Raw genomic sequence first — 72,089 nt, forward strand, 5'->3', positions numbered from 1 at the left:
TGTCACAACATTAAATGGCGAGCCAGCCAGGAGGAGTGAAAATCAAGATAACCTGACGCCTGATACCGGGAGGATCCCCTGTACCCTACAACCACTTGGGTGGCCACCAAATAAGGTAAGCGGAGCCTATTTATAAATTCTGCAGTAAATCTAAGTGTGTTTGGGGTGCAGGATTCCGCCCAGGTCTCAGGTATTTAATCTTTTTTCCTCACAAAGAACCTAGTTAAAGCTATAAACACAAAATTCATTAATAAGTACTGAAGCATAAATAATATCACTGGAATGGACAGAGTTCTGTCATAAGTCTGTCTTAAGTGTTTCTATGTTTTATGTGTTCTGTGTAACCTGAGTGTACCATGGTGCGGAAAGAATGGATGAATGCCTGTTGAATGTGGTGATAACTCTTTGGATAGTGACAGTCCACATAACTTTTGGAGCACTTATCTGGTGTTGGGTTGTATCACATCAGGCAGAACCAGAGGGAGTGTAAAACATCAAAGGACAGCGTTTGTGTTGGGTACTATGGTAGTGTTTGTGTGTTATATGTGTGTTAAAAAATAGAAATAGAGGTTTATAGAGATAAGAGTTAAAGTGCACAAAGGGTTGCAGGGAGAGGGACTCCCTTAAAATCTCCGTACCTTTAATGTTGAGGAAGTGTATTTAGAGGTTCCTACATTTTTCAGTGTTGAGGAAGTGAATCTGAAGAAACTTTGATCTGTTGACGTTTCCAGATTGAGGGTAGGAAGGAGTTAAAGAAATAAGAGATAAGCAACCCAGCTACAGTGGCTACCGCTTCTAGTTGCTGAAACATTTCAGCTGAGTGCTGGGGTGCCTCGGCGAATGGGAGGACTGAACGGGCTGTAAGCTAAGAAGCCTAAGAGAGGCAAAAGCGACAGTGGCTACCGCTTCTAGTTGCTGAAACATTTCAGCTGAGTGCTGGGGTGCCTCGGCGAATGGGAGGACTGAACGGGCTGTAAGCTAAGAAAGCGATAGCGGATACCGCCGACCGTCTCTGAACTATATCAGCTGAGTGCTGGCATATTTCGGCGAAGGGAGGGGCTGAACGGGCTATTGGCTAAAGCGCGCTGAAGTGATCACAGTGTAAATAGTGCTTGTTAATAACGCTCCAGTAGATAAGTTAAAAAAGGTGAATAGGAGACAATTGTATGAACAATTTGTAAAAGTAGTTAGGAGTGGCAATGCAATATGTGTAAATAAAATAAGAAATGTGAAAGAGCTCTGTATGTAATCTGTGGTGTTAACAAAGTGTAAAATAATCAATGAATAAAATAATAATAATAGCTCATTAACAGTTAAAAATTTGTGATAATAACAATTAATAAAATAATAATAAAAGATAATAGGGAGTAGAATAAAGAGAATGATAAAATAAATAAATGATATAATAACTTGTAAAACTTTATGGATTTAGGAGATATTAGTGATGATGAAATAATCACATCTGATCATTATATAAAAAGTGGAGATAAAGAAACTCAAGGGATAAGAACACATTTTTGGAAAGAAAGAACATATATTGATAAGAATGGAGTAGAAAGGTGGCAAGATGCACAGTTGATCAAGCTAAAATTGTGGCAAATTACTTCTTTTCATAATCTAGAACAAAAGAAGCAAGAATTTTCACACGTGCGTTGGGAAGCATTGTTACAGTTGTTGTGGGGTCCTGTATTGGCATACCAATTAGAACCTCTGTTAAAAAAATCCTGAATCTCAAGTAACCCTTCCGCTGCCTCGGGATTTAAGATTGAGGGGAAATAACGGGGAAGAATTATCACCAAGGTTGTGTTTCTCTGTCGTTCCCAGAAAAGTAAAGTGGGAAACAGGTAAATTTGGGTGTTTGACAAAAATTCCAGAAAGTGACGGATCTCACCATTTTGAATATAATCCTTATAGAGAAATAAAATACAAAGACGCTGTTACTACCGGTAAGATAATAGTGTTGATACGTACTGCGCCAGACAATAATCAACCTGAAATTCTCAGATCTCTAGCCAGTAGCGCCAGACAAGGATATATGGGGGCTCAACAGAGTAAAAACTACAATGCAAGGTCCTACACCTTCAGACGTAATTGCTAAAAGACACCCAGAATGCCGTAAAAGAATCCAACATTGTATGAATAAGTGGCACAAGAAGACCGCGGGTAAATATCGCTGGCCCGAGGAGGGTACTTTTGATATAGCATGTTGCGAAGAGGTAGAAACAAGATTAAGAGATGTTGAAACAAAAGATGCCATGACCACGCTGAAAAAGAAAACTAAAAGAAATAAAGAAAGAGAAGTCTTAGGTTGGTCCAAGAAAGAAGGATTTCACAAACAAATGCTCATGAAACAGGAGCAGGAAAGGAGAAGAGGAGACACAGATTCCAGCACCGTCAGTGCCCATTCCCCCTCCCCCTTATGAGCATACACACACAGCCAGTGCAGGTCTGTACCCTGTGAGAGAACTGAGAGAAATAGAGGGCCAGATGAAAGGCTCCTTCACTCTAACCCTTGCTCAAACACATGCAGAGGAAAACAGTGACTCTGAGGAAGGAGAGACAGAAGAAGAGGAGTTGAGCGAAGAAAAAGGAGGGGCACAGGAGCATATGGAGACACTGACAGACACCTCATCCACTCTAAGCCAAAGAGAAGCTTGATTGCGTATAAAAGCAGCACGCTTAAATGAGTGTAAATCCACAGCAGAAAAAGAAACAGAGAGACAGAGAGCTCTTAAAGAAATAATAAAAAAGCAGGAACAAGAACTTAGACTTTTTAGAGAATCACAACAGAAACTACAAGAAGCTAAAGCTAATACAGCAACACATAGAGATACAACTGACTCACAAAGTGTACGGCCTAAAACAGTCAATCGTAACTTGTGGAGAGATAATGAAGCTGACAAAATGTCCTCTAAAACTATGATAGAGGAGGAAGAATATTCTGACATAGAGCCTTATGAGGAAGATAGACAGCAACCATACCTAGAGCTATGCCACGTAAGGTAGCTGCTTATACTAGAAATACTAATCTGCCCTTTGACACCCCACCTCCTAGATATTATTCACCCAATCCTAGGGTAATGAGATCACAGTCCTGGGAACGAGGCCCAACATTATTAGAGTCAGAAATTGATTTAGAAGCCTCTGAGACATGTTGTAAGACAACCAATGGACCTGTGTACAGATACATTAGTGGCAGAGTGTGTATAGAGGATAAAGCAGATGCCTGAACCAGACAAGAGGAAGCGCAACACAGGCAGGATGAGGAGATGCGAAAACTTGTGGATGAGCAAAAAAGAATTGAAGAATCCCTAAATGAGGCTATTTCTAAATGTGGATTTATTAAGCAGTCTCTTACAGAGCCTCAAACACTGGCAGAACCAGTGCAAAGCCAAGAACAAAGGAGTACAACTCGAAGTGGAGCATATTACCAGCCATTAACTACTTCTACACCTAATGTACAGCCTGACACCCAAGAAAAACTGAATGGGTTAATGTGTCCACTGATAAGCAAAGGTGATCAGACACATTATGTGCCATGGTCCTTCGTGGACATGGTGGGATTGGCTGGCAGACTGCCAGAACTCACTGGTGGAGCAAATAAATGGATTACGGCACTGGAGGAAAGCACAGCAGGTGTGAGACTGGCCATAAGAGACATAAAGGCCCTGCTTATGCACATAGCAGGTAAACACACCACTGTGGAACTCTTTGAGAATGCTGGCATAGGAGTGGCAACAGGAGGAAATGCAGTGGATGATGTGGCATTTGGTCCTTATCGTGGGGATGTGTGGCAACAACTGAGAAAACATTATCCAGAGAAAATGGATCCCTCCAAGCTAGAAGGAGAGGTGTTGGGAGAAGGAGAATGCCCAACTAAGTTTCTCCACACTTTCCAAAAGAAATGGAAAGATGAAACAGGCAGCGCTTGGAATGCTAATGATACCACACAAAGCCTGTTTAAACTGATGGCGAAAAAGGCCATGCCTAAAGAAGTGCAGATACGCCTAGACAATGTTGTGGGGCTAATGAAAATGGATTGGCCTTTGTTTTCTGAGCATATTGTGCATCATGTAGAGAACTACAGGAAAGAGAGGAGCAAAGAGGAAGAAGTCAACCGACACTTGGCCAATAAGTTAACTCAGCTCCAACTAAATGAGCTAAGCAAAGGAAAGAAAGAAAAGGCCAAAGCTCAAGCTCCTGTAATAACTGTGGCACCTGTGCACACAGCCCCTTTAACCCCTTCACCTCAGACCCCTACTCAACCGCCACCACCTCCAAGTCCAGCCAGTTCCAATGCTAATTGCCGGAAAGACTGTACTAGCTCCATTACTTTATTCAGCTAACACCCATGTTAACTTATTAGGAAGAGATATATTATGCCCACTAAAAGCTAAAATAATGTGCACTCAAGATGGACTTTATCTTGATTTCCCTGAGGATTTTACTGGAACAATGATGACAGCCATGACACAACAGACTGATGAGCATCTCACACAACCTATTGTCTTTTGGCTGAGACTGACACCTGAGGAGTCTCACTTGAAACAGACATGGAGAACATGGCTACCATGGATAAAGACTAAAATGGGACCAACAGCTGAGCCAACTCTACCTTTACATTGCACATTAATGTTTGATGCTGATCAAAGTCACATGGACTATGTACAATGTTGGGATGACATGATCAGTAAAAGACCATTTTTACTTGAGAGTGAAGATATTTATTTAGGTCCCCAAGGTGTTGCAGCAGCAGTTAACTTACCTAAAGAAATGCAAGAATGGTTTCAAGTAACAAATTCTGTACCCCATGTAACCTTATTAATAGCAGAAGGTCATGAATCTCATGAACTAGGGCCAATGATTAAAAATGCCGTAAAGGTGTCAAACTGGTCTCCCACAGACAATAAATATATTCACATTTCAGCTGACAAACAGTTTATCAGAATATCAATGAAAATAGGAGATGAGACAATAGCAGAAAAAGTTGTGCTAGAAGAAAGGTCATGTACACAAATGACCGTAACAATAAACCAAGAACAATTATTAAAACAAGTTCCAGACCAATTATGGTCCAAACACAAAACAGATGTAGGACTGGTAAAATCTGCTCAGCCTGTTCATGTAAAAGTAAAACCAGGGGCCAGGTTGCCCTATCAAAGACAATATCCTCTGCAACAACATGCTATAGCGGGAATTAAACCCACAATTGAGGGGTTATTAAAAGCTGGAGTACTAACAAAGACCAGAAGCCCCTGTAATACACCTATTTTTCCTATAAGAAAACCACATTCTAAGGATTACCGTTTAGTGCATGATTTAAGAGCTGTTAATGCTGTTGTGGATGGTGAGACACCAATTGTTCCAGATCCACATACTTTGTTATCAAATATTCCTCCAGATGCTTGTTGGTACACAGTCATTGATCTATGTTCTGCTTTTTTCAGTGTACCTTTGCATCCAGATTCTCAGCATCTGTTTGCATTTACCTATCAAGGTGAGCAATACACATACACCCGTTTACCACAAGGCTTTTCTGAAAGCCCGTCAGTCTTTAACAAAGTACTGACTCAAGATCTGCAGGGCCTTGATGTCCCAAGTACTGTATTACAGTATGCCGATGATTTATTGATTTGTAGTCCTTCAAAATTACAGTGTGAAAAAGACTCCATTACTGTTTTAACTGCATTAGCCAATGGAGGTCACAAAGTAAGCAAAGATAAACTTCAATTTTGTCAACAACAGGTTGAATATTTGGGTAGACAACTTTGTGGGGGAAAGAGGCTCATAGCCCCCTCACAACTTGAAGCAGTATCAAAAGCTCCACAACCTGAAACAGTGGGACAAATGTTATCCTTTTTGGGAATGACTGGGTTCAGTAGACCTTGGATTTGTGATTACGCGATCAAAACTGCTCCATTGAGAGCTTTAATAAAAGCTGCAGGACAAACAAACAATAAAGCTCAATTGTCCTGGACTGAGGCTGCAGAAGGTGCATTTTTAGCTCTCAAAAGTGACATGCAATCAGCACCAGCTCTGGGAAACCCAGACTATACTAAACCTTTCCATCTTTATGTTGCAGAGAAAGCTGGATATGCCTGCGCTGTGTTAATGCAAGATACACCTACAGGTAAACAACCTCTGGCTTATTATAGCACAAAACTGGACAATATTGAAGCAGGACTGCCACCCTGTTACCAGGGATTGGCAGCTGCAGTTTTTGCATTTCAGAAAGCATCATCTTTGACTATGGGACATGCAGTAATTTTGTATACATCCCATCAGTTACATGCACTGCTTACAAGTCCACGTTTTGTTCTAACACAAGCCAGACGCACAGGTTATGAAGTAATTTTGGCTGCCCCTGAATTAACTATTCAGCGGTGTAATGTAATAAATCCAGCTACAAAAATGTTGTTGCCAATTGATGGAACACCTCATGATTGTGTCCAAAACACAGATAAGTTCATGCGCGCACGAGAAGACCTGTTTAATGAACCAATTTCAGCTGACTTGACTTTGTTTGTTGATGGATCTTGCTTCCGTGATGAAACAGGTATGCATGCCGGTTATAGCATTGTTGAACTAAATGCTAAAGATAACACCTTTACTACAATACAGTCACAAAAGGTTGATCAACCGTGCTCTGCCCAATTAGCTGAAATAAAAGCTCTTACTGCTGCGTGTAAACTTGCTGCAGGAAAAAGAGTTAATATATATACAGATTCTGCATATGCCTATGGTGTATGCCATGTACATGCTAACATCTGGAAACAAAGAGGTTTCCTTAGAGCTGATGGAACACCTGTAACACATGGGGACGCAGTGTTACAACTAATTCAAGCGTTGTGTCTTCCCACAGCTGTAGCAATCATTAAATGTCCAGCTCATCAAAAAACAGATAATATGATCGCTAAAGGAAATAATCTTGCAGATGAAGCTGCAAAACAAGCAGCCATAGGGGATGTAATGGCTCCAATTTTAGTTGAAAAAGACATGGCTCCTATCACTACTTTAGAATCATTAGTAATAGCTCAAAATAGAGTATCAGAGCAAGAAAAACGTTTATGGGTAAAAAGGGGGGCAATCAGAACAACAGACCAAGGACCAGCAAATGGGTTATGGAGAAGTTTTCATGGTCATTTTGTATTACCAATTTCTCTGTTGCGCCATGCAATCATGTCCACACATGGTATTGATCATTGTTCAAGAGGTGAAATCTTAAGAAAACTGCAACAAGTATGGTGGTCACCTTACATGGCAGCAACAGTAGACAGAGTTCTAAGTGAATGTGAAATATGTGCACAGTACAATGTTAGGAAAGTTTTTACTGCTCCAATAGCTCATATTCCAGTTCCTGATGGTCCATTTAGACATCTTATTATGGATTTTGCTGATATGGGAGTTGAACAACGTGTTGGTAGGTACAGATATCTTCTTGTTGTTGTTTGCAGGTTCAGTAGGTGGGTTGAAGCTGCTCCTACAGCAAAACAGGATCATAAGACAGTTGTCAAATTTCTGTGCAGGGAAGTTTTCCCCAGATTTGGTCTACCAGATACTCTCTCTTCTGACAATGGTCCAAGTTTCGTATCTAAGGTAGTACAGGAAACTATTAAACAACTAGGTATTAAACAGAAGTTTGGTAGTGTTTATCATCCACAATCCCAAGGATCTGTTGAAAGAGCGAATGGTGTTGTGAAAGCAAAAGTAATTAAGATTGTGCGTGACAGTGGTGGCAGACTAACATGGGTTGATGCTTTGCCTTTGGCTTTAATGGCTTTGCGCTCACAAGCTAACAGAACCACGCATCTAACACCACATGAAATGCTGACAGGTAGGCCTATGCCACTGCCTTATTTGAGGGGTCCTACAGAAGGACCCCCACTTGCACAACTTGAAAATGAATTGTCTGATTACCTGAGACATTTAACCCATATCCATAAAATCATATTTCAACAGGTGAAAGGTGCCACTGAGAATCGCACCAGTGACGTTTCTGACGAGGGTCTAAGAGTGCGTCCAGGTGATCTGGTGTATGTTAAAGTGTTCAAGCGAAGGTGGGATCAACCTCGCAGAGAGGGACCATTCAGAGTTACTCTTGCAACCCCTACCGCTGTTAAAGTAGACGGTAAGGACGTTTGGTTCCATCTTAACCACTGCTGTAGGGCGTACGACCCAGCGGGACCAGCACCTCCACATAAGACGCGGAGAAGCGTGGTTCCCCCTGGGCCGACCGGGGATGGCAGGGCCACCCCACCCCTATCACCATCACAACAATCACCATCACAACAAGAACCACAAGGAACAAGACACTCAGCACGTTTAGCTGCTAGACGACGCACTGCACAAGATTCCACACCAGAGACTGAACCAGAGACTGAACCAGAGGCAGACATTGAGAGTAGTGGATCATTAGGGGAGAGAATTGAAGAATTTAGCACCCCTAGTTCACTTAGTTCACCACACAGTAATCTTGAGGGAGCCCAAGAAGAACAAGAACTAGAGTCAGTATCGGAAGGAGAACTACCTCTAAGTGGGTTAGAATCAACACTGAGTGCAGGAGAAGGGCCATCACAAGGTTTGCAGGAAAGGGTAGAAACTCAAAGCCAATATGAAACAGAAGAAGGGTTCCCAGAATCTTCAGAAGATTAATACAATGAACCCCATAGCTCCGATAACCTTTACCATTTTTGCCTTTATACTATTAGGAGTTATAATCCTCATTTTAAATAACCCTGAAAAACCAGAAGATGTAAATGTAACACCGGGGAATCAAAACGGCCAACTGATTGATTGTGCGTTAGCCATGGGAGCTGTAGCCACTAAACAAGGGAAGCTGCCAATAAGAGAAACCCTAAACGTAACATATGCCCAAACCACAGCTAAAAAATTGCATGCTCACGTTGGAATCAAATGGGACCAAATTGGTGGGAATCAGTGCAGGCGTGCGTTGCAAGGGAAAGGGAATGGTGACAATCAGGATGCAGTGTACCTATAGGGAATGCAAAGATGAAGACTCTCAAAGAGTTCTAACAGCTAAAGTAGCGGCCATGTGGCTGAGGTTGGCTCATTGTAAGACTAAAAGGGATGTACAGACTCTTACTAGGTATAAGACTGAAACCATTCGGACTAGCTATCTAAAAAACAACATGTTTTACCAATGGATGGAATACTCAGCTAGACAAGTTAGCAATAACTCATGTATAGCCTGCTATAGAAGGAAAGGAATGCCCAGTGTTAGACCTCTCCCTGGAATAGATAAATGCACCCACATAAAAACATGCTTCATTGAATGTGTTATGAGGATGATGATAGGTCAAAAAAGCCACAGTAATAGTACCGAAATCTGTCCTGTTAAATTACCAGCAAACTTCACGGACATGGAAAAATATCAAATACCACCAGCAGTCCAAGTCATAGAGGGAACTGTGTTTCCATTTTGTTTTGCAAAAAAGGGATTTATAGGAGATGTACTGTTAAATGATACACAACTTAATGACACGTTGGAGGCTGAATACTCTATCCAATGCAAGTACAAATCTTACCGATACATCTGGTCTGCCAACGGCTTCAACTTTAATATGACAATACCAACTAAAGTGTGCAGCACGAGACCAGAAGCAAAACTACAATGTGCACAAGTGATTGATGCCTCAGGAGGATATATTCTAGGAGACGGTCAAACACCCATTAAGTGGGGAACTTTTTTCAACCTTGAATTCGGCACCCAACCCTTAGCTGATATTTTTTGGCTGTGTGACTCAGACACCCAATTAAAACTTACATTATCTTACGGGTGGACAGGGATATGTACACCAGTAATGCTGACAGGACCAGTGTATCAGAATGAAAACCCTTCCCTCAACAGCAGCTCAGGGTAGCCCATGCCTTGAGTGCGGATTGGGCCCCTTCCACTGGCGTTGATCCAAGTGCGCAACCTAGTGCGTACCAACCCTCAACCTACGGTCAGACAGGCGGTGGCACCCCCATCTGATGGTTCCACCTCCGCCACTTCAACAGATGACAACAGTGGCTCAACCCTCCATGGCACCACCTCTACCCCTGCAACGGATGGCTTCACTGGCTCCACCTGCACCTCCACAGATGACTTCTACTGCTCCAGGGACGACTGCATCACGGTTCCATTCTTCGGCCCCGAGACGCCATTCGGGACTCCCATATGGGACAGGGTTCGAACCACAACCATCCACCTCTGGCATATGGTCACCACGTTGCTCTCCCATTCTTTTGCATCTGCTTCAGGGTGGTTCCCAATGACCACCTAAACCAGCACAAACCCCTTGCACTGATGACAGTGATTCAGACGCAGACACCTCCCCTTCCTCACACCCTTCTGAGTGCCTTCCTGAGGGCACTGTGGACAAGGCAGAGAGTTCTCACCAACCTGTCCCCACGAACGGTGACCCTGACCTGTTGGCCTATGCCACAGCACAGAAACTTTTGCTGGAGCTTCTCCCAGCTGACCTTAAGAAAGATCTCATTGATAGTTCTCTGGTTACTTTGATAATTACTGTATTTGTTTAATTACTGTGAGTTGCTTGCTTGCCATACATATAATATGTAGTCATAGGGGTAACTGGTTTATCCACAAAACAACAGCATATTCTGCACTATGGTACGGCCTTAAGCCTATTATGTATTAAGGAACTAGTACAAGCACATTACTTATATTATTTTGAAATGTCACACTACTGATTGCTGATATGCACTTATATTCTACATATTCATATTATTGTGTGCCTTACTACTGCCACCTTTTGACATTCTGGTCTGGTAGTTGTCTGTGTGTTGAACACTTTATGTGTGGGACTTCACAGTCCCAAAGGGGGGACTGTAGTGGTATATTTTGTGCACCAGATATCCCATCCAGGGCAACATTTATCCTTTAGGCACGAGACTCATTCCATCAACTGTAGTTCATGCCTCAGACTTGTTCTATCCAGGGTAACAGCTATCCTTTAGGCACGAGACTCATTCCATCAAGGGGGACACATATCCTTTGCGCACGAGACTTATTCTATCAGCCGTAGTTCATGTCTCAGGCTTGTTCCATCCAGGACAACATTCCCTTTTATGGAAGATCATGATGCCATCCGGCAATGTTAGTGAGGCTGGGGATCTTGGAGATGTGCCTGGTGCTGACCACGCAGATAAGATATCAGACCAGCTGCTATGATGTCATTTAAACAGTTCAGTGTTCTTTTCATGTAATGCATTGTGAGCCAAAATGTTCAAAGTGGGAGGAGGCGCCTAGAGCCTCCTAAACAGTATATAACAAGGTGTTTTGCACCTCTTTCTTCAGTCTAAACCTGGGTTTGACTCAAGCTTGTTGATTTTTCCATCTAGAGAGATCAATAAACTTTGTGTGGCTGAACTTTGTTGCTTCACCAGTGATTTTTCCGGACTTTGCCTGATTCTTATTTTTGATGGATTAAACTTTGGGAATATACAAGTGATAACAGTGAATTTTTATCAAGGTTTTTAGGGTGTTGTGGCTTTAAGCCCAGACCTTACTGGCCTATTTTTCTGAGTTTTTTGTCACAACAGACGTGCTTCTGCTTTTACATCAATCCCAGTTGAGAGCGGGTACTGTAATTGGTTTCCTTCTGTAAGGATCACAGCATGTGGCCAGTCGCATTTTAGAAAAGAAGAAACAGCAACAGCTGACTTCAAAGCTATGCTTAGACTAAAAGTAACGGAAATGTAGTGGTGTCAAGACTACAATATTTGTCTTTGAAATGTAAATGGAGTGTAAGTCGTATTTGCAGTGTGCAGGATTTATGTAGGCTCTGCTAGTGTCTCTAAAGACTGGAACAGTTTGTAGACTGCTCAGCAGTGCAGTCAAGAGTACAATTCATCGGTAGGTGTGTTCTGAACATGTCATCTGCCTCCTTGAACCTGCTGTAAGTGCCAGTGGGTAATGGGTACTTGCTTCTGATAGCAGTGATGATCCAGCTTGACAGCACTCTTCTGTTACCACAAACAAGACATTCTCCTCTGACAGCCCACTCCAGCAGCACATGATAGGCCGCAAGTCTGTGCTGGCTGGACGAGAGGAAAGGGTCAAGATGATTTTGAAATGTCTGAGGGCAAACTAATATATGCAACAGTAAATGCGCATCTGTCAGGCAATTCTAGGCACAGATATTACATGCATGAAGACATTTATACTTACTCAATGGATAGTTGACCATTTGGTCCCTGTGGTTTTGGTTGTCTCCTCCAATTTATTTTGGGGACATGAAAGAAGGTATCCAGCACTGTCCTGCTGATCAGAGGGTGGGAATACTGTAAGATGGTGTGGTGTAAAATCTGAAAATTAAGACAAACCCCATGACCAAGATTGTCTTTGTGGTGTTTTAATCGAGCTTTGCAAAGGATCAGTACACAGTCACACACAAAGTGTAAAAGGAACTGGTAATGAGTCAAGAATGTAAATCTGTCTTACAGGGTTAGGAGATGAAGGAGGTTGGGTCAGGATGGACTTAAACTGCTTATCGGGAGAGTCGGGATGTGATCGTGTTATCAGAAGCTCTTCTTCCAAAGAGAGAACAACTGTGTGTTGGACGAGTAACCAGTTAGTGCCTGACAGAACATGAGAAACAACTATGAGGAACAACAGTGACCAGTTCAGCGTATTATTTTCCCACTACAATCCCCCCTTTTGATCATATGTGATCACATGTAAAAGAAAATTATAAAAGACTATAAAAGATCACACCTTCACTGCAAATAACAATCCTTACATATGGTAACATAATAGGAAAGTATAAGAGAGTGAAGAAACATCTGCAATGTTATGTCAATTATAATTTTAAAACATTACTCCATAAAATACTACCCCTAGAAAAAGCAAGATGCTGTTGTTGCAGATGGGAGAATTCAATATAACAAATGCAAGCAACTTAGTTACATATATATTAACTAGGAGTGCAATGGATCGCAGTTGACCCGTGTCCCGTATGGATCACCCTCTACAGTTCGGCATGCATGTGATCCGCGGACTACATGTGAGCATCATAGTTTTACTGTCACTGTTACTTTTGTATAAGTTATAATAACTGAAATCTCAATGCAGAGTTGCAGTGAAAAGACGGGACAGATGCTGCTGTGTGCAGCGCATCTCTGCCAAGAGTGACTGATTTAAATGCCGTCACATCGCCTTGAGTGAAATCCAGACCGTAACTTTTTTTCACTGAAGTAACTATGCTATCACCAAAGAAACGGATCATAAAACTGTGATGTTCATTGAAACTGGTGATATCAGCTGTCTTCTAACTTCTACACAGCTCCTCTCTACTCACTGGTGATGATTGATTGATCATGACTTCTAACCAATCAGATGTGCTGTGCTGTAGGTGGGACATTGAGCCAGACTACAGAGCGTAGTTGTGTATTATACTGTACAGTATATAATGATCTAATATATGTATAGTATATAAATAGTACAGCACTGTATAAGTTTGAAGTTTTTAATATTATTATCATTATCATTACTATTATCATTATTATTACATTGGATAACTATGGTGATAATTACAGACAGACAAAGATCAAAGACAAGTGCATTTTTAAAATAATTTAACCCTAATCCCACCACTTTTTTCTTTTTTGCTGATCCGAAAAATGATCCGATCCGTGACTAAAAAGTCAAAAGAGTTTTTTGATGCGTTGCACCCCTAATATGAACACATAAATGTCAAAATCCAGATTGTCAACAGGATCAGGAATGCTTTCAGCATTGCATGGTGGAAGCCAATCAGGAGTTCTTAACTGTGTCATCTGATGGAAAACAGTTTTTTTTTTTCAACTGTAGGGAATGAACTCACAAAAAGAAAGCACACACTGAACCTCGCAGGCCACACCATCCAGCATGTCTGAATGCATGCCATGGCTGTTGTTGGAGTTCCATCTCTGATCCCATTATGGTGACATTGAGGTTCACTCAGCACGCCACTTAGTTGGAGCTGTAGAAGTTCTCGTTGGACAGTATGCCAATACTGTTACCTCCTCGCGATGTGATGACCTGTTCTGTCATAGTGGGACCCTTTTGCAGTGGCTGGCATGGATTCAGGTGACTCTTTCGGCAAACTTTACTGCCGTCTGTGTGGTAAGCAGCACCTGGAATGGATCCGTCCACCACTTAGAGCATCAAATCTTCCTCCTCCGGTCTCTCACCACTACCCAGTCACCAGGCAGCAGGTCATGAAGAAGTCCTGTGGCTGGAGCTGGTAGCGCTTCCTTCACCTGGTGGTGAATGTTAGATAAAACAGCTGTAGGAGTGGAGGGTGTTTGAGGGTCATCATATGGAAAGAATTCAGACATAGTTAATTCTGGGCTTGTTGCGGCCTTGGCTGCTGTTGGTGTTCTCCTGTGAAACTTGGTCATTGTTAGTGTGAGCATGACATTTACACACAGCAACCTGTTTTGGGAGCAGAACAGCATCCAGCAGTTGTAAAACAAGAGTGTGATGTGCTATAGGTTTGCCAGATGATGTGAAGCAGGAAGTGATTTGGCATTGACTGTATCATGTGGAAAGGGTACTAGAAATCTGTATTCAAGTAGAAGTACTGTTACATTGCTAAAACATTACTCAATTACAAGTAAAAGTACGGGCGTTAGAAAAATACTTCAGTAAAAGTACAAAGTATTTGTCTGACTTTCAACCGTTGATGTCACTGTCACCTCTCCAAACTAGGGTTGCAAATTTTGTGTATTTTCTGGAACCAATCGTTGAAAATGTTAACAACTGATTAATCATTAATAATATAAGATTATTAGTAAAGATACATAACACAATTGATTTCCTATTTTTTTTCTTATTTTCCTTTTTTTCTCTTTTTAAGTCAAAGTTTAAGTTTCCTGATTCAACAAATGGCTCTGCAGACAAAACAATATAAAATGAGGTTCAGTTACTCCCAAAACTATTGATTAAACATCAATGAATACATTTCTAATTGTGTAAATTCTAAATGGCAATTAATTGACTAATGATTAATCATTAACACCCTTATCAGTTGCTGCCACACCATTTTGTTTTGTTTTTCAGTTCTATGTCTTTTCACTGGCTCGTCCGTAATCAGATCACCTGATTGGCCTCAAAAATGCAGATGAAAGCTTTGGATATTAATTCAAATTGTACTCAGTACTCAACTGTGATTTTGAAAGTAACTAAGTAGATTACATGGTGAAATCAATACTTAAGTACATGTAAAATTACAGACTTGAAAATTTACTCATAAAATTACAATTACCCCCCAAAAAACTATTTAATTGCAGTAATTTCAGTATTTGTAATTCGTTACTTCCACCCCTTGTTACCACAGCAAAACCAACTTGATTTATTTTTTCCTGTGTCAGGGTTGCGTGATGCTGAGCCATCAACAAACAGTTCAAAATCTGGATTTTGCAATGCTGTTTCTTGCAAATCTGGTCTTGGGGAACAATCTTCAGTTATTGTAACAACATAGTTGTGTTCTCCTCCATCACCTTCTGTGGGGAGAAGAGTTGCAGGGTTAAGGACATTGTATCTATTCACAGTGATATCAGGGATTTCAAATAGAACAGTGTTATAAAGGAGCAATCTTGCTGCTGAAAGATAAGATGTTTTCTGCTAAAGCAAAATCAATGAAACAACATGTGGAACGAGCAGAGTTAGTTTACAGTCACCTTAAAAAGTAGCAAATCCTGTAGCTAAAGCGTCAAGTTTAGCTGAAATGTAGGCTACAGGTCTCTGTCTGTCTCTGTGGTCCTGGAGTAACACTCAACACTCTTTGTCTACAGTCTGAGCGAAAGGTCGGTTTGGATCTGGTAACCCAAGAGTTGGAGTCATCAGAGTTTTAAGTCAACAAATGTTTACCCTGCATCAGCAGTCCATGTCACTTTACTATGTGCTTCTAGGCCTCACCCAGGTGCGATTGCACTCAGGGGGGCCTCGAGGACACCAGTGAAAACACCAGTGGGAATGAAGGGCCTGCAACAGGAACACAAAAGGCATAACTTGTTTCTTTATGATTGGGTTTGAAAATGTTTTAAAATGCTTTTACTCTTTTTTGGGAGAGGGATTTGCCCTCACATGTCATCACATGACCCAAAAATGTCACTTGTTGTTGGACAAACTGCAGTTTTGACGAGCTAGATTTGTGACCTTCTTCAATGTTTCAAATGTGTCTTTTTCACACTGAGCTTGAGTTGGAACACAAATCATTTGATCATCAACATTGTAATCATGCACTTCCTTGTGACAGATTTAATGAGCTCAAACTGTGTTTTGAATTTCATACCTGATTTTTTGTTTTGTTTTGTGGGAATGATTACACCTGCCGTTAACCAAGTGATAAAGACTGGTGTAATACCGTCAGAGTGGATATTATGGTTGACAGGGCCTTTAATTAGATTTTGGTGTGATCACAATTGGTTGCATGCCTCTGATTAGACCAATATCATGTTTGCCTTGGGCCCACAGAGTTTTAGGGATCTTCTGAAAGGCTGGGGTGTTTGTGACGTCACATGTTTTACGCAAATAGGCAAATGTGTGTTGTGTGTCTGGTATCGGTTGAACAGATCTGAATGTGTGGACAACACAGGTGAATTTTTGTCGATAAACCTTCAAAACAGGATTATATTGAACATTAGGGTCAGATGTTGATTTCCATGATTCTGCACTGACACATTTTCTTACCCACAGATCCAAATCTTGCCATCTTTCTTTTCTGTATTTGGCAAGCGACACGTGCGGATATGAACCAAGACCATCAAACAGAAAGTTGGAATCTGAATCACTGAAGGAGAAATATGGTGACAATTCATCACTCGGCTTTGGTTTTGTCAATTTTGGTAGTTCCTGAGACAGCGCATCTGTGTTTGTTCCAAAACATTCAACTTAACGTTAGCTTTTCTCTCAGGCGACCTTCTCTGAACCATCATTTTTCAAACTCTGCATCTTTCCCTTTGTGTGTGCAGTGCATGTGATTTCATGTAATCTGTCTCTGTGTTGTGTGTGAGTGTGTGTGCGTTGTCAGCGATAGCAGTAGTTACAGGAGTCACAGCTGATGTGCAGAGCTTCCATTCATACACATAAGGCAGTGTGTCAGGGCTATATGTCACAAATATGTAATTGTCAGAGAGACCCAGTTTACTTGTTTGAGTAACAATAATCCCCTCTGGTGTGAAAATAAAACAAATACCCAAAATACACAGTATATCAACAACAACAACAATTCAACCGCAAAAACAAATGTTTAAATTCGCCTGTGACATTATCAGTACATGATAATAGAGTTGTGTATTTCTCCAGATGTGTGTCACCTGATGCCCTTATAAATTTCCTGTATCTTCTGCTGACCTTTGGAGATGTTGGAAAAGTGTCGGATTAAATAACAGTGTGTTGAGTGTGTTGTATCAGAATCAACAAGGAACGTTACATCTTTGCCATGTACAAGGGATGTGTGTGAGTTGGCATGTTTGCATCAGCTAAATATTTAGTGCACGTCTATTGTTTGTGTATTTGCTGTTTCCTCCTTCTCTTCTAATTGAGTTATCACATCATTTATCTGTGTGTGTGTGTGTGTGTGTGTGTGTGTGTGTGTGTGTGTGTGATCACCAGTCTGATGTGTAGGTTGTCTCTCATCGTGCGTCAGTGAGGTCAAAGTTAAAGATGCTGATTCCTCCCCTCCTGAGCTGCCGCCCCAAGTCATGCATCTTTTGAGTTGGATCAGTCCTTGGGTAGTTTTTAGCTCAATGTCCTCTTTTGCCAATGGAAACAAACATCTGGATCAGCTGTACGCAGAGCTCCACAGAACGTCCTTGGAACATAGTCAATGCTGCCATGTTTAGATCTTTCTCTCTTTTTCTCTCTCTCTCTTTGAGAAGTCTTCAGCATGCACAGCGTGTCCTTTTATCAGGCTTAATTTGCCTGAGTCCCATGTTACACATGTCTGTTTCACCATTTGTGAAATGTCAAAACAGTCAGTTCAGTGACAACCTTTGCATCTCAATCTGATAGTGATGGGAGGCGGTTTAATGTCTGTTTAATGTCCTCCATAGTCCATGGTCTGCGGATCAAGATGAGATGTCCACCAGCCTCTGCTTTCTCCATCACAGGGAGATTCAGGGCTTTGTGTACATTCCCCCGTGTCGTATCTCACTGGTGATAGGGAGATGAATGATTTGAAGATTTTCTGAACTTCAGACCAGACTTGGTGTGAGAAGGAGAGGCAGGGTTGCCCTGTAGACACTTTGTTGTTGTATGTTTGTTGATTGTGTTATCAGAAGTTGTTCTTCCAAAGGGAAAACAGCTGTGTGTTCAAGGACCAGTAACCAGTTAGTGCCTGACAGAACATGAGAAATAACTAAGAGGAACAACAGTGACCAGTTTGGTGAATAATTTTCCCACCACAGTGGTTACACAGCGTTGGGTAATTTCTCTATCATCCCTGGACACATCAAGACCATAAATACTGGGCAACAGGTCCCACTCGTTACAACACACACATTCTTCCTCTGTGGGCATAGAGTCACAGCATTCACAGGAGCACAACCAGTCTTCACAGATTCACAGACAAGCAGCAGCTGCTTCACCCTTGTCTGCCCGTTGCCCCTCTCTCTCTATCCTCATCCGCCCTTTGTTTGTAGGAACTCAAACTCCTCATCCGTATACTCGGGCTCAAACAAATACTGGCAGCCACTGAAATCAAAGGTCTCATCTACATTCTCCAAATCAGGTAAATATTTAGCCATGACACTTCAATTGGCCTAGTAAACTCTCACCTGTACTATGGGACAACCAACTGACTTTTACAAGTCATGGCTCCTCTGTTTTCTTCCAGTAACAAGCAAAGATCCCGTGAGATTTCGTCACACACAGCCCGGAGCAAGTGAAGAGTAAGAGAGCCGCTTCGCATGCTGTTGACAGAGATAAAACTGCCGATCTGAGCGGGTCTGTGGTGAAAAAAAAAAAACACTTTCAATGTAAGAACTTGTACGGGACACATTTGTCCGATGTATACTGTTGTACTTATTTCACAGCTGCATCTGCCTTCCTCAATACTGGACCAATTTCAAAACGAGCTGTCTCAATCAAGGCCAAGGTTGAAAATTTCCAAAGTTGTCCTTTAATACTCACTCATAATTACACCATGTCTTGATGGAGACTACATTCTATGAAATTTTCTGACCATTCTATGGCCATTATCACTAAAGGCTAAAACGGGCCACGCTGCATCACTCTCGTCCAAGACAGTGTGCTTGGAATATATCTCGACCTCAGCATCTCTGACCCTCCATCTTTGCCCTCAAGCTAGCGTGTGTTGTCAGACTGAGCTCCTGTCTGTGCAGGAGAGCAGAGGCAGTGGTCTGAAGAAGTGTCTGTGTGTTAAAGTGATAGTTCACCCAAAAATGAAATTTCACTCATGCCATTTACACCATGTTTTTAGCCTAAATGTCATCTGTAGCCTTTCAGGTCCAAATGCTCTGTAATCATGGTAATGGGGTCCTTTGATGAGAGGGTCCTGCAAGGACAGATGGACCACGCTCATTCCAGCCCAGGTGCCCCACTCCCAAAGCAAAAAAGCTACGAAGATCTAGAGAGGGACAGCAGAGAGGAGGGAGGGAGGGGGATTGTGTGTGAAGTGCCGACTGATAGAAAACTTTTTTGATGATAAATCCTGATGGTACTGAACAGTTATCTGATTAAAATATCTGTCTGAAACAGACAGATGCTCGGCTACACTATGAAATGTTTGTCACTTCACTGCATTATTCTGAAGCCTGCAGTGTGTTTTGGCCTTTGGGAAAAAAGTGTATAGTTTTTTTTAAGGCTGCCTCAAGGGTTAAAGGGATATTTTTCAAGTGTTTAAAGTGTAATTCAAATGTAACTTTATTAAATCAAATACATTAACCTAAATGACAAATATGCCCAGAAACCCTCAGAGGCACTGCATTTGGCATAAAAATACATGCTCAAATAATTACATGACAAACCCAAGTCCATCAGGCACAGATGAGCATACTGACCTGCTCAATTTAACATTAAGGCCAAAATGCACTAAAAACTTCAATAGTTAAATCAATTGAAGCTTCTATGGCGCACTGCACTGTAGCGATACTAATTTCAAACAAGGTAAACTTCCAGCTCTCCTCACAGATCAACGATAAAGAAAGGCACTACTTAATGGTCAAAGGTTTAATTGACCACAAAGAAGTTACATTATTGAATGTTTATAGACCACCAGGAAATAATAAACAGCTGATCAAAAAAGTTTTTAATCTTACATCTGGTGTGTGATATAGTGTCAGGTGTGTTGGTATGTGGGGGAGACTGGAATATCCAACTTTATCCCTCCATGGACAGGGACAAACAAAACAAAACAAAAAAATAATAAGACCTGAAGCAGTATACATCAAAAAATTGCTTAAATAATATGCTATGCTAGATGTGTGGAGGGAGCTACACCCACTTGATAGATGCTTTACTTTTTTTTCTCATGCTCATTCTGTATATTCAAGATTTGATTATTTTTTGTTTAATTCAGATCACCACAGGATTACCAAATGTAACATTGGGGTAAGGGATATCTCTGATCATGCAGGGGTATATTTAACACTGCATTTTGACAGCAAGCCCAAAGACACATTGTGGAGATTTAACACTAATTTTTTGAATGATCCTCAATGTCAGAAATACATAAAGGGAGAATTTCAAGAATACACTACACATAATGATAATGGCACAGTGTCTCCCAGTGCACTGTGGGATGCTGCAAAATCTGTTATTAGAGGTAAACTTATCATGTGGTCAGCTCAGAAGAAGAAGGAAAAAGAGAAAAAAGGATTTGACTGAAAACTTGAAGTCTTTGGAGAATAAACATATGGAATAAAATGACATTGATGTTCTAAACCAGATTCAGGATATGAAACAGACTTTAAACAAAGTATATGAAAATCAAATAGAGAAGAGAGCTAAATTAATAAAAGAAAATTTTTATGAGAATGGTTCTAAATCAAAAAAACTACTTGCTTGGACAATACGCAAACAGCAGGCCGAGAGATTTATACATAAAGTGAGACCTGCAAACCAATAAGATGTATCATACACTGGATGACATACAAATTTCCTTTGAAAAATACTACACAAAATTATATTATTTTGCTCAGCCTCAGGCAGCTGAGTCAACGGCCATATCAAATTTTCTAATGTCTTTAGACTCACCATCTGTAGGAAGAGAGCAGAATAAAATAATAACTCAGGAGATAACAGAAGAAGAAATAAACAAGGCTATATCAAGATTAAAAAAGAATAAAATGCCAGGTGCAGATGGCTACCCATCGGAATGGTATAAAACCTTTAAGAGATTATAATACCAGTTCTTAAGGAATGTTTTAATTATGTTCTTCGAGGGGGGGAGACTGTAATTTTAGTGATTCCTAACACGGGTAAAGATAGGACAGAGTCTAGTTCTTACAGACCCATATCTGTTTTAAATATGGACTACAGATTATTTGCATTAATACTCACAAAACGAATGGAAAATATAATCCTGGATTTGATAGATACAGACCAAACTGGTTTTGTAAAAAACAGGCAGACCCAGGACAATGTGAGGTGGGCTTCCACCTCATTGAGTATATGAGAAACAGTGGATAGAGAATCTATTGCCGAGAAAGCTTTTGATTCTGTTCGATGGGAATATTTATACTTGGTTCTAAGACGATTTGGTTTTAACAGCCAGGTAGTTGGATGCCTGAAATCTTTACCTTCATTGCTCTCCCACAGCCAGAATTAAAATAAACGGGAATTTATCTAAAACAGTGTCTCTTGAGAGGGGATGGCGTCAGGGATGCCCCCTCAGCCCTACACTTTTCGCCCTCTTTATTGAGCCACTAGCACAGGCAATCAGAGAAGATAATGACATAACAGGCATATTGATTGGAGATACACAACACAAGACCTGTATGTACGCAGATGACATTCTTGTGACGCTTACCAACCCTAATGAAAGCTTGCCTAAATTACTGTCTCTTCTTAAAGTATTTGGTTCATACTCCGGGTACAAATTGAACTTACAGAAAACCCAAACTCTTACTTTTAACTATGAACCACAAGAAAAAGTTTACAGATTATGTCATTTTAAATGGAAGGGTGACATAATTAAATACCTGGGAGTACAAATACCTAGAGATCTAACTGCCATCTATGAACAGAACTATACTCATATAACAGCGGATATTAAGGCCGATTTAAATCGCTGGTCATTATTACCAATGAACATGTATAATCGAATAGACGTTATAAAGATGAATATATTACCCAGGCTGCTCTACCTTTTTCAGTCATTGCCTGTTGATGTCCCTCCCAAGCAATTCAGTGAGTGGAGCTGAATGATTTCATCCTTCATTTGGGGAAAGCAAAGACCCAGGATTCGATTTCAGACATTACAATTGCCCAAGGACAGAAGAGGAAGGGCTTCACCCTGCTTAGAAGATTATTACAAAGCAGCACAGTTACGTTTTCTGGTTTGCTGGTGTGATCCTACATATGATGTGAAATGGAAAGACATAGAACAAAGTCAAACAAACATACCTCTTCAATCTGTACTTGAGGAAAAATCCCTTCAGAAGAAATATTTAGACAAATTATCTAAATGGACTGCAGTCCCCTTAAACATTTGGCATAAAGAATTTAAAGACCTGAACTTCGAGAGAAATGCACGAATATTACACTGGGTGGCGTATGACACAGAATTCACACCGGCTAAATTTGAAAACAGATTTAAACTCTGGACAAATACAGGCATGACCTCATACTGTATGATATCCTCCAATAGAGGCTTAGATACCTTTCAACAACTTTCAAAAACATATAACATAGGAAAAAAAAAAAAGCAATAACCAGAAAATGGTTGAGCATAGAACCTCCTACAACCCTTGAGTGGATAGAAATAGTTAATGACATTTATACTATGGAACGATTGACCTTTTCCCTGAGACATGCTACCAAGAAATGTGAAAAATACTGGAAAAAATGGAAGTCCTATTTGAAACTGTAGTGATTTCTATATACATGTTTGGTTGGAGAAACAATGTAATGTATTTTTCCTATGCACAAACAGAGCAGACTTTTAAGTTAAGAAAGAATGGGAGACATCTCACTTTGAAGGAAACACTGAGGACTAGCATTAAATGGAGCCAAGGATCATAAAACTTTTTGGACCTCAAATAACACTCATGGACATAAAGGACTTTTTCAACAATGAATGTCACGCAGGTTCTTTGAATCCTCATTCTGTATGTTTAGCATTTCTCTACACCTGTGATGACCTTGTCTGTTTTAAGTTCTGTTTTTGTTTAAAAGAAAATAATAAAAATAAAGTTAAAAAAAAATTGTGTTGTTAAAAAGGAATTTACATTTAAACATTAATGCGTTAACTTTGACGGCCCTATTAAATATACATTCATTGCATAGTTTGTGTTTTGCAGCTACACCCTACCTCAGAAATGTTGTGTTTTTTATCTGACAAATAATTACAGGAATATTTTTTAGTCATAATTTGTCTGCAATCTCATTATGTGAAAAAAAAAAATAGTATCATTAAGCCAGTATCAGAAATTGTATCGAATCGTGAGTTGAATGTATTTTTACATCCCTAGTCACCATTAGGGATGTTCCTGGTCACTAATTTCCCTGTCGATTAAGGCAAAATTGAATTTAGACTAATCGACTGGTCTAAAACTAAGAAAGCACTCAGAAAGCTGCTAAAATGTAGTAGAATTTATTGATTTATAATGTTAAAAACTGTCCGAAAAAAATACTGTGTTTATTAAGAGCCATTTGAAGATGTTAATCACAGTCTACAATCGCCAAATCGTACTTTAAATGCTGCTGAAATGCACCTTATTTTGCGCTGTGCAATACAAGCCTCACACATTGCTGTACAAAACATGACAACAACTGACTAAACGCTTCACCTCTTCAGACCAGAGGGTCACAGTGTCTGCGGGTAAAGGACCCAGAGCTAATGTTAGCTGCCAGCCTGACACACAATGTGGCTAATGTTAGTAATGCTAGCAGCAGCAGTTTGGCTTGCAGATTTATGTCTGTGTATGTGCTTAATGTGGGCACATTTCTCCAGTTGAGTGAATACATATCAGCTTATTTTGTCACAGTTTTACATTCATCTGTCCGACTTTGCAACTCTGGATGTTTATATCAGCCAATATCCCCAAACATCATCCAGACCTCTTCAGGTTTCTTCTTTTGTTTTGTTTTTTCTCACTGCTAAGCATTACTACAGCAAACTGTTGCATGAAGTCAGCCTCTGTTTTGTTTACATCTGCCTACCATCACAAGAGATTGTGCTTCCTCTGGTATATAAACTTGATAAGACTGGGGCTAAGAGTGACCCGGAGCACTTTTGAAGAAAATGTAAAAGATTTCATTGCCAGTGATTTATTATGAATGTACAATTAAATTTTCCAAAAATGTTTTTGTATACTGCCGATTACAGGTCTTACAAAGAAAGAAAATTTGAATTAGCAAAGGTCAGACTTTAAATAGAATGGAATTGGCCATGGACACTGCAATCTATACAATTCTAATCATACAGTTGGTCTAATAATGTTGGTTGGTTAATGGTTTAATAATTTGTGTATCAATTACTTTGTGGCTGATCAGGTTAATTATCAGCTAATTATTGTCAGTTTCTAACTGCAGTATGCAATAAATGGTTGCCCTTTGTGTGTGTTTACCTGTCACTCACTACTGAAAGTACACAACACAATAAAAACTAAACAAAAAAAATAAATATAAAATGAGCTTTTACGTTGTCTGATTGACTGCATTTATTTAGTGGTTTGATTAATGGTTTACAGTCTAATGATGTGTGTTTGTATTGATTACTTACAGTAGCTCATCTGGCTAATTATCAGCTAAAACTGTTTCTGTTTCCTTTCTTCATACAGTGTAATAATCACCTATTGTTTGTGCACTTTTGTGCCCTACAGTTTGTCCAGAAAGCCAAAATAAATGTGAATTCATCATAGGCCAAAGTGATTTCTCCTAAAAATGACATCATTCCAGGCCTGAGCATACGTTGCCAATAGCCAGGTCTGACAAAGAAAGAACCAATACTTTTATAGTCATACTCCTATTACGCTATACCACATGGAAGCAGCTTACCTTAATAGTGATAACGCACTTGCCACTCTGTATCCAGCAGCAAAGTCCTGTAACACAAGTATACACACTGAGGGCCCTATCTTACGCTGATCAAAAGCGCAAGTGGAAAGCGCAAGGCGCAAGGGATTTAATTCATTTATTCAAGGCGTGTCCAAATCCACCTTTGCCAGGGGCGGGAGTGATATTTCACCCTGCCCCGCCCTTTGTGCCACCAGCGCAAAGCGGAATACACCTATCAGTGTGCCCAAGTGCCCTCATTAATTCACAGGCGAGTTTAGGCCGAACATGTAATAAACCAATCAGAAAGTCAGCTCTCATCACCTTTGAGAGAGAGGTGCGCCAGCAGCGCAAGCGGAGGCAGCATGACGGCGGATTTACCAGGAAGAAACAAAGAGAAAAGATTTTCAAAGCCAGGAGACAGATTTCCTGGTTCGAGGAGTGAAAACGCGATATATGGAGACAGCAGGACGTCTCCAAAACAGCTTCACGTGTAAATAATTTATTTTATATTAACACCTGCAAAAAACAATACAATAAATGAACCGCAAATGTCATGCAGATATGTAACTGCTTATATTTTAACCTTGAAGCACGTTGAAAGTATGTTGTATTTTATAATTAATTATTTTCATCATGATCATCATTAACTCTGCTGGCTGAGGAGCGGGGAGAGAGATGGTGCAGTAGAGAGGTGAGGCAAACAGATCCAGTCCAGCCGCGAAGCTTCCCGGTTTTCGCTGGCCCTCCTGAGCCAGGTGGAGGAGCAGATACGTGGCTGTCCGTGCTCCTCCTTCTTCTCCTCTTCCACCTAATCCTCATCTCCTCCTCCCATCCTCGCTCCTCTGACCCTCTGCGAAATAATCAGAGAGAGTTTCTTAAGTTTGAAGTGCGCAAAATTACGCACAGATATATTCAACCAGCTCTGATAGAAGCACACATAACTTTTTCTCTGAGGTTGGGCCGGACTTGTGCGGTCAAATATAGTGTCTGTATATTTTATATGTTATAGATCATAATTGTTTAAACATTGTTTTTCTGGATCATAACAAACAGGCAGACATAAACACTACAGCTGCTCCACCTGTCATGCTGACTCATCTGATAAAGACAATCAGCTGTGATCCCGTTTGCAGGTCTGCTGAGATTTATTGTGCTTTATAATTATAATAATAGTACTGTTGTACTTATTAGTGAGATTAACTTCAAAGACACGCGCGTGCACGACTTTTAAACATAAATGAAAGGTGTTTGGTGATTGTAGAGATGAGTGTTCACACCTCAGCCAAGGGCAAGACACACACATACCTGCACTATTAACTTCAATATTCACACTTTATTGCTGGTGGATATGTTCAAAGGACACTTCACTAATCGACACTCCTGTGTAGAATAAAGACTCATGTAAATTAAGGTGTTTGGTGATTGTGGAGCCATTGCGCCGCCAGTGCAAGTGATTTTGCTATCTTACGCCAGCGCAAGTACCATTTTTGCCATGTGGGTAAGATAGCAAACGCGTTTGCGCTGGGTCTGTGCCGCTGTGGGCGGGAGGTCTAAGCATGAAGGCAAAACGAAGGCGTGGCCGGGCGCGTTTGCTATCTTGTGCTCAGCGCATTGGAGTAAAACGCGCTTGCGCTTTAGACCAGCCAAAACCTGGTCGAAGCGCAAAGTCTGTGGTCTTTCAGCACAAGATAGCACCCGGCAGGCTTGGCCGAAACACACACACGTCTTTACAATCACAAAACACAGTCATTTATGGTCATTCTCTTAAGTGTTATTCGAACATATTTTTTTTATCAGCAATAAAATGAAAATATTGAAATTAAAAGCGTTCGCGTGTCTCGCGCTTGGCTGAGGCGCACACACATCTCCACAATCACAGAACACTTTTCATCAATGTTAAACAGCCGTGTGCGCATGTGTCTTTAAAGATAAACTCACTAAAGAGGAAAATAATTATAATTTTAAAGCCTAATAAATCTAAATAGACCTGCGAAGGGAGCACGGCCGTGATCACACCTGTCTGATCGTCTTTATTGCTGTAGTGTTTGTGTCTGCCTGTTTGTTATGATCCAGAAAAACAATGATTGAACAATTATGATCTATAATATACAAAATATACAAGACACTATATTTGACCACAGGACTCCAGCCCAACAGAGAAAAAAGTTATGTGTGCTTCTATCAGAGCTGGTTGGATATATCTGTGTGTAATTTTGCGCACTCCAAACTTCAGAACAGAACAACTTGTTTCGCAGCGGGACAGAGGAGGGAGGATGAGAGGAGAAGAAGGAGGACCACAGACCTCCGCTTAACTGCTCCTTCACCTGGCTCAGGTGGACTCCCCACTCCTCAGCCAGCAGAGTTAATAATGATGATGATGCTAATAATTAATTATAAAATACAACACAATTTCAAGGTGCTTAAGTGTAAAACATAACCAGTTACATATCTGCATGACATTTGCAGTTCATATTTATTGTATTAGTTTTTGCAGGCGTTACTGTAAAGTAAACTATTTCGGCGTGAAGCTGTTTTGGAGACGTCCTGCTGTCTCCATACATTGCGTGCTCTTGCACATTCTCTTCTCGAACCAGGAGATCTGTCTCCTTGCTTTGAAAATCTTTTCTCTTTGTTTCCTCCTGGTAAATCCGCCGTCATGCTGACACCGCTTGTGCTGCTGGCGCACCTGCCTCTTAAAAGGTGATGGGAGCTGACTTTCTGATTGGTTTATTGCATTTTCGGCCTAAACTGGCCTGTAAATTAATGAAGGCACTTGGGCACATCTGATAGGTGAATCCCGCTTAGCGCTGGTGGCGCAAAGGGCGGGGCAGGGTGAAATATCACTCCCGCCCCTGGCACAAGACGGCAAAGGTGGATTTGGACACGCCTTGAATAAATTAAATCCATTGCGCCTCCCGCTTGCTTTCGATCAACACAGGACAGGACCCTAAGGCACACGCACGTTTTACCCCAATGCGCTGAGCACAAGATAGCAAACGCGCCCGGCCACACCTTCGTTTTGCCTTCATGCTTAGACCTCCCGCCCACAGCGGCACAGACCCAGCGCAAGTGCGTTTGCTATCTTACCCACATGGCAAAAATGGCACCTGGGCTGGCACAAGATAGCAAAATCACTTGCGCTGGCGGCGCAATGGCTTTGCGCCGGGCGTAAGATAGGGCCCTGAGTGTTAAAGTGAAAAACATGGTGATACAAAACACTGCATGCCAAAAACATAATATAGGACAAGCAACTGTATAATTCCTCTGGAATAATAAAAAAAAAACATTCAAAAAACACAGAGAAATAACCACTGGCAAAGGACAAACCCATCGTTACTTTGTGATCATCTCATGAAATCTTTGAATTGATACAACAAAGTACGTAGTAATTTCTGTGGTACTGGATCTTTTGTTTGTTCCGTTTTGTTATATGATTTTGTCTTTTATGTGATGCAGAACAGGAATTAGCTGTAAACCAGTTTTAAGTGAGTCAGAGCTGTTTAATTCTAACTGATTTTATTACATTATTTTTAATCTTTTCCTGCAAATAATAAATGAAAAATGTTGTGTGTTATTGTAAGTTTTAATGCTTTCACAAAGTACTCTGTACTGAAACAGAGTTTATTCCAGATAGATTTTCCTTTTCTAACCACCCAGCGTTCATTGAATATAATTTACTCTACTAAGTTGCCTTACTTGGCAGTTATCTCCCTGGATGCCCAACAGGCATTTGATCAAATTGAATGGAAGTACATGTTTGCTACTATTCTTGCCCCAAATCCTCCATTTTGACTAATCATGACAGGTCTCCCCCTTTCTCACTGCACCATGAAACCAGGCAGGGTTGCTGCCTCTCCCCAATGCTCTTTGCGCTGACTCTCGAGCCTCTGGCCATTTCTATTACAGCCAGTCCCCAAATCACTGGTATAAGTTGCGGCACATCTCATTGTACCATTGGTCTGTACGCAGATGATATAATCTTGTCTCTAAACCCAGAAAGCTGCCAAAAGCTGTTTATTATATCAAAAAGGGGAAACAGGGATGTTTTTAGATCTTTTAGTGTTAACTGGGGAAAAAGTTTGTTCATGCCCTTCTCTCATGGTCTCGACGCTGGCTTTCTCGGCAATCTACCCTTCAGACTTTCCACTGAACACCTTGTGTATCTCGGGATTAATATCACTAGAAACCCTAAATTTCTTTTTAAACTTAATTTTTTGGATTTGGGGACTAAAACTATGATAGATAAATGGAAATTTCTCGTTCTTTCTTTAATCGAATGCGTTAATATTATTAGGATGCTAGTACTCCCCAAATTTATTTCTCTCTTTCAACATGTCCCGATTTTTCTTACATCTTCGTTCTTTAAAATATGCCCTTCATTTGGGCTAACGAAGGTGGCCAGGGCTTTCTTGTCTTCCAACATTATTACTGGGCCTGCAATGCCAGTTCATGGGTTTTCTCATCATTCTGCTGCTAGACAGGAGAGCAGTACCTGTCTCAGATGGCCTGAGATTGAGTCTTGTAATGCAGTCTTACTCACTGGAGCCTCTTTAATGGCCTTTTTATTTTCAAAGCCAAATCCACCTATCAAATGTCTAAAGGATAACTTTATTTTTTTTATATTATTCAGTTTAAAGTCATTCATTCTGTCTCTTCTACTTGTGATAAGTGTAAGACAGGTGATGGTGAGGAAGTGTTGAGTATAGAGAAAAAGATTTTTTTATTAATCTAATATTACTACTGTGTAAATTCCATATTCATGAATGTAAACTTACAAACCTGTCTTGTTTTTATTTCTGCCAGCAAAAAATAAAAACTGCTCTCTTTACCCATTTTTCTTTTTCGGTTTAAACAACAAAAAAAAAAAAAAAAAAAAAAAAAAAAAAAAGCACTCACTTAAAGGCATACTCCCTCTTGTGGCATGGATTGGCAACAACTCAGGGTTTCATGTGTGCAATGTCTGAGTACACCTATGAATTACTGGTAGAAAATTAATTATTGATTTTTCAGGGAGTAAAGCAATACGTTTTTGAGTTAACAGGATATTACAATCTTAAAATATTCATTCTGTATCTGCTTTTGACTAAAATCCAATGAATACTATGTCCTACTGGCTTTATTTTTTAATATACGGTTACTTTCACATTTGGCATAAATGATTTGCAGCAGCATTTCTCATCTTTCTTATAAAACCCAAACTTATTCTACACTTGAGTCTTATGAAAGTTTGGTGATGCGATGCGGTACAATGTCAATTCTGTCACTGTTTTCAGCACCGTCTGTTATGAGCAAATGAAGAGGAGACACAGGAGAGGGAGGAGGGAGCGCTTGTTTTTGTGAGTGAAAAAGCACAGAGCCACGAGTCTGACCCACAGAGACGTCATGTCACTGTGAGAACAGGTAACACAGAGCATCACTGTTCCTCCACACTAATCAAAACCACACCACTCTTCAAATTAAACAGAGCAGCAGATCATCTTACTGCAAAAATACTGATATTTTAAACAGTTCTAAAGTTTCTCATTTATCTCATTTACACATGAGACTCATAATAAGATATAAACATCACTGTAAAGTCTCCCTCTCTGTCTCTACTGTTACTATATTTAGTAAAACTATCAGGATTTTTTGGCAACTAACAGCACTTTACAAACATAGCATTAATTGAATCAAAATGTAAAGACTGACAAATTGCATTGTCTTGTATTGCGTCGTATCGTATTGTATCGTATCGTATCAGAATTGAATCGAACCGAATCATTGGCCGCTTAAAGATTTATAAAATATATCGTATTGTTGAACATGTATCGAGATACGTATCGAATCGTCTCAGTCAGTGAGATTCACACCCCTAGGCCTGATGCTGTCAGCTAGTGTTTGTGAATTGTACTCCTTACAGCAGTGGTTCCCAGGCTTCTTTGGCTCGTGATCAAATATAGGCAATATCTGGTTAAAACATATATTATAATGCTCTCTCTTAACCCACCATATTTAATTGAGCGGCTGAGGTTGTGTTTTTAACATTATAAAGATGAATTTAATTTTAATTTAGCAATTATTTATTTAAGTATCTGTCAAACCCATTTTGAGGTCCTGACCCAAGGTTGGGAACCACTGCTGTAAGGAGTACATACCAAATTCTGAAACTGAAAAGAAAAGATCTGAAACTGAAACAGAAAGATCCGAAAGTGAAAAAAGATACTATATAAGAGAGAGACTATAAAAAAAAGATTCGAATCTGAAAAGATAAAATTTGTAACTGAAAAAAATAGGATCTCAAATATCTAAATATATGAAAGTGAAAAATGAAAATAATTTATTCAAAATAATTACCAGAGTGAATCATAATTATATTTAACCTGAAAACACTTTTTGAACACTTATTTTTATTTTGAATACACTGATGTATTTTTCAAAATTCAAGATCAAAACAGTTTCAAATTTTATTTTTCAAGTTCAAAACATTTGGCCCCAATATAGCTCCATAGGTTTAAAGCTAAAACCCAAAAAGGGCACACTTTGAAGCATATATTCCCTCCTGTAGTATTGAGGGGCAACACTCTTCTCTTCATAAGCTCGATTCTCCTGGCTCTTATTTTGATAGAACTAATTTAACTTCCAGGTCAGATGTCTGCCTTTCAACGGTTTTCAAGTCAACAAGTAAGAAGATAACACCACACCAGTATAATTTACAATAATTATTTGGATTTCTCTCTTGTTTTTATTTCTGCCAGTAAAAATAGAAAATTAGCTCCCTTTACCAATTTTTCTTTGTTGGCTTAAAAGCACTAACTTGAGTGTCCAATGACTGTTCAGTTATCTCTCTGCAAGCAGCTACAGTCTGAGAGGCTACAGTTAGTAAACTGTAAATGGCATCTTTTTGGGTCAAATTTTAATGTCGCAACTTACGGACACTTGGATTACACCACATGAGCAGTATGAGACATTTTGTGGGGGGTTTTGTGTGTATTCTTTTAACATTTTAAAATTGGTCACTGTTCACTTCAGTACTGGATTTGGCTGCAACACTGTTTTCCACAGAAACCCCGGGAGTGTTTTGTGAACTGGAGATCTTCACTCAGTGAATTTTCATTTTGGGGGGAACTACTGCTTTAGGACATTACAACCTTCAAATATTAATTTTGTATTTGCCTTTAAACAATATCCAATGAATATTTATTATATTGATATATATTTTTTTATTTTCATAAAGTTACTTTAACTTCTGTGTCAAGTCTTCCTGTCAGTCATATCACAATGTAAAACAATACATGTATGTTTTAGCAAACAGGACATTACAACCTTCAAACATTAATTCTGTGTTTGCCTTCAACTACAATGAAATTACATTAAATAAACAATATATCAATATATATAATATATATGGCTTGTGTCAGTTAGGCAATGAGGGAAAGCATCACTAAAGGCACAAATATTATAAGTTAAAGGCAAGATATTAGTTAAAAGCAAATACAGAAATAGTATTTGAAGGTTGTGTTGTCCCATTTACTCAGGGACTTATTCTTTTATGTTCAGATGTAACGGAGATAGCTAAACAGTCACTGGGCACTTGTTTCCTCTCTGAAAAATAAATGTGTAATTTTTAGCCAGCAATTCATAGGTATACTCACACATTGTACAGATGAAACCCTGAGTTATTGCCTGTTTTTGCCACAAGAGGGAGTATATCCTCAAGTTAGTGCTTTGAACCAGAAAACAAAAATCGGTAAAGAGAGCTAATTTTCTTTTTTTTTGCCAGCAGACATAAAAACAAGAGTAAAAATCTAAATAATGATACTAAAAAAAGGGATCAGTTTTGGTGTAATTTTATTTCTTACTTGTTGACTTGAAAACAGCAGAAAGGCAGACAGTTGACCCGGAAGTTAAATAAGCTCTATCAAAATAAGAGCCAGGAGAATCGAACTCAGGCATAGCATATATGAAGACATGAGTGTTGCCCCTTGATACCATAGTAGGGAATATATCCTATAAATAATAAACTAAAATGTGAAATTGCTCATCTTTAAATCCAAAATAATTTTATAGATTACATCCTAACCAACCATCCTAAGCAATCTATTAACTTTGATAAATATAAAGGCAAAGGGCTGAGTTTCTTCAGTTTTCAGGACACATTATAAGAGACAAAATATTATCTTTTGAACTGTGAAGGTAAACACAGAGTTAATGTTTGGAGATTACAAACACATGTATTAAAGATATTTACATCATATTGAAACAAAATACTCGCTTATGCTGGTTTATACTGGTTTATGCGTGGTGGACTAGTAGTAAGAATTTTCATGTAAATTATTTCAGATTCATCGATTCTTTAATTAGAATGTAATCTTTCAAGTATTTTAGATGTAAAAATGACCTCTTTTCAATTTTGGTTTAAAATACAGAAAGGGCACACTTAAGGGTATATTTCATAAACGTGTCATAAACGGAAAACAACTCTTTGTCTTCATATGTGGTTAATTTATGTGCTATGAGTTATATTTTCCTGGCTCAGACAAATAGACAGTATATAGAATGTTGCATATATATAAGTTCTTGCTGCTCACACAAATTAAACAGGATTTTGAGCGGTGCTCCCTACTAAATCTTTCTGTAGGCAAGGCAAGGCAAGGCAATTTTATTTATATAGCACCATTCATACACAAGGCAATTCAAGGTGCTTTACAGAACTTGAAAATGCATTAAATTAGAAACAATAAAAGAGCATTAAAATTGCATTTGAGATAATTAAAAACAAAAGCTAAAAGCAGGACAATAAATAGTTTAAAACATTACAGAAATGCATATAAAGAAAGAAGCAAACATAAAACAAAAGCGACAGCAGACAAATATAAAAACAATAGCTACAGATTATCCTAAAAATATGTAATGTATCCACTTCACTGGTAGGCTGCAGTAAACAGTAATGTTTTAAGACCTGATTTAAATAAACTGACAGTTTCAGCTGACCTCAGGTGTTCTGGAAGTTTGTTCCACAGGTGGGGAGCATAGAAACTAAAGGCTGCTTCACCTTGTTTGGTTCTGATCCTGGGAACACTGAGTAAACCTGTTCCAGATGATCTGAGGGGTCTTGGTGCTTCATAACGTATAAGCAAATCAGAGATATATTTAGGCCCGAGACCATTTAGTGCTTTGTAAACTAGTAACAAGATTTTAAAGTCTATCCTTTGACACACGGGAAGCCAGTGCAGTGATTTAAGCACTGGTGTAATGTGCTCCACTCTCTTGGTGTTGGTGAGGATTTCTGGCTTGATTTTTAGGTTTTAGTGTCATGGATTCAAGGTGAGCACTCACTTTTGATCTTTGTTCTTTAGGGCCAAAAACAACTATCTCAGTTTTGTCTGTGTTTAGTTGTAGGAAATTCTGGCACATCCATGTATTGATTTCATCAATGCACTTATTTAACAGATGTAGGGGACTGTAGTCATCTGGTGACACTGTAATGTAGAGTTGTGTGTCATCTGCATAAGTATGGTAGGAGATGTTGTGATATTCCATAATCTGAGCAAGAGGGAGCATATAAATGTTGAACAGAAGAGGCCCAAGGATGGACCCTTGAGGAACTCCACATGTCATTTTTATTTAGCACAGTACCAGAAAGTCCCACCCACTTTTCAAGTCTGTCGAGCAGAGTCTTATGGTCGACTGTGTCGAATGCAGCACTGAGATCCAGTAATACCAGAACTGAAATCTTTGATGCATCACTGCTCAGATGAATGTCATTCAGAACTTTTACAAGTGCAGTCTCAGTGCTGTGATGTGCTCGAAATCCAGACTGATAGACATTAAAGAAATTGTTTTGCACCAAGAAGGCATTAAGTTGCTGAAAAACAACCTTTTCAATGATCTTTCCTAAAAAAGGTAGGTTTGATATGGGCCTGTAATTGTTTATTACTGAGGCATCCAGGTTAGGCTTTTTTAAAAGAGGTTTAATGACTGCGGTCTTCAGGGCCATTGGAAAAAGGCCTGCCTGAAGAGAACTGTTTACTATCTGAAGTATATCTGATGCTATGCAGTTAAAAACATCCTTAAAAAAGCTTGTAGGCAGAGTGTCGATGCAGCAGGTAGTGGACCTAAGATTTCTGACTATGTCCGTCAAAGTTGCATAATCTAAGGGGTGAAAAAGTGCTAAATTAACTGGAGCAGTGTTATGAGGCACAGGTGAAATAGGTGAAATAGCCACTGTGTTGACTGTCTGTCTTATCTTTAAAATCTTGTCTGTAAGAAAAGAGGCAAAGTCGTTGCATCCCTTGGTGGACAGCAGTTCAGGAGGGACTGATGCTGAGGGGTTTGTCAGCCTGTCAACAACAGTGAATAAGGTCCGTGCATTGTTGTTATTTTTGTTGATAATCTCAGAGAAAAAGGACTGCCTTGCCCTTTTTAGCTCCAAGTTATAGATGCGCAGACTTTCCTTATAGATGTCATAATGAACCTGGAGTTTGTTTTTTCGCCACCTGCGTTCTGCTTTTCTACATTCTCTTTTTTGAGTTTTTATCAGTGTGGCATTCCTCCATGGTGCTTTTTTCTTACCAGAGACAACTTTGACCTTCATAGGAGCAACAGTGTCCATAATATTCATAGCTTTAGAGCTGAAACTATGAACCAGATCATCGACAGAGACTGAGGGCAGAGCTGGTGTGGGTGTAAAATCCTGGGTGAATAGTGTACAGGTGTTTTCGTTGATATAGCGTTTTCTGATCACCTCTGTTGTAATTTTACTGGTGTTAGCGGAGATGGCCATTTTAAAGAAAACACAGTAATGATCAGAAAGGGCAACATCACTCACCACAACCTCAGAAATGTTTAGCCCTTTGGAAATAATTAGATCTAAAATATGTCCCTTATTGTGTGTTGGATCTGTTACATGCTGGGAAAGTCCAAAGTTGTCCAGGATGTAGAAAAGTTCTTTTGCACTGCCATCTTTGGGATTATCAATATGAATATTAAAATCACCCACTATAACAACACAGTTGAAATCAATACACACAACAGACAATAGTCTAGAAAAGTCATCAACAAAGTGTGCATTATATTTTGGTGGCCTGTAAATGGTTACTAATACTGCTCGACAGGAGGATCTCAACTGCAGTGCTACATATTCAAAAGACTCAAACTTCCCATATGATAACTGTTTGCACTGGTAAACATCCTTGAATAAAGTGGCTACTCCACCTCCTTTCCTAAGTTGTCTAACTGAGCTGATAAAATGGAAGTTTGGGGGGACTGATTCAATAAGAACTGCTGCGCTATTGTTTTCATTTAACCAAGTTTCAGTTAAAAACATAAAATCAAGGTTTTTGTTGATAATAAAATCATTAATTAATAGTGACTTGCCAACCAGAGACCTGATATTTAATAAAGCAAAGTTTATTGTACTAATGCTGTTATCTGACCAGGGGTCGCGTTAACCGAATATTTTCCGTCATTGACCGGTTTTTTAAAACGGTGACGGAAAAATCTGAAGGTCATCTGTCATTTTGACAGGTTGCAATTCACAGCCCTGACCACTAAGTGGCGAGTGAGCATATTAATTAGCTATTAGGTTCGTTCGAGATGAACTGCGCCTCGCCTGGAGAGACGAGATCAGGCGGCCGCAGCAGGAGGTGGAGACAAAAAGCTGCAGTCAAGTCGGACAGTTTTCAACAGACTTAACGAGAGAGTAGAGGAAGAGACGCGAACATCCTGTTAGATCACCTGTAGGTCACCTGTAGTCTGCAGGTCATGATCATAGCTGAAGAAATAAAGTGTGTTCTTGATCGCTGATTGAAGTAAAAATAGAAGAGATCCTCCTTTTGACGCTTGTAACATCTGTTCTTTTATCTGCCTTGTAAAGCACTAAACTGTTCTTTTGATAAATCATATATATAACCTTTATTATTATCAGACACCTAATATCTGCTTGCTGACAGATTAAAACTTCATTGCACAACAGAAGATTGATATGTCCAGCATTAAATATTACAATTACACAGAAAATTTGTATTTTATACAACACGTGGTGTTTGTTGTCAAAATTAAGAGCCAATCAGAGCCCGTCAGCTTGTCAATCAGGTGACAGCCAGGCGTTTGCAGTCGGTGGAGAGCAGCTGCGGCATCTGGCTCTACAAACTGCGGCCGCCTCGATCTCGTGAGGTTATCGTTGCCCACATGTGCATGACGTCAGTGCAAGTCGGGATCAAGTCGGACACAAATCTAACCGGCATGCACTATGCGGCGATCACCGCTGATCAATTCTGCGCAGACCTGGATCATCTCGAACGCACCTAGTGTCACAGCAGCTGAGTGTCAGCAGCTGAAGTTTCTTCAAAAAGCCCAGTAGTGGTGTTGATATAAGAGGTACGGTGTGGATTCTCTATTCAGCTTGTTCGGACTGAATATTAATTAAAAATGACTGAAAAGTAAATGCTATTGAATATGTAATTATGATCATTTTAAAACTTAAAGTGACGGGTAAAAACAGATAATGACGGGATTTTTATGAGCCTGTCAGTCAAAATGACAGACAATGAAAAAGTCTAGCGCAACCTCTGTATCTGACACAGTCTGTGGCTGACGCATAACTGGAGTCAGATTAGGTAACGTAGCTGTGCGTTTTGAATACACATTGTTTTTCCTGATGCTAGTCAAAACAGAAATGACAGACCTTGGAGACGCCTCTGGCTGATACTTTCCAATCTCAAGATGTGTTTGACCATGCCACCGGCTATTTAAGATTGCCGGTATGTTTAAGGAAGCGGCATGGGGTCTGTCTCATCTCTGACAAGCAGCTGGGTGATTGGGTCTGGGGCTGCTATTTAAGAGTTTGTCAGTTTGACTAAGCTTCAGCGTGAGCTTGATTGGTGAGCGTGGTGGAGGAGGGGAAGGTTGATGCTGGTTCCATGGTGGTTGCGGTGGTGGTGGGGAGGATTGACGCTGGCTCTGTGGTGGTTGTGGTGGAGGGCAGGAGGGGGGTTGTTGGATCCTTGACTGGGACAGGGACATCCTCTGAATGCCTTGGGTGATGTGGAGCAGAGGGTCAGGTGAAGGGGGAGAGATGCAGGTTGTCTGTCTCTGTGCCCCGTGTTTGTCCTTGGCTCTTATCTGTCCATTCTTGTTTTGGTTTGGCTTTCCAAGAGCATGACGTAGGTTGGCCCCGAGTAGTCTGGATCCAGTGATGTTTGGATGAATCCCATCTCGCTGAAAGCGGTCCTTAAAGTTCCAAAAGATGCTAAAATTGTCAATAAACTTTATCCCATGAGTGAAGCATGCCGATGTCAACCATGTATTCAGGGCAAGGAGTCTGGTGAAAGACTCAATTCCTTTCCCCAGAGTTGGAATGGGGCCAGATATGAACACATTTTGTGACTGACAATCGGTCAGTTTCTCCAGGAGCAGGGAAAAGTCCTTTTTTAGGGTCTCAGAGCCAGTTTTCCTTCGAAGAATATCAAAAGACCCAGCGTGGATAATGATCCTCATGTTACTTGGGTGTGTAGAGAGGATCACTGGCAACAGCTCTGTTAGCTCCCTGACAGATGTGCCAGACACTGTTAGATTTTCAGTCTTTGCCATTCTTACATGCTTAGTTATTGAGTCCCCGATCAGGATGGTGTCTGGCTGATCAGATGTGGGGTTGAGGATATTTCTCTTTGCCCTTGGCTTCTCAGGTGTGGAGTTAGCAAGGTTTTTTTCTGGCCCTTCATCTAGCATTGTTTTTTGGGCTATTGTTTGGATTTTGGATAGCCTTAATACCACGAGTGTGATTGGCTTCCCTGGGATTCGTGTAGTTAGTATTATCACACATTTCATTTGGAGCCAGTGCATCATACCTGTTTTGTAGAGACAGTTCGAGTGGAGGGGTGAGCATTGGGGCTCTCTGGACTGATTGCCTACTGGATTTGCCTGTGGGTCTAACAACATCAGCCCAAGATCTAGCCGGAGTTGATGCTTTTGGTCGAGCACCAGTCCTGTGCCAGTAGGAAGAGTCATTAGGAAAGGCCAGTTTGGGAGCCTCTGCAGCTGATCCAGTGGTGTTAGGACATATCCATGGGATTGTGTCAGCCAGGTCAGCAGTGGTATGCTCCACATTTGATGTATTTCCGTATATAGAAGTCTGTCCATCAGCACCTTGTATAGTAGCTGCCACAGAGTCAATGAACTGCTCACTCTCACGAATTTGTTGTAGTGTATCATTCTTCTTTTGAAGCTGCCTTATCGTCTCGGTTAGTCGCTCACACTCTGTGCAGCTCACAGATTTTGCCATGTTGTCCTTGTCTTAATCGCAGGCTCCAGTCACAGACACAGCAAAAGGCTTGCACTGTGCCTCAGCCCTGTTCGTACACTTGAAAAAAGTGGCGAAAAATATGGTAGTAGTCCTCTGTATCTATCACAAATTAAAATCCCAGTGATTTATAAGTATCCAGGATCTACTTTCTGTAGCTTTTAGCAGGAAAAAACAAGTATATCCGCAAAAGAATGTAAGCAAAGCGGAGCGCAAGCAGCAGAGCATCTACACACTAAGAAAGCCGGAAGCTGCCAGAATCAATGCAATTAAAATGATGTTTTCCTGCACTTTTTATAGTTATTCCAATGTATTCCGATATTTCTTCCTCTTTCATTTTTCCATAAAGTGGACAGTCTTATTCTCGGTTTTGTTTGGAATAAGAAGTCTCCAAGGTTACGTCGACAAGTTTTACAGAGGCCCAAAGCTCAGGGCGGAATGGTGTTACCAAACTTCCTGTACTATTATTTAGCAACAAACATATGAAATTTGAACTATTGGGTCAAATATGGGGATATTGAGGGCCCTCCGTCATGGTTGATTTTGGAGTCAAATTCTGTTCACCTGGTATCACTAAAAGCCTTCCTGTACTCACCCTTGTATTCTTCTATTTCTTGTTATACTGACTGTTATACTATGATAGTGTCCTCCAGTATTAAAATATGGATTCAATTTAGACATCATCTTGGCCTGCAAACACTTTTATACTGGGGCTCCACTAGAAATATATGTATATATATATATATATATATATATATATGTATATATATATATATATATATATATATATATATTATGGCATGCCGTTCAGGAAATTATTATATATATAATATGAAGTTTGAATATATGGAATGAACCTTGAATATATGGAATGAACCTTGAATATATGGAATGAAACTCTGAATATATGGAATGAACCGTAAATATATGGAATGAACCTTGAATATATGGAATGAAACTCTGAATATATGGAATGAACCTTGAATATATGGAATGAAACTCTGAATATATGGAATGAAACTTGACGTCATCAAGGCACTAGCGCCATCTTGTGTTTTATCTGTATGGCTTGGATGCTGTAGCACGAGCACAGTCAAAATGAGTGAGTCGGCCAGAGATATAGTTGCAGCAATTTTGAGTAACGAAGACATAATTAACACCTTGGCTAATGCACATAGTCATGGTAACCGTACTAATTACCGCAGTACAGACGAAGAACTTACTGCAATTTTTCATCGAGGGAGACCGAGGGCAGGCTCAGGTCAGGCCGCGCCTGCATTTCAGGCCGTGCCTGCATTTCAGGCCATGGCCTCGATAAATACAGAGTCAAACTCTACTTTGACCTCACAGGAGTCCCTGACAGCAGTTCCTAAATACAACCTTCGCCCTCTCACACGAAAGGGACCAAGATACAGGAGGTAAGAAAAAGCGCATTTGGCTGAAGCACACACGTCTCCACAATCACAAAAACCTTCATTTATGTTCACTTTTGTCACCACAGAGGAGTGTGGGTTCGTAAAGTGTCCTTTGAACATATATTACATGTATACATATTCTTTATCCGCAAATAAGTGTATTAAAAGTGTGCGTCTGTGTGTCGGGCATGACGGAAGTGTGCGCACACGTCTCCACGATCAAAAAACACTTTTCATTAATGGTAAACAGCGTGCGCGCGTTTGTGTAAAATTATTCTCACTAATAAGGAATGAGGACGTATAATTGTAGTTATAAAGTCTATTAAATATCAACAGACCTGCAGAGTGCACACAGGATGTGATCACAGCTGTCAGATCGTTTTTGACAGATCAGTCACATGACAACTGGAGCAGCTGTAGTGATTTTATTGAGATCCAGAAAAACAAGGATTGAACAGTTACGATCTTATATCTGACCACGAGACCAGGCCGACCCGAGGAGAAAACGGTATGTTTACTTCTGTCAGAGTCTAATGCTGGGTGGATAATCTGTGCGTAATTTTACGCACTGGTTGAAGCTGCACTTCAATCTGGCTCTGGTGAGTTCTTTCGGATTGAGGTTTCGCGGCCAGTTTCTGCTCTACCCCGCTCCTCACTCATCTCCCCCGCTTCTGTTCACTGCGTCCTTCTTCAGGAGCTTCAGCCAGCGGAGCTGCATAATAATGATGATGATAATCAGTTATAAAATATAACTTCAAGGTGCTTCACTGTAAAACATAACCAATTACATATCTGCATGACTTTTAGGGTTCATGTATTGTATTGCTTTTTGCAGGCGTTCATGTAAAATGAAGTTACACATGAAGCTGCTTTGGAAACGTTCTGTCGTCTCCATATATTGTGCGCGCTCACACCTTCACTTCTCCAGCGAGGAGATCTGTCTCCCGGCTCTAAAAATCTCTCTCTCTCTCTCTCTCTCTCTCTCTCACTCTCTCACTCTCTCTCTCCTTCTTCTTTTTTTCTCCTGGTTTTCACCTGGCGCACTTGATTCTTCAAGGTGATGAGCGTTGACTTTCTGATTGGCTTATTACGTGTTCGGCCTAAACTCATCCATTAATGAGGGCACTTGGGTACCGCTGATAGGTGTGTCCCTCCGTGCGTTGTTGGCACAAGGCAGGATACCCCTGCTCCCCTGACGCATGACGGCAAGGGTAGATTTGGACACATCTTGATTGCGCCACTTGCGCTTGAGATCAGAGTAAGATAGGGCCCAAGCCCTGTGAAAATGATGTGAACAACAAAAAATATGCAACAATATACATAAAAGTGGTACACATAATGTACAGCAACAATAATGCTGAAGATTAGGTGTGTAAGTGTGATCAATATTGACAATCAGCCACTATAATAAATAATTAATTGCAGTTAAAAAATAAATTTACTGTCAAAATAATTACCTATTTGTAAAGAGAAAAAATGTGAATATACAGTACATGCTTGAATGTTTAATGTAATTATTATTATTTTTTTTAATTTCTTTAATGTTTCTCAGGTTTCAAGCTCAGTTAAGCTGTCCTCATCCTGCTCAGTCCTTCACTAAAGAGGTGATTCTGCTGCCAGATCACAGAGTTACCCATGTACCAAGGCGAGCAAAAAAAGCTTGGCTTTTTGAAAATGGCCATGTAAGGTCAGCTGTAGAATTTGGCTGTGACTGGAACGCCAGCAGGGTAATAGAGGAAATAACAGCGGCCTTCCAGCCAGTTGTGGAGGGATGCAGGTAAGCTTTGAGTCTGTTTTGTCAGAATTGTCACCTGTTTTATATTATTTACATGTATGTGCAATAATAATATGAAACACTATGAAAGGTTAATTTTGAGTGTGTGTTTATTTGTGTGTTGTAAATTTGAATAGTTTTTATGTTCCATTTTGCTGCTGATCTATACTGATGAGCTGGGATATGTAACAAAATGCAAACAATTCAGCCTTTTTTCCAGTACATTATGGTTGTATATATTTTGTGACAAGTCCTTCAAACTTATATTCAACTAACTTAAATTAGTTTAAGTAGCTGAAAAAACTGACTTAATGTCATTTCTGTTTGCACACAAATGATTTGAAGCTAAAAACCTTTCCATGTTTTGTAGTGTAGTCTTTTACATTTAACATAAGTTTCATTGTGTGCTTTTCATTCCCTCAGGTTACAAATTTTGTTGCCATGCCACAACAAATTAGTAGAGCCATCCCTGACCTCGAAACAGACCTTGAGTGGAGAGCTTTTGAAAAAGCTATTCCATCAAAAGTCCATTTATGTCAGGCCTGACAGGGTCATTTTAAGTGAGGATAAAGAATCTGTAAGTAGTGATAAAGAATTTTAAAAATGTATATGACAGTAACAGTGGTGATATTGAATCTTACACTGGATGTCTTTAGGGACAGTTCACTCCAAAATCAAAAATACATGTTTGTCCTCTAGCCTGTAGTGCTATATTATCCATCTAGATTTTTTGGTGCGAGTTGCAGAGTTTTGCAGATATTGGCTGTAGAGATGTCTGCCTTCCCTCCAGTATAATTGGACTAAATGGCACTTGTCTTGTGGTGCTGAAAGCGCTAACAATACATTTGAAAAAATCAACAGCAATTCCAAAAATCATGACCCGGTTCCTCCAAATAATCCACATAACTTGTTGTTAGAAGTTGCCAGCACTACAGGCCCGGGGAAAATATGTATTTTGATTTTGGGATGAACTGTTCGTTCATGCACTGTTACTTGTAGTATGCTTTGACCTAAAACAAAAATTGTTACATTGTTTTATTGCCAGTATAGTGTACTGGATCAATGAAGTATGTTGTATTTATCTGCTTGAATCAACAGTCATATTCTGATGGAGACAGTAGCCATACAACCACCTGTGAAATACAGGACAACTATGGTAAATATTTTTATCTATATGCATCTACTATATAAAGAAAATTAAAATGGTGTTGGTTCTGCATTTGTTTTGTCTACACAACTTATTTTTTAACATATTTAAATTTATTTTAAGTAATACTTTGTGTGGAATAGAATACATAATCTAACTCATAATATGTGCATTGCGCAAGTCTAAAATGTGTTCTGATGCTCAATTACATAAAATTTAAATGTTACCGAGAAGTTAAATGTTGAGGCGCAGTCCCTCTCCAGTACACCTCCTTCAACCTCCACTGCTGATGATGTTATCTGGTGTGTTGCCAGCCAAAATATTTGCACAGATGCACCTTCCATCTCAGTTGACACCCTCACCGTGCCCACCAGTGCTGCTGTCATCACAACTGATGATATTCCCAGCTTGTCCAGTAGACCCTCTTCCATCTCCAGTACCAACACCCATGGCTTGCTGATTGGTCCCAGTGTCAGTCCTGGTGGTGACACGCATGGTTTCTCTGCCAGTTACACCTCTGCAGTGTCACATGGTCCCACCCAACCCAGTGCATCTGGCAGTAGTCCATCCAGCACATCCTACAGGTTCATCTTTTGCATTTTCTTTGTCTCTTTTCACACAGTATTTCCATGGTCCAAGCTTTATAACAGCAGGCCTTATTTACAGTACAATTTTGTGTAAGAATTGATTGACTTAATTTACTAAATGATTATGTCCCTGTTTTTTACACACTTACTAATAGACCGGTTTCAGTGCAACGTCATCACAGAGTTGTGTGCACAATTAAGGGACAGAAAGCTGACATGTCCACATAACGCAACCAGTGTTGTTAACAGATTTAGCAACTGTTCAGACACTTTTAGTGACTTAACTTCTAAAAAGCAATTAGCAACAAGTTTAGCGACTTATTCTGCAAACAACCTAAGGGTCTATCTCTTTCTCTCATTCCCCTGGGCTGCTGTCAGGCAGGAGGACAGTCGTGTCTACAAGGGAACCCCAGAACCGTGAAAAAATCTAAACCATGAGAGTTTTGCAATTCAAAACTGGCAGGCCATGATGTAAAGTTTTTTTTCCTTTGAATTAATTATCTTATTGACACAAATGTTACGACCTGCTCATGATAAACCAGCTCAATAACCAATAAAAACCACATAAATTGAGCAAGATTAACAGGACTTGTCAGCAACCTATTAGGTTTCTGTGACTCAGCTCCCTTTAGCTAAACATTTATTTGAATAGCAAACTTAGTGGAGCGATTTCATATAGATACCTGATGACGACGCTAAGAGGCAACTGTTGTTAGCCAACATTGTATATAATATATTAATATGACATGAAAAATAAAAAAACAGATGCAACCCTACATGGTATTTCATGATTGAATCAAAAAGACTGTTGACTGCACTCTTTTGACCAGCTACTAAAGCTGTTTAGTAAACACACCCTGTAATGTTTGTAAACAAAAACTCATCTATGCACTGTTTATTTGACAACATCCCAGTTATTAAACCATTAAAGGAAGTTCTTTGTCCTGTGGTGATGCAACTGTCTGTGTTAACTTAATATATTTGTATCTTAATAATACCCACTATAAACTATATTATTTTATTTTGTAGTACATACCTTGACCTGTTTGAGGAAGAATACCTCTCTGATGACCCTGATCTTCAGGAAGCCATTTCAAGGTCTTTAGAGTCCAGCACAAGTGACAGGTCAGTGGGAGATATATAAAATCTCATTCTTTAATGTAACTAATAACTTATATTGTATAAAATAGCAGCAAAAGCAAGCTGCAGCCCAAATAGGTCATTCATATCAAAATGTATGCACAATACTGTTTTTTTTCCCCCTTATCTGATATTGTTGCATATTATGCCTTTAAAAGTCAATTCACTGACTAATTACCAGACAGCAGAGCCAAAGTTCTGTGTTATATTTTATTATTTTCTACATTTTCTATTTTCTATGTGTTAATATACATTGATCTTCTATACCACATATTCTATTCAATAATAATTTTTTGTTTATACCTCATTCTGTTCTGTACAGATAGGCTGACAGAGGGAGGGAGCTGGTTTAAGGAGGGGGGACTGTAGTTGGATCACTGGGGTTTCAGGTGTGATTGTGTGGTAATTGTAAATGGTTTACGTGGCTCATGGGTCAGTTAGGAGGGCCCCTTCGCAGAATTTTGCCTTGGGCCCCAGGGAGGTCAGGACCAGCTCTACTGTGGGTAATACACTTACTATCGATGAGTACCTTGTACAGGTCCACTTCAAATAATCTGACCTATCCCTTAAAAGGTTATTATGGAACTTTTGCCCAGTGACTCCCACAATACAGTGCCAAGCCCCAGCCTGAAAAAGTAAAGAAAAAGTAAAACTGCTCCTTTCCATTGTTATTATTGAGTCTGACACCATTATTGTTGAAAGGTTTTATGAAAAGGATTTTGAGTAAATATTACTTACAATCTTGTGAATATTACATTGTAGTTCAGTGGGTAAAATTATTACCAATGATACTAACTAAAGCCCTGTGATGAACTGGGAACTTGCCAATGTCAGCTGGGATAGGCTCCACCCCCCCGCGACCCATCAAGGATAAGCGGTTACAAACAATGAATGAATGAATGACACTAACTAAGCTGTATTTGTTTTGTTTACCATTGTTTCAGTGACTTAAAGATGACGTTGGAGAAAATAATGGAGCAGATCACTTCCAGAATAAATGATGACAGCACTGTATGCTTCAATATCATAAGAAGAAATGTGTGGGATGGAGCATCCAGAGCCATGGGCAGATCGAACTTTTCACCCGAGAAGAAGGTAGATGTTAAATTCACCGATGACTATGGATTGTCTGAGGGTGCTGTGGACAATGGAGGACCTTCCCGGGAATTTTTCCGGCTCTGTCTACATGAAATCAAAGACAGAATTGGCATCTTTGAGGGCCCACCTAATGCTAAAGTCCTCACATGCAACTCCAAAGGTACTTATGATTAAATGTATTCATATTGTTCAAAGAGGCCACCACTGTATTTATTTTGGACCAATACTTTGTATCTGAAATTATTTGTGAGGAAATATGAGATTTTTTTTTTCTTTTTCTTTTTATAAAAAAAATTGATAAAAGAAAATTAGCAATTAATACTATGGTTAAAATGAACATGAGTTCTCTAATCTCACAGATAGGTGGCAATGTGATGAACAATATTTTGATTTAATCATCTGATATGTGATTTTTGATTTCATTTGATAACAGCGATGAAAGACAACGGATACTTCTATGCTGGCCAGATCATGGCAATGTCGATTGCCCATGGAGGACAGAGTCCATGTTTTCTGTCAGAACTCATGTATGAGTGTCTTCAAAAGGGTCCAGACAATGTAAAGGTCGAACTAGAACATATTGCTGATGAAGAAACAAGATCACAGGTACAGTCGGTGAGCATATTTTCATTTGATTCAATCATACTTAGACACAAATTATTAATTTTGCATGCTCTTATGAACCAACAAGTTAAACAAGTAAACTAACAGCTATACATCTTCATTTGAAATAACAGAATCAATAAATATTTATTACCTTCATATTTTAATTCTTGTTATTTTTAGATCTTACAGGCTGAGACTGAATCACAACTGCAAGATACAGTTGCACAGGCAGCCAGCTTGATCAGTCTTGCAGGTCACAATGTACGCATAACACTGGAAAACAAGAAAGAGAGTGCTTTGGACTTGGCTCACTGGTATGTCCTCCAGCGGACCCGTGCCCCTTTTGAAAGGTATGTCGTATGTTGTAAGGTATTAACATACTATAATCATACCTTCGCAGATAAATAAAGGCTTATTTCATGGTAGTGTTACATGGTAGTGTCACAATACTGGAATTTCTAATTTTGATACAATACTTTGAAAAATATTGATATTCAATCCTGACTTTGAAAAATATCAGTTTTTGATAGAAAATTAGAAATGATGGAAACAAGACAACACTTTGATTAAGTAAGAAAAGGTGGAACTATGTGGGTAGTGCAGCAATGTGTGTCAACACACTGTTGGTGAGAGGAAAGAGTGAAAAAATGCAGCTGGTACCAGAGTATCAATACTGTTAAAAATGAATATTAAAAGAATTCCAAATATTCAGTATCAATATGATCAATATTTGGATATTTTTGACAACACTATTTCCTTGGGTTAAAACTTTGGAAATACAAGAAATATAAGAGGAAAGCTACAGATACAAGAAAACATTTATTTTTGAGTTGCTACGATACAAACTATGTTGCCACAATATAAAAAAATATTCTGGATGAGTGTAGAGTTACATTTTATAGTGCATCAGTGTAAGTGAATGTATCATTTATTTTGTCTACAATTAATTATGGGACCTCACTGAATTAAAATCACATGAACTACACATTACAATTTTATTTCATTTTTACAAGATTCAGAGATGGCTTGAAGTCTCTAGGTGTCCTAGAGGCCCTCCAGAGATACCCTCTACAGGTGAAGACCCTTTTCGTGAAGACTGAAAAGGGTCTAACAGCAACTGATGTGGAGAATCTCTTCCACGTCATTCACTCTGAAAGAGGGAGTAATAGATTCCAAGAGGAGTGTCGGACCCTGGCTTTCTGGCAAGACTATCTTCAGGATGCTGAATGTAAGTCTGGCATTTAGCGCAATTTGAAGACATTATTTTCTAAATTGTTTTGACTGCATCATAGTTGTACATGATATTAGTAAAAACTAACATATAATAAAGTGTTTTAATTTGATCAGTTTACTATGTAGTACAGTTGATATGTACCATAACTGTACTGCAATTACATTTAAAATTAAGATTGATTCATAGAAAACATTGCATTGTATTGCAAATTAGCAAATGCACATCCACCACCATGAATGGCTGTTCTGTGCAAATAATATCCAACTTATATATCCAGTTGACTAAGACAAGATTAGCCTGGATTCATTATGGCTCTCACCAACTCTTTTTATATTTTTATCTTTTATTTGCTGCTAAGTTAATCAGTATATTGACCACATTGCTGTGAACTTTGTCTATGACATTTTCAGCAACCTTTTAAATTAAAGTGTAATTTCAATTTTAAAAAAATGCTTAATGGTGATTTAAGGAAATTTAACTACTCACCTCTTTTACTATAACTTTTACATTTCTGCAGTGGTATAATACTTACATGAAAATGTTAGGGCTGCCCCCTGATAGACTCAAATCATTAGTCAGAGTCCCCGTAGTTCACTGAGGTTCTTCCAGCCACACATTTGTTTTTTTTCCTTTTTCAGTCAGTGTGCATCACAGTTACAGGGCAAAACAGATAGAAGCTACAAACATGCACAGGGCGAAGATTTCAATGAGGAATTTAAGGGAATCAAATATATTTCATATTAGTTGGTGCACAAAAAATGTCCTCAAGACCACATGTGCTGTTGGTTGACTGAAGAGACAAGATAAACGAGTGGTTGGTAAACAAGTTTCAGCTCTTGTTTTTTATTTGCATCATTGAACACAGAGCAATGAAACAGCATGACAGGCTGTAAACTTTACAAACCGAGTCTCTAAATCACCACAAAACTAACTGTGATGGAAGCAGGGAAGAATGATAGAGATGCTGAGTAGTAGTAGTAGTAGTAGTAGTGATGCGCTGTCAGACACTTCATCAAGATACACGCACATGCAGATCATGCGTACAAGTCCAGTGATTTTTATAACTGAACTACAGGAGGACACACTCTTTTAATTTCTCTGACTGTGTGAAAAGATGACAAAGAAGGGTATTAAACCAAGAGTGTAACTGGTAAAACACACTCATATAAGAGCAAACCTGATTCAACAAAAGAAAATCTTAGTCGGGGACAGCCCTAGAAAATACCAGTAGATGAAGTCATCATTTAATTCTTACTTGCTTTTTATGTTTTACAGTTGAAAACGACGTCTCTCTGGAGGATATTCTTGTTTTCTTTACTGGATGTGACAGCATTCCAGCACTGGGTTTCTCTCCAAAGCCAAGCCCTGAGTTCACCCATTCTCGATTTCCAGTGGCCAATACTTGTGGAAATATTCTTCACATACCAGTACATGCATTATACACTTCTTTCAAATCTGACATGGATTTTGCCATACGCAATTCTCCAGGGTTTGGAAGAGCATGAGAGGTAATATTTTAGGGATGGGTATCAGTGCTCAATACCTTAAAGGTATCAATTGAAATAACCCAGTACCAGGTAGTATCAAAAATTCTCCAGTTAAGTAATACCTGTGCCTATAATGGAGAGGTTGTAGAGCTTGAATTATGATGAGGATGTTTTTTTCTTGTTGTTGTTATTTTCAAATAATGGCTGTTATTTAATTTTGTTATTTGTGAGACAAAAAAATCAACATTTACTCTTATAAGGACATGAAAAAATATACAGTAAAACAATTTAAGTTCTTGTTACATTTGTGGATATATTTAAGACATGTTTTGTGTTTCAGATTCAATAATGTGCAGTGAGTGAACTTTTCTTTTTAAAAGTTGATAAACATCACACTTTCTGCATTGCAGTCAACCAGTCCTCCAACATGAATGACCATCCTCTGTCATTTGTCAATTTGTTCTCTGCCATTTTGTCAATGTTATCTAAGCCAATTGCTAGGGCAGATTGTTCCCTCTCTTTAGGTTGTGATATGGCCCTCTAATAAATAAATGTGCTATGTTCCTACTTTGTATGTGTGGGCTTATTAACCTTTAAGTGTCTATTGGGGCAAGATAGTTTAAAAAACGTACACAAAATACATTTATTTAAGAACTTAAAAAATACAGTTTTCATTTTAATCACAGGGGTTTAATCAATACAGTTGTACTTTATGTGTAATGATACATAAGAAAATATACACTGCACTTGTATAGTGGTAACAACTATGTTTTTCATGAAAGAAAAGTGTATTTTAAGCATTTCTACAATGTATTTTAAGTATTTACACATCTGATGACCTGTAGATTTCTCTTGTACTTTGTTTTCCTTTAAAAGGCCTTTTGAAATTGAAAATTTCACAAAATAATACTTTATATTTTGTGATTCTCCAAATTACTTAGCATCTAATATAACAATGAATTACTTCTATATGATGAACAGCAACATAATAACAGACATTCAAGCATTTCTTTGAAGCAGATTACATGCTGTCAGAAAAAGTTCGATCCCATGGTTTCCATCATCAGTGAAGGGGTTAACTGCCCTTAACTCAACATCCCACTGATGGTGGTCATAAGGGGGCTGCACAGGCATATGATTGAATGGTCTTTGATGCTGAGGAAGTTGGAGCATTCCAACTGTCCACAGCTGTAGTGGGGAGTGACTTTCCATTGTCCTCAAGCTGTGGTGGTTCCACTGGTTTACAAACTCATCCACAGATCTGTTTATTCTTGGGAGGTAAACATGGTGAAGACCCCTAATGTGAAGTGGGTCGGTGCTATCTAAAATTTCAGCATTTTCCATAAAGAGGAAAAGGTCTTTAAAGTATGCTGATACCACCCTGTTTAGTTCTCCCCAAAATCTTTCAATTCTTTGATTATGAACACTACGTCCGACCATAAAACTACCTCTGTTTGCCCCTCGGTTCTCAATCATAAACTGTGCAATATCAATGTTCTCACTACCAGCATCTCCCCTGACACGTTGTGGGAGTCCAAACTGATCCACAGCATCCTGGAAAAGTTGCAAAGAAGTTGATGCTCTATTGTCTGTGCAACATCTCAGGTAGGTAATGCAGCGACTATAGCCATCAACTCTTCCATGAAACACAAAACCCCATGGATTTAACTTGTGGTTTGTGTCAATATGCCTGAAATAAGAAGAAATATTACTATTAGTGGTAGAAATATAACAATAATGATAAATAACAATAATGATAATAATAATGTTATTATTAATAGCAGTATTAGTATCAACCACACTGGATGTACATTAAAATTTCATGGAACAGTTCACCCCAAATATATATATGTGTGTGTATATATATATATATATATATATATATATATATATATATATATATATATATATATATATATAGCATAAAATAGCAAAAAAAAAAAAAAAAAAAAAAACTTATTAAAAACTCAGTAGCAATGTCTCTTTCCAGAAAGATCTTACTCAAGACAATCTACTGACCTTGTTGTGAGCAGTTTCATGCTGGAACTATTTTGTAATCCCTTGTTAAACAGTTCACAAAAAAGTCGGATTTAGCTTGAGTAACCGGGTCACGATTTTGGGAAAGAAACATTACTATTGAGTTTTTCCAAATGTATGTTTTTGGCTTTTTGAGCACCACAAGCTAAGTGTCACCTAGTTCCTCGAGTGTCATCTACTAGGAAACTCACACAAAAGCAACCTGAATAGCACTACAGGTAGGAGGAAAAATGTATTTTTGATTTTGCGGTGAATTGTCTCTTCAAATTCTTTGGTTTTGTTGTCCTTCCTTTTTCTATCAGTTTGCTTATTTCTGCTTATTGATATAAAAAAAAAAAATACAATCCCAGAGATAGGGTGGCCAGGTGTCCCACTTTTCTGTGGGATCTGCACACCATTTTTATTTTTATTAATTTTTATAATGTCCCACATTTTGATTAACTCTCAAACCATGGTAGGACAGACACTTCTCTAAAATTTCATCTGCACGGAAAGTGGGGAAGGCTGTCATCACAGGGCTGTTTGATGTCAATCAAACTGCGCACATGTGGGTCAAGTGTAGGATAACCTGATACCATCTTTGCTACACTACAGCCAGTGGGAGAAATTGCGAGTCACAAGTCATGCACTATGCAGATTTCTCTGAAAATAATGGAAACTGACAAAGAAGAGGGAAAGTAGCTTCAAAAAAAGACTGGGAAACTACTCATCTAGAGTAGAGATGTCTTTTTTTTTTTTTTGTTTTTGGACTCAAAATTTTAAACTACTTCTCAGCGCTCTTTGTCCCACATATGGTTTGTTGGGATTTGATCACCCGATCCAGAGATCATTGATAGAAGTGTTTGATATAAAGTAAATAAAAGAATATAACACAATGCAAATAAAAAGAAATAGAAAAATTGTTAACACTTAGTAAGGGAGCATAATTTGAGTGTCATTTAATGCAACAACTTTTCAATTATCATGAATTCTTCGTTATTTATGATGTTAATCCCTTCTTCAGTGGCAAGTCTGCAACTAAAGTGATGGACCAAAAAACTGACCAGTCACAGGAATAAGTGTGTTGTAATCATGACTTCATCAGGTTTGTGGCCCTTCTGAATATTTAGGAATTATTTATTTGAAAAAAAAAAAAAAATACAAATGCAATTGTGATAATAATTTTTGACTCCATTTCAATGATCAGTAATTCAGTTAGGGGAATTTAATGCATATGTGTCATGTGTTCATGAGCAAGAAATGGTTAAAATGAGCTTTGATTTCCACCATTAATCATAATGTTATTTATCAGTGTTAAGATGAACAGGTCACCACTTTATTTAAATGTATTTATTCAACAGAATAAATGTGAACTACTATGACTGGTCAGTTTTTTTGTCCTGTCCCTTTAATTTAATTTAATTTAACTTAAAAGACTTACCTCTGAAGAAGACATTAAAATCATTAATTACTCAGAAATTATGATGATTAAAATAACTTTTTTTGCGCTAATTAACATTATGTTCATGCATTGAGTAATTGATGAGATACTGTTAATTCTTGTACATTCCTTAAGTGAATAAATTCATGCTTTTTCAGGCATGAAGTCATGTAAGAACTCATGATTCATGATAATTCATGTACCTTTACTATATAGTATTACTGAAAAAGGTTTAAAATTAGTCTTATTATTATTATTATTATTATTATATATTGTATGTTCATTCTATTTTGATGACATTTCATGCATTATTAGAAATTATTACTTACACAAATTTAATTTCATTTTTGTCCTCCAAAATCCTCACATCATGCATTATGACCTGATTTACTGACAAGCAAGGGAGTAATGATGAAATGTCAATAAAATTTACAGAACAGCACATACCACACTTGATTTGGGACAGAGACATTGTAGACCCTCCGTTGAATTGCCCTTCGTCCTCTTAAGGCTCTTGCCAATGGATCTAGTAGTCTTAAACGCTCTCGCACTCGCCATCGCTGAACTCTGATTCCTCTCCCTCTCAGACTACCAGTGATGTAGGTCTCTCCTGAGCCAGGGGTTTGTTGAAGGACCTCAGTAATAAGACGATCAAGGTCATCATTTGAAATGTTGGTGAAACTTCCATAGTCCACTAAACCAAGTTGTGTTCTGTGGTTGTACAGTGTTCTAATATTTACAGCATTCGAGACATAGCCATCCAGCTAAATCCTAGGTCTCGCATGGGAGTCAGCTGAGCAGCTTGTGTGTTGTACCTTTAAGGAGAAAAAAAAAAAAAAAAAAAAAACAGTGTGTGTGATATTAGTAAAAACTAACTAGTGTGAATACATTTTCCTTACACCTTTAATAATCACGTTTGTAACTTCTAATTGTAGCATCTACTAAATAGAGGGCATGTATTTTACTGTGCATCATCCTCCATCCCCATACATTTATTTAGATTTTTATTACTTACCTCGGCCTTCCTCTCTGAGATGCAGAATGTATGTCCATACCATGTACCATCTGTGCCCCTACCTGAGCTGTTATTTCATTTGACATCTCCCTAAGAGACTTGTAAATTTCTTCAAGGATTATGCATAATGTTCTTTCTGCAACATTAATTCCATATTTTCTAACTTTCATTCCATATATTCAGAGTTTCATTCCATATATTCAAGGTTCATTCCATATATTCAGAGTTTCATTCCATATATTCAAGGTTCATTCCATATATTCAGTTTCATTCAATATATTCAAGGTTCATTCCATATATTCAAGGTTCATTCCATATATTCAGAGTTTCATTCCATATATTCAAGGTTCATTCCATATATTCAGAGTTTCATTCAATATATTCAGAGTTTCATTCCATATATTCAAGGTTCATTCCATATATTCAGAGTTTCATTCCATATATTCAAGTTTCAATCATTCCATATATTCAAACTTCATATTATATATATAATAAATTCAATATTACGGCATGCCATAATATATATATATATACATATACATATATATATATATATATATATATATATATATATATATATATATATAGTGCACAGTTATGCTCTCATATGTTTTATTTTGTCCACAACCCAAAGATATTTAGTAAACTGTAATAAAGGGTTAAAGAAACCACAACAACAACCCTCACATTTGAGAAAGTGCATCAGAGAATTTTGACTTTTTTTTTCTTAAAAATTACTCAAAGCAATTAACAGATTATCAAAATAGTTGGCAGTTTGTTGGCAATATCAAGATTCTCTTGGACTGAACTAATATATTATCTTTCCTCATCTCGTTGTGATGGCCCACTAGCAGATGTAGACATAAAATATTTTTATATTGTGGTGGATTTATTGGACCATGATGCTGTATTCGCTGTGTAAAGAGTTATTTCATCACAACTTACAATTTACAATTTAATTTAGCAGACATTTTTATCTAAAGTCACGTACATCTGAGAGCTGATACAACACACAAGCAAGGATCTAGTCATGAGAGAACAACACGAATAAGTCCCATGAAGCAAAGTTCAAGTCTGACTGAGCGACTCTGACAATCGTTCCACCAGAATGGAAGAGTCTAGCAAGTGACCTTGAACTCTGTTGTGGTGGTCGAATCTGGTGTCTTTCATTTTAGATTATTAGAACATGATGTTGGTCTAAACCGTGGAAGAAAATACAATTGTATTTACCAGAAAATGTAAGAGGTTGTAAGTCACCATTTACGTTTCACTTTCAAAGAAACTGCCCATAAAAATTGTACAGATTTGATATTTGATTAGAACTTTAAAGTGGTGAAGAAATTTTCAGCAAATGCTGCTCTAGATGTGCTTTAATTTTACAGAAATGTCTACTTAAGGATTAACAGAAGTGTCCATGAACGGCCCACTGTAAATCTGCAGAATTTTCCATTTTAGGGTTGAAAGAAATGTCCACAAACCTAACAGAATATGTACTGATAATTTTTTGCCAGGACATCATTAATTACTCTACAGATTGTTTTCTTACAGTGTAGCTGAGTTAACTAGACAGTCACTGTGCTCCAGTTTCTTCTCTAAAAAATAAATCTGTAATTTTTACCCAGTAAATACATAAATAACCTGAGGCACAGCACATCTTAAGACAGAAGTTGTTGTCCCTTTATGCCACAAGAGGGAGTATATGTTTAATGAGCTCAAGGAATTACATACATCACACACCTTATGCTGTGGTGCTATAAAAGGCTGGGCAGAAATGTATAAAAACACTGCAAACTCTGGCTTTTTTGCAGAATACCAACCATGTAAAGGGAAAAAAAATAAGAATACTTTATTCAAGGGTCAGACAGATACAGCTACCATTTCCTGCCACCTACAAAGTTTTAGAGGAATGGATTTTTTTTTTTAATTCGTATAGATATTCTGGGGCAGTGGTTCTCAAACAGGGGTCTGTGGCACAAGTGGATTGGTGAAAAGTTTTTAGACTCATTAATTTTAAAAAAAATATGTAAATAAATATCTAGCCTATAGTTTTATTCATAATTCAACAAATAATATATGTTAAATCTTAGCAGTGCCTTTAGCTATAATGAAATGAGACAGAATAAGCAATGCCTGAAGTGACAATAAAGTCATTTCTGGTTTTGGTTTAACTTCTATTCCAATTGCTGATTTGAGGACATGGACCAAAAAAGCAAGTGGATTTTTCATTGTTATTATTTTTTGTTTGTTTGTTTGTTTGTTTGATATATCAATATATAATGATATATTGTATATTTGTTTATCCTAATTATCAAAGTTAAATACAGTTTGGGAGGGATGATACATAGACCCCTCTTCAAGATCAAGATCCGTTCGCTCACCTGGTAGAACACATGCCTTATTTGAAAAGGCGGACTCCTTGCTGCAGAGGGTTTCATTCCAGCCCTTGGACATGTGCTGCATGTCATCTGTTCTCTCTCTGCCACCTTTCCTATCACATTCTTCAGTCTGCCCTGCATGTCATCTGTTCTCTCTCTGCCACCTTTCCTATCACATTCTTCAGTCTGCCCTGTTATTGAAGCCAAAAAAATCAAGCTGTAATGTTATTCAATACATAAGACATGATTTTTAATGTCTGTAATGTGGAAACTAGCTTCTAACCCCTGAGTGGAAAATGAAGTGCTTTATACCAGCTTATCTCACTGTTAGGAGATATATTTTAAATTTTGCATGTCTAGAATAGATTTGAAAAGAATCTCAAGTCAATCTTTGTTCGGATTCCTCATTAGCTCAACTGTAATAATGCATGTTCCATATGCAAAAACTGCATCCTTACTGCAGCGGCCCTGGTTTGATTCCAGTCAGAGTAGGGAGGAGGCTTAAGTGTTTCTTAAGCAAAGGAGAACATGACAAAGAATTGATGAGAGACAGTGAGTTAGTAAAACACTATGGATTGGACTTTGTGGGGATAACATTTGTGGTCGATCTCATGAGAGATGTGCTCATGTAACAATAATAATGATAAACTTTTTTTTATGTACCACTTTTTTTAATGTTACCAAGTACTTTACAAGATAAAATAAAACTAGACAAGGCTGATAAATCTTCCATAACAACAATAACAATAACACTATGATGCCAGAAATGAAAGTGATCATAACAGGGAGACTTTGGTCTGTTACAACTTTCCATCAGCAGAGTGATCACACAATTACAGTGCTTTCACAGTCTTACATGGTGATACAGTTGATTTCATTTCCACTGGATGCCCACATCTGCCAGGCTCACAAAATGGCATTCATGGACACAGGAAGTACAATTAGGCTTACAAAGTATTCAGTTCTTAAAGGATAACTTCAGTATTTTTCAACCTGGGTCCAATGTCCCCATGTGTGTGTGCATGATTGATGGGGACAAGTCATTTTGAAATTGGTCCAGTATTGAGGGATGCAGATGCAGCCAGCAGTCGCGAAACAAGTTACAACAATATATATGGGGGCAAATGCCTCCTGTAAAACTTCATGCATTGAAAGTGCTTTTTTTTTCACCACAGACCAGCTCAGATCGCCAGTGTAAACTCTGTTAACTCTGTTAACAGCATGCAAAGCAAATCTCTTAACCTTTACTTGCTCCAGGCTGTGTGTGACAAAATCTCATGGGATCTTAGTGTGTTGCCAGAAGAAAACAAAGGAACCATGACTGAGAGCCGGTCAGAGTGGAGTTGGTTGTCCCTGAGTGCAGTTGAGAGTTTCACTATATCGATTACAAACAAAAAAAAAAAAAAAAGATGCTGAAGTTGTGGCTAATTGTGCTACAAATTTGATGCTAACATTCCTGTCCAGACACTGCATCTTGCAGACCATCGGGTCTGCAGTGTACACTTTTCCCAAGATCACTACTGCCAGCCCAAGAAGAGAATACATCCGATTTTAACTCATATGCTACAAGTCTTTGAAGCGGCAGAAAAATTCCTCAAAGTTAAAAGTGTTTGGTGTAAATCATCCCAACTATGGAATAATGGTCACCTTTTATCTTACAACAAGATATTAATGGGGCAAGCACAATCCTTAAATTCCATACAATATTGACAAACATTCTCTTTTAGGGTCAGTTTGTAAAGCCTATAATGTTCAGTGGGAATCAGCCTTACAAGAACATCCTATTGTAAGTTTGATACAGTGTGCTCCAGATGAATAGTGGCTTATATATATGACAAATTAATCTTACTTGGCTTGGGGGAGAGACATAGCTGAGGTGGAACAAAAACTGAAATGGGTTGAAATTTGGAATAACGGTGCTGATGCCTCCTAAAACCCAAACCATCAGTATATATACATTTGAAATTTTGTCGCAGAGCATACCTTAAAGGGGACCTATTATACTCATTTTCGGGCCTTTGTATTTGATTTCTGGACTCCTATAGAGCAGCTACACACGATCGCCCACTTTGTAGATCTTCGGGACGCAGTGCCTCTCACTGCATCTCTTCCTTGTATTTTCTGCGTCCCGCGAAAACGGTCTGTGTAATTTACTCCACCCCCCCGGCCCTGCTCCATGTACGCCTCCGGCCGAGCCCACTCCACTGTGATTGGTTGCACTCCCAAGGACTTCCGAAGGGCTGGCGAGCGCTGCCGAGCCCGGCTAATCCAGCTTCATACTGGCCCATGTTGACAAAACAGTCCCCTGTGACATACTGTAGACAGAGAAAAAAAGGAGGTATTTTTCTTTTGCTGGCCGGGAAAAAACAACTCTATCCACTTCTGCCTGGTGCTTGCCTCTTTAGGAAAGCTAAACAAAGGTAATTTTCCCTCACACCCGAACAAACATTTTCTAGGAGCCATTGCTCAACGTGCTAACACTGTGAAATCGTTGTAGACAGCAGAGCAGCGCACAGCGATGTAACTTCCGAAGCAGAGCGGGGGAGCGGGCAGGCCTAGAGCATATGCCGGGGTATGACCATATAAGTAAGTCTGGCATGCATTAACATCAATGTTACTAGATCGTTAAAAAAGACAGTAAAACACAGCGTGCAGAGCCATCCAAAACAGCTTGCTCTGGAGCTTTTTGGACATTCCTTCCCTGAACTATCATCAGCAAGGATTAATGATGCAGGACCAAACACAATTTTAATGTGGATGAATCTGATATCTGACTTGAAAGACTTTCTGTCTAAATAGGACTGCTCTGATCATCTATCCTGTTGGTTGCTAGAGGGGAGTTGGGGTAGGGGGCAAGAAGGGACAGGGAAAGAGGTTGAGGGCTGGGGGTACATAAACCTAAAATGTAAAATGGCAATTTGCTGGACTGGCTTTTAGCCTATTTGTTATTGTTCAAATAAAAAATGAATGATAAAAAAACCTTAAGTATCCAAAAGTATACATTACAAAGTTCATTTCTATATACACTGCTTATTGTTTGAACCTTGAAACTCTCTGAAACCACCACAATGGTGCTCTGACTTACTTGTAGAACCATCATGAAACACTATAAAAACTTCAGCATAGAAATGCAATCAAAAACAAAAAGGACAGCTATTGTCATTTTTTCTGATGTAACTGTTAAAATCACAGCATAAAATCAGATTGAAGCCAAGGAAGTTCTCCAAGTCTGTTATATAACTGAGATTTCTTTCTGGCTTCAGGGGCAGTATAATTGTGTGGTATTTTTAACCCAAATAAAAACAATCCAACATTAAAAGCCTACTTGAAATTATTTCTCTTTTTCTAATTCTAACAACATCTTGAGATTTAATTTAGTCTTTCTCCTGCCGTCATCATTACTGAGTTTTGTTGGAATGAAAGAGGGAGTGCTTGCTTGGGCTTGTTACAGAGTGCCTGGATGACGCATTTCTGCTTTTGCATCAATCCCAGTTAAGAGTGGGTACTGTACTTGGTTTCCTTCTGTGAGGAACACAGCATGGGGCCAGTGGCATTTTAGAAAAGAAGAAACAACAACAGCTGACTTCAAAGTAATGACAACCTTTCTAGAAATGTGGTACAATCATACAAGAGTACAATATTTGTTTCCAGAAAAACAAATACTCAAGTAAAGTACAGTACTCAAGTAAATGTACTTTCTTACTGTCCACCCCTGCATATATGGAGGGGATGATTTTGTACTGTAAATAATTACAGTGTGCAAGATTTATGCAGGATCTGCTAGTGTCTCTAAAGACTGGAACAGTTTGTAGACTGCTCAGCAGTGCAGTCAAAGTCAATTATTGAAAAGTCATTCATCGGTAGATGTGTTCTGAACACGTGCCTCCTTGAACCTGCTGTAAGTGCCAGTGGGTAATGGGTACTTGCTTCTGATAGCAGTGATGATGCAGCTTGGCAGCACTCTTCTGTTACCACAAACAAGACATTCTCCTCTGACAGCTCACTCCAGCACCACATGATAGGCTGCAAGTCTGTACTGGCTGGACGAAAGGAAAGGGTTAAGATGATTTAGAAATGTCTGAGGGCAAACTAATGCATGCAACAGAAAAGGCGCATTTGTCAAACAATTCTAGGTACAAATATTACATGCATGAAGACATATTATTTATACTTACTCAATGGATAGTTGACCATTTGGTCCCTGTGGTTTTGGTTGCCTCCTCCAATTTATTTTGGGCACATGAAAGAAGGTATCCAGCACTGCCCTGCTGGTCAGAGGGCGGAAATCCTGTAAGGTGGTGTGGTGGAAAATCTGAAAATTAAGACAGACCCCAATGACCAAGATTGTCTTTGTGGTGTTTTAATCGAGCTTTGCAAAGGATCAGTACACAGTCACACACAAAGTGTAAAAGGAACTGATAACGAGTCAAGAATGTAAATCTGTCTTACAGGGTTAGGAGATGAAGGAGGTTGGGTCAGGATGGACCTGAAGTGCTTATCGGGAGAGTCGGGATGTGATTGTGTTATCAGAAGTTGTTCTTCCAAAGAGAGAACAACTGTGTGTTCAAGGACGAGTAACCAGTTAGTGCCTGACAGAACATCAGAAATAACTAAGAGGAACAACAGTGACCAGTTTGGTGAATAATTTTCCCACCACAGTGGTTACACAGCGTTGAGTAATTTCTCTATCATCCCTGGACACATCAAGACCATAAATACTGGGCAACAGGTCCCACTCGTTACAACACAGACATTCTTCCTCTGTGGGCATAGAGTCACAGCATTCACAGGAGCACAACCAGTCTTCACAGATTCACAGACATGCAGCAGCTGCTTCACCCTCATCTGCCCGTTGCCCCTCTCTCTCTATCCTCATCCGCTCTTTGTTTGTAGGAACTCAAACTCCTCATCCGTATACTCGGGCTCAAATAAATACTGGCAGCCACTGAAATCAAAGGTCTCATCTACATTCTCCAAATCAGGTAAATATTTAGCCATGACACTTCAATCGGCCTAGTAAACTCTCATCTGTACTATGGGACAACCAACTGACTTTTACAAGTCATGGCTCCTCTGGTTTTTTCCAGTAACAAGCAAAGATCCCGTGAGATTTTGTCACACACAGCCCAGAGCAAGTTAAGGGTAAGACAGACGCTTCGCATGCTGTTGACAGAGATAAAACTGGCAATCTGAGCGGGTCTGTGGTGAAAAAAAGCACTTTCAATGCAACGGGACGCATTTGTCCAATGTATACTGTTGTACTTATTTTGCAGCTGCCTCTAAAAATATGGCGTCTTTTTGGGTCAAACTTTAAGGTTGCAGCTTACGGACACTTGGGTTACACCACACAAAGAGTATGGAGACATTTTGTGGGGTTTTTTGTGTTCTTTTTTTACATTTTAAAACTGGTCACCATTCACTACAATTGTACTAAGTTTGGCCGCAACACTGTTTTCCACTGAAGCTCCAGGAGTGTTTTGTGAACTGGAGATCTTCACCCATCCTCACATCAGCACAGGGATGAGTAGATATCAGGAGAAATTTAATTTGTGGGTAAACTATCACCTTAGGCTCTCAATACTTTCTAACCTCTAAATGAATGACTGTGGATTCAAGTTTAGTTTCTCACCTGTGATGCTGTTTATACTTTTAGGTCACTGCTTTATTTTACCATTTCTTTATATTCGCTTAAGAAGTAATGTCAGTGCTTCAATTTGTGTTCAACATTGTAGAGAAAGGCTATGTAGCAGTAGGTTTGGGCCAAAAATACACGCATATGTGTAAAGCCATTGATGGAATTGTACTTTTGGAATTGGTTCTTAAGTGGGTTAACAGGGTGTCAAGGCCCATCCCTTATCTTGGGGCTCTCGAGTTGCTTACCTTGTAGTGCACATGCCCCATATGCAACACTAAAGTCCTTACTGCATAGCCCCTGGTGCATAGCCCCCTCTTCTGTGCTTTGTTCTTGCTACATGCCACAGCTTGTCCTGTTATTGAAAAAAAAGAAAATTATCATATTACATATGTGAGAGTGCTGTTTGTGGACTACAGTTCAGGGTGTAACACCACAGGGCCCTTCAGGCTCATCAGCAAGTTAAAGAATCTGGGCCTGAACAGGTGATGGGTACCTCCCTCACCCGCTATGTGGTGTGTGTGCGTGTGTGTGTACATGTGTGCATCTTTGTAGGGGTAAAACTATATGAGTTAGTGGTCCTCATTGCATGTTTGCATTCACTCTGCTTCATGTGGATGTGAACCACAGAAATACAATGTGAGCTTAATGCTGATGTAGGTAAGTTCAAAGCCACTCGATAACATCAATCACACGTGCACTCCGTGTAATGCATACATGTGTATCAAGGACCCAGGTGCAGAGAAAACAAAAACCAAGTCGGGAAAAGTTTGAGTCTGTGACTTCAGACGCATTAAATTTGCACATGGGAATCAATAGTGGAATTGGAAATCTCAATTCTTAATGATTCTGGAGTAATCGTAATTTTGGAACTGGTTCTAAAGTAAAACCGGGTCTTGATGCCCATCCCTAATAGCTACTGCTATATTTTGTAGGCTACTTTTACAGTATGGCTTACAATTTATTCAAAAGATATTATCTTAACCCTTGTGCATTCCTTAATAAGTACAGCACATATTAGGGATGCACCGATCGACCAGAACCAGCCGGTTTTCAGCATGACCTGCCCTGACCGGTGACCGGCCGGTCAGCGTCACATATCTGATTCTGTGCCCGTCATTGTCACACACGAGTTCTGCACGATGGTCACGTCATATGCGCAGCAGACAAACTGACCGCTGATAACAGCTACACACACAGAGAGAGTCAGAGAGACAGACAGAGAGAGAGAGAGAGAGAGAGGGAGAGAGAGAGAGAGAGAGAGAGAGAGACTTTGTGTGTAAACTCATGGACTCTCAGACTTTGTGTTTTTCTGTTTTTCCTGCACCTGTGTCCTTCATGCAGCTGTCTGTTTACATGAATGAGATGAATGAGTGAATGTGTGACTGTGAATTATTGAGGGACTTTGAACTTTACTCCAAGTAAAGCTCAAAGCTCACATTTAATTTCTCTCTAAAGTCCACATTCACATCAAGTATAGTTTACAGCAGACATACAAAAACAACTTTGAAGACTGCAGGATGAGAGCCAAAAAAAACCCAAACATGCTTTTATGCTCCAATGGCAATGGGATCAAAAATCGCAGTTTTGCCACTAGTCAAGGGGACAAAAATATCTTCTGGATGTAAATTGGGGAGCATTTTCATTACACAGTTTATTTTAGAGATATCATAGCATATGAAGTTTAAGTGTCTAAATTAACACAAAAATACACAACATGACCAAAGTGTATGCAATATGCATTAACACAGCCAAAATGATGGAAAAATTAAAATCCAAAAGGACAAAAATGTCCACGGGTGTTATTGAGGGTTAAATAGTGTTCATAATTACACCATGTCTTAATAGGGGCTAGGGCTGAACAAATTTTAAGAAATATCTAGTTGCAATTATTTTGATTGATTTTGCTATTGCAATAGGATTTCTAATATTGGAGGAAAGGATATTTTTTACATTATTCTCAGTTGAAAAACACATTAAAATGATTATGGTGTGTTATTTTCAGGGATCTGCACTAAACTAGAGAATGATGTGTTGGCCAGTACACCTCTGCAGCACCACAATATTTATTTAAAATGGTATTTTGACCTTCATTTTGCCTTTAAAAAATGTTGTGCATCCTGTGATTTGAAAATTGCAGCAGAACATATTGAAATTGTGACAAAAGTTTGATTAATTGTTCAGCCCTAATAGAGACTAAATTCTATCTGTCCTATTTTTTGGATCAACCAATCACACCTTTTAAAAGAATAAGTCATACCCAGCAACAGCGTCAACCACACCTCCTCACCAAGATAAAAATTTCTGTCCCTCCTTCTTTTTTTTCATTTTTTAGAATGTTTGTGAGTACCGCTCCAGATATTCAGAGGAGAGATACATGGCTTTCACTGAGATGTTGCTAGGGTCAGACTTTAAATAGAGTGGAATTGGCCATGGACACTGCAATCGACACAATTCTAATCATACAGTTGGTCTAATCATGTTGGTTGGTTAATGGTTTAATAATTTGTGTATCAATTACTTTGTGGCTGATCAGTTTAATTATCAGCTAATTATTGTCAGTTTCTAACTGCAGTATGCAATAAATGGTTGACCTTTGCGTGTGTTTACCTGTCACTCACTACTGAAGGTACACAACACAATAAAAAGAACTGATACTTTTATACTAGTGAAACATAAAATTAGCTTTTAAATTGTCTGATTGACTGCATTTATTCATTGGTTTGATTAATGGTTTACAGTCTAATAATGGGTGTTTGTGTTGGTTATTTACAGTAGCTCATCTAGCTAATTATCAGCTAAAACTGTTTCATATTCATACAGTGTAATTACCACCTACTGTTTGTGCACTTTTGTGCCCTACAATGTGGCCAGAAAGCCCCAATAAATTTGAATTCATCATAGGCCAAAGTGACTTTTCCTAAAAATGACCTCATTCTAGGCCTGAGTATATGTTGCCAATAGCCTGTTCTGACAAAGAAAAAAACAATATTTTTATAGTCATACTTTAGCTACATCACATGGAAGCAGCTTACCTTAATGGTGATAACACACTTGCCACTCTGTATTTTACACGCAGCAGCAAACTCCTGGAACATAAGTATGCACACAAAGTGTTAAAGTGAAAAACACGGTGACACAAAACATTGCGTGGCAAAAACATAATATCGGACAAGCAAATGTATAATTCCTCTGGGATGAAAAAAAAAGAAACATTCCAAAAACACAGAAATAACCTGATAGCTCAGTCTCACCGGCAAATTTGGCATGAATGCAACGAGTTGTGGCAAAGGACAAGCCCATCGTTACTTTGTGATCATCTCATGAAATCTTTGAATTGATACAGCAAAGTACGTAGTAATTTGTGTGTTACTGTATCTTCTGTTTGTTCTGTTTTGTCACGTGCTTCTGTCTTTTATGTGATGCAGAACAGGAATTAGCTGTAAACCAGCTTTAAATGAGTCAGGGCTGTTTAATTTTAACTGTAAACAGTAAAGGTGAACAGTAGAGTACAGTAAAGATGGGCGTTACTATGCTCAATGAAATAATGAAATATAGCAATATGTGGATTGTATAATTTGTCATGTGATTACTGCTGTTCCGTCAAGGAGACTTTAAAAAGTTTTACATGGCTCATGTATCAAAATAAATGTTTTTATTCTTCAGTGCTTATTGTCAAGGTTTATTGCACGAATACAATAATATGTTTTCCTTTCTTCCTTAAGGACATGTTTTCATTATGAAGACCTGTTCAGTCAGTCTGTCAAAATATGTATCCCCCATTATGTGGGGACACACATTCTGTCAGGCTGTATTTTCAGTCTGCCAAAATATGTATCCCCTGTCTACAAAGCCAGTCTTTACCATATCATCAAGTGGTTTTATTTTACAATTTCTTACCCAGCAAAAAACAGAAAAAATTATACGTCACATGAAAATAAATATCAGTCTAATTTAATTACATACAGCATTCTGAAAGGAACAAATGACCAACATAACATTACATTCTCAAATTAATAACTAGGTAAACACAAAAAATGAATGCTCCATCCTGTCTAGATTACAGTCAATTGTCTACTCATATACAGCATGCTAGCCACGTTCATAGCCACACCTCACTGTGTCACAAACTCACTCACAAACTGTTAAAAACACGGCCAATTATCACTGAAACACATGGCGGACTTTCACCCAACATGTACACATGAACCAGTGAACAGGATGGGTGGTTTTAGTGCTGATGTTTAGACATAATGTAGGATACTGATCCAATGCTTACCTTGCGGAGCAAGCAAAAATAAACTTTGAAAAACATGGCGTCCTACACAGAGCAAATCCCAACACTACGGTGCCCTGGAAGGGATAAACAGAGCGAATCACCAGATCAACTGCAGAACAGGCAGCGCAACAGTACCACCCTGTGACGTAAATAGGCAACTGCCCAACATCAAGTAACTGTCTGACAAAAGGAATTGAGAACCGTAACACCAGTACCTCCTTCCCCTGGCTTTCTTCACTTCGGATCCACATACACTGATTTCAGGCATGGCCTCGTCCATTGTGTATTAACTGGGTATCATGGACACAGTTAACCCCTACCCTCCCACGCTACAACTTTGACATAGATATTCACTGACAAACAGGGTGAAATTACGTGTGAAAAGAGGAATGTAGTGTTAAGCCTCAACGAAATTTAGAATGTGAACTATTAAGGAGGGTTAGTGTTATGATTAAATTAGCTTACTGTTTATGCTAACGTTAGCTACTGAGTTTCATCCAGCCTAAAATGGCAAGAGTTGCCCTTGAACTGTCAAAATAATTTCTCTTCAAATAGCAAACTCTTAATAGCTGACACGATTCTACATCAATGTTAGCTATTATTTATCATTTAATTTTAAACTTACTTGGCTTTATTGTGCAGCTTTCCACCTAAAGGTCTTGGTCGGTCGGTCCTCTGCCTTCAGATTGTTGGCATCTCTTGTCTTAGTCGACCTGATATGCTGCATTCATTGTTTATGTAACACAAGGCAGCTAGAAGATCAAACAACTAATACTATCAGTCTAAAGAACCTGCTCAGTATTTAAGAATATGCAAAAATAAAGAGAGAAGAAGAAGTAAAGAAGTTTAATGTGAAGGGTTTTCTAATTCAATAGTGGGACTTCACAGTTCCCACTGTCTTCCCCTGCCTTTTCTGTCTCTTTGTCATGACAAATATAGCATTTTAATTATTTTCAGTGTGATAAAGTAAGATCAACAAAATATTAAAAAAGTATCAATGCCATTTTTTATCATTGAACAACACAGGGCTACACACACATACAGCATATATACACAAATATAAAGAAATATAATCTAGGGAGTATTTTCACAAATGTCTGACATTTCATATATGATTAACCAAATCATTTCAGCTCTTAGTGTGAGGGCCTGTACTTAAATTCTGTCATGATATAACACTTTACAGATACCAATTTGAAGTAGTTAGATTCAGAAAAAGTATTCCATCCATCCACAACCGCTTGTCCTGACAGGTGGTGGTGGTGGTGGGGTCCACCTGACAAATATCACTTTATATTCACTTTATTTGTGTTTTGGTCTGCACCAAATTTCTGCTGTTTGGTGCTAGGTAGGTAGTGTACAGTGAATTTATCACAGCCTTTTCACTGAAAACTGAATAGCTGCCTGCTGTTGCTAGAACCTGGGTTGATGACACTGAGGGTGAGATCTGAGTTTGCCATCTAGAAAATCAGAACAATCAGTTAAAAGAAGGTTAAAAAGTGTTGATTAATTAAGTGGTGATATTTTTTTACTTTGTAATAATTCACTAATATGGATTACTGCACTTTTAACAAACGAGAAATTGTTGTGTAAGCGGCAGTTTTTTAAAGACTGATTATATATATATATATATATATATATATATATATATATATATATATTATTCTTTTTCTATTTTTACCTGTTATAATGAAGGAAAACCCCAAACAGAAGTTTAGTGTGCATGTGTAGGCCTACTTTGAAATGAATTAAACACTGAACTATGCGTGCCTATTTGTGTAAAATTAATAAAATAAAAACTAGCCCACTTTAATATAAATAAAACATAGTGAAGTCCATTTCAGTGTGCTGTCATCCTTTTCTGTTTTTGTTTTCCTCAGCCACGTACAGCAATCTGCACCAAAGCACCTGAACATACAAACAAAACTACATCAGCTCCGGGTCTAAAATAAATGTTTTTCTGAAAAGCAATAACCTATTAAATGCTAGTGTTCTCACCTATTTAATGTGACTTGATCTTCATCTGTGAGGCGGGAGTGATATTTGGAATTTATGAAGTTCATGCTCGAGAAAACTTGCTCACATAAGTATGTTGAGCCAAAGATGGACAGGACTTCAAATGGTTTTTCATGTTCATATAAGTGTCGGGAATGGAATTTCATGTTTCAAAAACAAGTTTGTCGGGTTTGGGGGGGGTTTCAATATCACTCCATTAGTGCTCTTTAGCGAGAACGGCCTTCTGACAGATGACTTTTTCAAGATCCGCTGTCAGGCTTTTGAACTTGGACACCCATAAGTCTTTATCCGCTATGTCGGCCAGTTCAATTTCAAGATCGGGCTGAATTACTCTTGTGAATGCGGAAATGTTCAGCAGGGATGGGTCGATGTCCAGGGGTGTGACAGGGAAGGACAGAGTGTTTTTTTCCCTTTCTGAACTCGCTGAATCTTTCCCCAAATGCTGTTTGAGCACACAGTGCTTCTGGGTGCAAGATGCAGTGAAACGTCAGCAGCTTTCGATCCAGTGACTTCTGAAGTAAATTCACAAAACCCTTCTGTGCTCCTCTCATACTACTGTCAGTTGCCACTGACACCAGGTGAGTGGGGTTTTATTCCTTTGGCTTTTAGGCAACTCACAACAGCCTCACAAATGTCCTCCCCCCATGTTTGGCCTTTTAGCAGTATGAGTTCAATCAGTTCTTCCTGCAGCCCAACAGAGTTTACATATCTGCATAACAGTGCTGTTACATCACTTGACTCATCACAGGCAGTTGAATATGCTTGAGCTGAACTGATGTCATTAATTTGCTTACTGGTGATGTTTGATGCCATTTTAATGGCCCTGTCCTTGACGGTCTTTGCAGAGAGAGGCATTTCTTTAATTTTTTTTTGTTTTTGAAGTTTGAGAATAGATGCACTGATATTTTTATGAACAATTCTTTCATGTATTCTCCATCTGTGAACTGCTTTCCCCGCCTTACGATCTCTTGAGCTGCCACAAAACTAGCAGCTGTAGTTGAGTTTGGAGACTGAATCCACTTCTTGAAAGTATGTTTACTCTGCTCAACTTTCCGTTGTAGTTCTGAAATCACTCTCTTTCGCTCATCTCCAGTTTGGTACTTTTCAGCAAATGCTTGCTCTGAAAATGTCTTTCAACATTACATGTTTTTTTTGTTTGCTAATTTCTCGCCACATATCAAGCACACAGCATCGCTGGCGGTTAAGGCAAAGGAATATGTCCACGGAGAATTAAACTCTCTATTTTCCTCTGAGACTTTTCTTCTTTTGGATTTATTCATGGTTGGCTTACCGAGGGCGGGGATCGCACACTCAAGAAGCCCCCTGCAGGTAAAGGCGTGGATAGACGTGGATGTGATGCATATTTTAGTTGACAGATTATTAAAACTTTTTAAAATTAGTATCACCTCAAACTCCAAGATAACTGTGCAACAAAATAAATAAAAATAAAATAAATCAAAGTTAAATTAAGAAATAACGGTTATTCATTTTCTTTCTTTTCTTTTTTTCTGTCAAAGCCAGAGGGAGCCACTACAAGGAGGCTGAAGAGCTGCTTGCGGCTCCAGAGCCATGGGTTGCCTACCTCTGCCTTAGACCTTCTTGAAGGTCAGTGATATCTTGCTGGTGACTAAGCCATCGAGACCAACACTGTTGCTTGGTGGCTGACTTGATAGTACTGACTTGTTTAAGGCAGACTTTCATGGTGTAGTGGAGGATCTGCATGTCCGGGACTGAAATTGCGCTCATCCCGGTGTCTGTTAGAAAAGAATTTTCAGACACTTGAATCTTCTTCATTAAAGTTTCTCCTAACAGCACAGCACAGGACAGCAGACAGAGCTGTGTTAGTAGACAGAAATAATAAAACTGGAGACTCATGATCCTTATCCATTAGTACAGCTCTTAATATCAAACACAAACTTAATTATAACTTACCCAAACAATAGTAACAGTAACAGTAACAGTAACTGCAGTAAAGTTTTAGTACAGAAAACTCTTGTTCAGCTATTATTGTGTGGTGTTTGCTGCCCTCTAGTGGAGTTTATATATGGCACGTATGGCATGTTTGTATATAGTACAAACATGTCATGAGCTAACTGCAGCCTCCCCCTTATTCCAGCAAAATCCTTTTTTCATTTTGCTACATTTTTGGTGTCTGGCAAAGTTTTCGCTGAACTGAAGTCCCAGCTCTAATTGTCACGGTTCGCCACTGAGGTGCAATTCAGGGATAAAGATACTTTCCTCAAATGTCTTTTCTTTGGTGCTTCTATGAACAGGTGCTATGAAAAAAAATTACAAAAAAAAGGAAAAAGAAATACCAGCTTTTTGGCTGGTTGTTTTTTATTTATTATTTATTATTTATGTATTTATTTATTATTATTTTTATTACTATTATTGTTGTTGTTGTTGTTATTATTATTATTTTATATTTATTCACTGTAAACCTGAGTAAGTTAGGCAAGTACTAGAGTAAAGCTAACTTTTTTTTTGAGCCAATAAACTCAAAAATTCAGGGTTATCAGTGCTTAAAATTTTGGAATAAGTGTTACATGTATTCTTTGATTACAGTGAAAATTGAAACTGATTAAGCAAACAGATATTTTCAACACTCTAAATTTTCGTTCACCTTGCTCACTGCAAGAGCTGAATAATTTTCAGTATGAAAACTAGGTGTGTCACAGTAAAATGCAGAAAAAGCAACAACAACAACAAAAAAAACCCATATCAATTAAGTTTCTTTTCATTTACATTGAACAGAGAGCAGTGCAATTTACTGGGAGGAGCTCAGACTGAGGATACACTGGTGTATCCCTTGATTGGGCAGTTTTGGCGATTTTTATCCTGTGTCATCAAGACCCACAAAGGGAGATCAAAGTCCAGTGACTGACAGAAGTTTCTGCAGCACTTTAATGATTCTGATGTGAATATTTATGACCTTTGGTTTCACAAAGAGCTCATGAAGAAATAACTGATTGCATATCGCTGCATGTTGTGAATAATGACACAAGCAAGTAGAAAGTGTGATGTGTGTATTATTGTGCAGATGACCATAATGGAAGCTGATAAATAGCCTAAGTACACAAATAACACTCATCAGGTGCCTGTATTAATTATAAGATATAAAAAGGAAAATTAAATGATGATTAAAATCAACATCAGAAAGAACTCTACCAATAATCAGCCATTTCAGTTTACAGATCTAACTGAATGCTGTCAGGTGTCAAAATCGTTCTTAGATTTGTTTCTGTGGACACTTGTACCAGTCAGTTTGAGAGCTGATACAGCTGTTATTAGCTCGTCATCAGTAACTGCCATCGCTTCAGACTAATGCTAAAAGGAATCAAGGATTTTTCATCT

General features: G+C 38.9%; 1 protein-coding gene across 1 annotated transcript; it reads left to right on the forward strand.

Annotated features, from left to right (window-relative positions):
• The first annotated feature begins 3,554 nt into the window (after nucleotides 1-3,554).
• On the forward strand, nucleotides 3,555-49,979 carry LOC146315955 (uncharacterized). Its single transcript, XM_084733980.1, has 13 exons — nucleotides 3,555-4,019; nucleotides 7,960-8,057; nucleotides 9,971-10,190; nucleotides 42,478-42,665; nucleotides 43,086-43,248; nucleotides 44,044-44,272; nucleotides 44,333-44,393; nucleotides 45,426-45,521; nucleotides 46,481-46,794; nucleotides 47,068-47,249; nucleotides 47,421-47,590; nucleotides 48,254-48,468; nucleotides 49,750-49,979. The coding sequence occupies exons 1-13, from the start codon at nucleotides 3,555-3,557 to the stop codon at nucleotides 49,977-49,979; spliced, it is 2,631 nt and encodes an 876-aa protein (XP_084590106.1).
• Nucleotides 49,980-72,089: the final 22,110 nt, after the last annotated feature.

Source organism: Lutjanus erythropterus, chromosome 13 (assembly GCF_056507025.1).
Source record: "Lutjanus erythropterus isolate fLutEry1 chromosome 13, fLutEry1.hap2, whole genome shotgun sequence".
Taxonomy (NCBI): Eukaryota; Metazoa; Chordata; class Actinopteri; order Lutjaniformes; family Lutjanidae; genus Lutjanus; species Lutjanus erythropterus.

Bases quoted from the DNA above. Each gene is read 5' to 3' on its own strand.
- LOC146315955 (XM_084733980.1), top strand. From the start codon at position 3,555: ATGGTGGGATTGGCTGGCAGACTGCCAGAACTCACTGGTGGAGCAAAT. The intron at 43,249-44,043 runs GATAAAGAATTT...GTTACCGAGAAG, and splicing joins ATAAAGAATCTGTAAGTAGT to TTAAATGTTGAGGCGCAGTC. The intron at 46,795-47,067 runs GTACTTATGATT...ATTTGATAACAG, and splicing joins CCTCACATGCAACTCCAAAG to CGATGAAAGACAACGGATAC.